The 72,089-nt window shown below is 34.7% G+C and overlaps 3 protein-coding genes across 3 annotated transcripts; all 3 read right to left on the bottom strand.

The window, feature by feature from the left end:
- Positions 1–30,399: 30,399 nt before the first annotated feature.
- Positions 30,400–30,978, bottom strand: LOC118347674. Its single transcript, XM_035687694.1, has one exon. It carries the CDS (start codon positions 30,976–30,978, stop codon positions 30,400–30,402), a length of 579 nt encoding a protein of 192 aa, XP_035543587.1.
- A 2,023-nt stretch (positions 30,979–33,001) lies between these two features.
- On the bottom strand, positions 33,002–33,508 carry LOC118347675. The gene has a single exon (XM_035687695.1). It carries the CDS (start codon positions 33,506–33,508, stop codon positions 33,002–33,004), a length of 507 nt encoding a protein of 168 aa, XP_035543588.1.
- A 7,226-nt stretch (positions 33,509–40,734) lies between these two features.
- LOC118344521 (ABC transporter G family member 14-like) lies at positions 40,735–44,204 on the bottom strand. Its single transcript, XM_035685452.1, has 5 exons — positions 43,920–44,204; positions 42,915–43,704; positions 42,328–42,504; positions 41,959–42,146; positions 40,735–41,685 (listed from the first exon to the last, which is right to left on the bottom strand). The coding sequence occupies exons 1-5, from the start codon at positions 44,076–44,078 to the stop codon at positions 41,035–41,037; spliced, it is 1,965 nt and encodes a 654-aa protein (XP_035541345.1). The 5' UTR covers positions 44,079–44,204; the 3' UTR covers positions 40,735–41,034.
- Positions 44,205–72,089: the final 27,885 nt, after the last annotated feature.

Raw genomic sequence — 72,089 nt, forward strand, 5'->3', positions numbered from 1 at the left:
AAGAGAAAATCCCAAAGGAGCAGTTGAGAGGCGAGAGAGATGGATGGAATCAATCATGCATGATGTCATTTGCACAGCCACGGCCAACCGCTTCATTTCGCCTCATGAGTGGTTTTGTTAGTCTCTTTGTTTTTGTTCAACACTTGGATATCTATTAATATAAAACGACGACAATATATTTCATCCCGTACAATACGGATCAAATTCATAAGAAAGATACCCTCCACAAGTTCTTGTATTAATGTTGAAACATTTCTTTTGGTACTTTTGTTTTCTTTGCCTGTACCAAAATTCCTTTTCTTTTATCTCTTACTAGAATAAAATTTAATTTCTCCGCATTTAAGTATATTAAAATAGAAAAGTTTATATGAATGGTGAGATTTTTTATCCCATATACAATAAACCAAAAAAAGAATGCATGAATTTTATTGTGGACATGTTTTGTAGCTCTGACAAAGACTTCCTTGAAGTTTAACTATAATTGTTGTACTCAAAATATATTTCTTTTGCATTTATATACAGTGAGCACATGGACAAATTTAGGACAGAAGACGTATAGAATATAGAGGCAAGACACGAGGAAGAATTTTCCGGATGGTTTGAAAAACGTGTATGAACTAAAATTATATATATGTTACATTTTGAAACTTTTAACTCTGGGTAACTTTTAATAAATATATATTATTTCAATTGTTAGATTTTGGAACAACGTGCTCGTGATCCTGAATCAATTTTTCTTGAATTATGTGTATTGGCCTATGGTCCCTAAAATAGAGCACTTTGATACATTGCATGCATGGTTCAAGGTTATAGATTCCATACTCTGGACCGTGAACGTAATAGAAAGACTCAAAACACTAGTGTGTTGGTCGAGGGGAGTCATGGAATAGATGATATTGACTATTATGGTGTCATACGTGATATTATCGGATTGAAATCTAGGTGGGTCTATAACTATGTCTTTAAATGTGATTCGTGGGATCTAGGCGGGGGTCAGGATTCGATACATAGGAATAATCACTTTACGAGTTTTAATACTGCATCTAAATGCTACGAAGATGATCCATTCGTATTGGCTTGTCAAGCTACCCAAGTCTATTACTTGATTGATCCAATGAAAAGCACTGATGAAGATCGTTGAGAGATAACTTGGGGAGTCGTACAAAACTTCGTCCCTGAAAATATATATGAAGCAGAAACGAGTGCAGATTACAAGAATAGTGGAGATGAAGATGACACTCCGATTGTAAAGGCATACCAAGAAAATGGAGAGGGTATTAATTTGTTTGTTGACCTCGGTGCACTTGAGTTGCTCCCCTTATGTAGAGATGATGTCCCATTCGTCCATCTCAACCCGTCCATATTAAATTATCATTCAATTCAAGTAAATGAGGAGGAAGAAGAAGAAGAAGAAAGGTTAGTAGATGAAGACGAATCAGAATCTAAGCAGGAGGTAGATAAGAAGGACGAAGAAAAGGTTGATGATGATGATGATGATGTTATTGAGAGAGATTCTGAAACAAGCATGGAAAATACATCTGAAGATGAAAAATAAAAGTACTAAATATTTTATTCATATAGGTGACTTTAAAATATTATACTTTTTATAATTTCTTCTAATTAATTTTCTTTGATATAATTAATCATTTTCAAGGATGTTGCCAAAACGACAGCAAAGAAATGTGCATCCATCAAGTCCAAGTCTCAAACCCATTGAGGACTCCCCAATCAGGAATTCGCTCCTAAAGATCAAGTTAACACGCAAGAGAAAATTAGCGGGGTAACTATACTATAAGGGATTTATTCCTACTATTTAAGTGCTACCCGGCCTGGGAGCGCCAAATAATCAACATGGCAGGCCATCCCGGAAGTCAACATAACAACCCGAGTCAGCCGCAGAAGTTAAACACTCTGGTTTGTTTCCTTGAAAGCTTGTATAAAGTCAACTTTACTAAGCGGGAACTCCATCAACAATTCAACCCCCTGTGAAGCGAAAAGGAAAGGTTGGCCTAGAAGGCTGCCTTGTCCCAATCGCAGAGGAGTGTGGGTCGACCCTTGGCCACCTGAAGATCAAAATCTCCATCAACGAAATGAAGGACGCCAGCGGGGGTAGGCTGGGAGGAATACAAAGGTATAACCGAACACAACCACCCAAATAAAGATTGTAATGACAGCTGCATTCCAAGAACAACTAGACAGGGTTCTGTGGACCCCTTTTTAACACATCAACAAAAATAAAAGAGGCAAAGGCGAAGGCATGGTGATAAAAAATATGTGCATTGACTAGTATATCTCTATGTACAGGCCACTGAACAGCAAAATGCGGATACATGTGTAAAAAAAAAAAAGAGAAATTACAACGAAATATATAAAATCCCTAAGTTTTTTGTGCCAAGAGCATCGGCCTCAGCGGCAACAGAAGCGGGGTAGCCAGACTCAATGGCTACAGGAACAAGATTGGCTAGATCCACTAGCACCAACAAGGGTACGATTTACTCAAGAAAAGCATTCAGCATCTCCACCTTCCCCAGATTGCAGTTGTATTTAAAATATGCCTCGCTAGTAGGAATGTCGCCAGGCATAAGTCGCTGAAGGAACTTGGTGAAAGATCTTGAACGGAGCTCTGGACTTTGGAGAAGAAATGATTGCATTGACTTGCAGCCCTCAGAAATCCCATGTCCCTACACCTTATCACGAAGCGTCGGGAACCACCTTGGCTGCGTTTGTAGGGAGAGGTTGGCGTCCTAAAGATTTGTGTGCAGCTATCCCAACCAGTCAACCTCTTCCCGCAACTGCCTCGTCTCCTCCGACCTGAAGATTTTGGTTGAGTTGCCCAATCGGGTCTTCTCCGTTTCCCACTTCTGCTTGTGTCTCCACTGGTGACGCTCCAACTTTATCAACCTCTTGCGCTCGTCCGACAAGTTGAGCCTCGTTTTCTCGAGTTGGAGCTTCAGCTGTTCCTTCTCTTCCATGTCACTGCGAGCACAGTCCAAGCTCTTCTGGGCAGCTGCCTCCTGATCATTCATGATAAACGCCACAAGCTGAGAGGCACCCTGACTACGTAAAAGCAAGACTGAGAAAATGGGAAGAGGTAGGAAGAGAAAAGAAAGAGGCGGAATCAAACCTTGTGAAAGAAAGCCGATAGGCATTCGACAACCCGGCCAATAGCTTCCTCCCGACTTCCCTCCATGGCTAGTTGGGACTAAGAAGGAAGGGCCTCCGCAAGACCTGTGAATTCAGGAGGTACCCTAGAAACCTCGAGAGGAGCAGCCTGTTCCTCACTCAAATGCCCTAGGAGAGGGCCGACTATAGCATCTGAAGGAAAGTTGTCCACCATTGGACATTCAGCCTGGGTGAGCGGTTCCTCATGCAGACCCTTGCCGGTTGCATCACCTATAGAATCGCCACTCGTGAGTGGCTCAACCTGAATGAGCGGAGCGATGACAGGGCCCCTCAAACCATCGTCGGCCTGAACAAGAGAATCTGCAACAGGATTCATTGTTCTCCCGAAGACTTCAACGTGTGGAGAAGATCAACCTCCTATGCGATCTTCTGCCTCTGCACGCTTGCTAGAAGAAGCTCCTTCCCCCTCATTGGCCGCCTCAAGAGAGTGACTCCCAAAGGTCGAGCGAGACGAGGAAGTGGGAGAGATCCAAGAAGAATAATGCTGCCCCTCACTAGGAGGGGATGATGCAAAAATACTCTCGAGGAGGGGGCCACCTCAGCCTCAACCTTGGGCGCCTTACCAATCGTCATAGGAAGGGGCACCACAGGGGAACTACCCACTAGTTCCCCCGTGACGACCAACACAGGGGCCGCCTCAGTAATCAGATGGCTAGCTTCCAAAGTAGCAATTCCTTGCATCGAAGGGTCCTGAACCCTGGGAAGAGGTCTATCTTCAACCTGAATACCCTCCCGATGGGCTTTCTTCCCTTCATCAGGAGTGGGGAAGGTTTGAGGAACTCTTCTGGAGTGGAGCAACCTATGCTCACATAACCATCGGCCTATCACCAGAAGGAAGGTGTCCCAATGGAGGCAGAGATCCCTCCAGACTCGCATTGTAAAGGAAGGCCTCAGATCGAACACCGTCGGGATGTTTCTGCACCCATTCTCGCACGATTGGAAGACGCTTCGATTCATAAGGAATGGCTGTTGGATGCACGACCCTATCCTCCGGAATCTTTCCTCAACCTGTCGGTATGGGAAACTCCCAACAGTTCACTTGGCCCACTGAAAACTCCTAACCATGACCAGAAACAAATAAGAACTTGGGGGACTAGTCTTTTACCTTGTGGTATCGGTGCTCCAAGGTAACCAAGGCATGAGACGCCTTGAAGCTGCGTATATTCCCCTTTTGGTGCAGCACCCTATGGGCAAGGAGAAACTCGCGGCCAGTAAGGTCCGCATCTTTCGGGTAGGACTCTAACAAAACTCGCCGCCGGATAATGCTGCAGAAAATCAATAACTACTAGGCATTCGGTTGCAGTTAGGAAGGGACTAAACCAAGGCGGTCCAAAAGGTCACGAATGGGTCCCAAAAGGTCACGAGTGGGTCAAGGGAATGACAATCTCAAGCCACACGAAAACATAGAAGGACGCAAGGCTACCTTATTGGAGTGGTCGTCTACTTCAAAGGAAACAAATTTGGCCCTCGATAGGTGAAGGCTAAAAAAGCCGTTGACTTGTTAGTAGTCGAGCACCATCCACTACTCGAAAACACTGGCCCAACGTCGGCAGGAACGTAGGGTTGAACAGATTTTTTGGAAGCCATCACTACCAATATGCGAAGTAACAGTTGAAGAGAAGAAAAATCAAGAGGACAAAAATGGCAGGATAATCACAATGTAGTGGGAGCAAATCAGGTCCCACTCCCACGTTTTATAAAAGAAGGTGACAGTTAGACTCACATAAATCGCAACAACCAAGGTGGTTCTCACCACTTCAGTTTCAGTAAATGCAGTTCACGAGGTGACATCAACAAGAAGAGCCGCCTGACACCCCTTTATTAATGAGTTTGAAAAGATGTGATGAAAAGATGAACTCATCATGGAAAGACGCCGTCAGGAGTGACCAAGCCACAGGAGCTTCCTGGACGGCTGTGAACCGAAATAGAGTACCCAGCCTTGGGAGGAAGGCAAGATTAAATCATAATAAATTCCAACCACACTCGTCTGGTGAGAATTAACGAGGTATCCGTAAGGAAACTTTCCCCCCAAGGCCCAGCCTAAGACGAAAAGCCACAAGCCCGATCCACATGAAGGATCCTCTGTACGTGACTTGTAAGAGGGATGGTGCAGCAGGGATGGGACTTGTCGATCCAAGGACCCTCGGGTAGTGTCCAGTCATCGAGGCCCCCCCCCTCCCCCGGCACAGTAGGCGTGACACACGGAGAGCCGTTGATTTACTAGCAGAGCCACACCGCATTTAAAGGTTCTGACAAAATGAACAGTATGAGAAACCTAGACCTCATAGTAGCAGGCATGATCTACTCTTCAAAACTGTAGTATAAATAACTGATGTCAAGTACGAGGAAAATCTCTCTGATCTCTAGATCTTCTTATTTATTTACTACACACGGAGAGCATTTATTAACTTTGGTATTGGAGGTTCCCCAACTCCAAGGCCGCCCTCTCAAAACTGCATTATATTCTTTTTTGTGCATGACTCATTGTAGAATACCTGAGTTGTTGGAGTTTGGCCCAAGAGTGTGCAAAACATAACTTTAACAACCCAAATATTATTTTAATTTGGGTATTTATGAAAATAATTGTATTATTTTTTTTTGGGTGTTTTACGGAAATATTAAAATAATATTTGGGTGTTTAATTTATATGTAATTTATTTTGTAGTGATTCTCTATATTTGTATTAAGCACTGTTCATTAATGTATAAGTTTGTTATTATTTCTTTCACTTTTTCTCTGACTTCCGGCCTTTCTTTATTTCTCATGGTCACATTATTTTGAAAGGAAAAAAAAATAAAGATATTTAAATGATATAAGCAAAAGAATCGAGTAATTTAATTACATTTCAAAAATTATTAATTAAAAATTTGATTAATTATTATTCACATTCCAAGATCCAAGAACCAAGAACCAAAATGGCCAGTACTAGGAATGCTGTGAAACAAAGATATTATTGCAGATCAAAGATATTCGATACACAATCACAGTAACAATATAATCGATATTCGATACACAATCACAGTAACAATATAATCGACAGAATTAAAAAGATATATACACAGAATTAAAAAATAAAATCGGCAGCCTATTCGATAGAAACCATCATAATATACACAGATATATAATTCATCCCCAAATCACACTAACAATATAATTCAAAATACAAAAAAATCCACAAAAAAGCTATCTCCCAAACAACTATATATAATTTGAAATCCAAAAAAGGTCCACAAAAAAAAAAAAAAAAAAAAAATCCTTATCTCAACTACAAAGCTGCTCCTCTCTAGAACGACGCTGCAGATGTTCTTTGTTCGCTGCTCTATAAGTCTCTGTTTCTCAATTGAATCCACGTGAAATAATCCTAGAAGTATAGGTTTTCAAGTTTGTAAAGTACCATTCGAACGAGTAATTACCAATTCAGACACGAAAATTTGACAATGGCGCCTAAATTCCGCGGGTCTTAGTTCAGCCTTTAATCGTTCGAAAGGACCTCACAAGAGTTCGAACTAGAAATAAAGAATATTCTCTGGCATATTCGTTTAATCAAGACAGAAGGAATTCGCTATCGAATCCGTATGCCACATGTTCGTTCGAATGGATGTATATTCCATGGATATGGCACTAAGTTTCCCTCCAAACATATTCTATAAGAAAATTTCGTTCGAACAAATATATTTTACTATATAATACTAATATACTATATATACTTTACATACTAAAACTATATATATATATACTATATATACACAATATATATAACATACTATTATTTATATAGTGTATTCTATATATATATATACTATATAAATACTATATTATACTATACTCAATGTACATACTAACACTAGTACTATACTATACTATACTCAATGTATATACTAACACTAGTACTAATACTGTAATATACTATACTTAGTGTATATACTAACACTATACAAATAATATATTATACTTAATGTGTAACGCCCCGATCCCGCAGGAGTAGGAGAGTTACTTCCTATCACTTAAACTTATATTTCTAGAATATAATAATAGACTCCAAATTTCCAATATCATATAGAAATTTCGATTCAAACTAATTTCTTCAATATAACCAATTTTTCAAAATGCCAAGTCATCATAACACAATAAAATTTCTTAATAAAAATCACCAATACTCATAAAAACTTTCTATGCTTAATCTATTATACTTAAATCATTTCACCCAATGCCTCATAATCTTGATCCTCAAACTCTAATACTGATCCTCAGGCGAACCATCAATGTCATATGAAAATATTATGAAGATTAAGGGGTGAGTTATCAACAACTCAGCAAGTAGAGAGCATATACTAGAATGTAAACATGAGCATTTATAAAGTTCGGTATGCAAAACAAAACATTTACGTTCAGAATGCAAAAACAACATATTTACTTTCAAAATGCATAAACAAATTTTGGTACAAAATATCAGAGAGAAATTTTCAGATAACTTTCTTATTAAAAAATTGTTTGGCATATCCAATTTGAAACATTATATTCATATCATCTCATAGCGTCACATCAGGACAAATACAATGTTTAACCCCCGTGGTAGGGTTATAAACCACCATTATACCCGTGGCTGGGCCGTATACCATGTTTTACCCCTTAGTAGGGTTTTAAACCACCATTATAGCCGTGGTTGGGCCTTAACAGAAATAGACGAAACATAATCGGAACCAGATCACATTCAGATGCAAAACCAGAACTTCATGCCAAGGTTTTCAGATGATGCATCATATCAAAACAAAATACTGAATACCTTCAGATCATTTCACATGTTCGAAATAAACAGAATCAAAAAAATTTCATTTATTCATAGCAAAAATTTTTAGAATTTCATATTCGCTCTTTTTGCATAGTTTAAAAATAGAATGCACAAAATTTGGTCATGTCTACACCAGTCATGATAGAAAATACTTTCTCTTATATATAATTTATACATATGCAGAATAAACATCTGAGGTTGTTTTCAGAGTTCTTTTAAAAAACAAACATGTTTATTTTCAAAGTCAACCTCATTTCATTTCTTTTATGCAAAACTAGTATATGAACCCCGCTTACCTGGACTTTTTAACTATTATGAATCTTTCCACAGTCGTGCTGATTGAATGTCATTCATCACCTATAGAGAACACTAAGCGTTACTAAACCTCCAAAAGGACTTGCTAAAACTCTTCATTTACCTAAATTCATAGTATGGAAAATAGCTTTGATAATTATTAAGATATCAAAAATCTAATATATACTATTATTATTATATATATTCTTAACTCATCATAATAGAATTTTATCAAATATGGTCAAACAACTTAGATTCATGTTGAAATTAACTTAATCATGTTTAAAACTCATATATTTATAACCTATTATTAAGGTAATAATTTAATACCACAACATAAGAAGTAGGAGGAAATCGTAAATTTATTTTAACAAAAGTAGTTCATACAATATATTTAATAATATTTATATTAGAAATCATTGCAAATTACTAATCATATCTAATTTAAAACCATACTAGATTTATTTCATATAATAGGCTGAAAGTGCTTAAAAAAATAAGAGATTAAAATACTTACAATTTACTACCAAAACCAAATTGTAAAAATATTTAGTAATTTAACTTGAATCCGTAAATGTAAATTCTTATATTTCAAACAAAGCCCACTTAATACAAGTTTAATATAAAATCAGTCCAATATAAAATCATCTAAATGAAGAGGGCGTTTTGGAAAAATAAAAACATCAACATGCATGCTCGTTGGGTATGGCTAGAAACAAGAAAAATGTGGGAAAAAAACGGAACACCTGGATCAAAACTGAGCAACACAGAGGCATACTCACTGAGGGAGGATGAGAGGTGCGACGAGACAGTGAGCTGGGCAGGGATCGACGGTGGTGAGCTCGGCAACATGGCACTGGACGACAAAGAGAAAGTGATGAGAGAGAGAGCAAAAGAGAGAGAGTCTGAGAGTAAGAGTCGTGAGAGGAAGACACGGTGAAAGAGATAGAGGCTTACCGTAAGGGGTGGAGGTCGTGCACGGTAGTGCAACCATGGACGGAGGAGCTGAGCACGGTGTCGATGGTGGTCAAAAGATCGAACCGTGTCCTAAGCCCTCATCTATCTACTGTGAATGGTCGTGCAAGGGGACTCTTGGACCAATAACTGGTGGTTGGAGATAGGGCTCAAGGTGACTGAGTGGTTGGGTTGGATCAATAGTGGGTGTCGTTCGGTGCACTCGGCAGCTGGCAGCGTCGTGCGGTGTGAAACCATTAAGTATGGAATTTGTGCTATGTTCTGAGTATTAAAAACAAGAGTGTTTTGGTTTGATTTAAAGAGGATGGAGTAGGCTTGCGGTTTTGCCGTGAGGGATAGAGGATGGCTTACTCATCCGTGGGATGGCAACAATGACGGTGGTCGTTGGTGGAGGTGTTGCGGCTTGGGGTGTGTAACAGGTTCGAGTGGCCCGCTAAACGTGCATGGTGGCTGGTGTCACACACAGTGGTTGGCAGCAGCAACAAGTCTTAGGCAGCTTCCATTGTGCAGGAGCAGTGGCTTCGTTGTTCGTTGTTGGGCGTGGTTGCTGGTGAATGCATGTGGACAACCCACTGTGGCCGTGGAGTTGGCTTCTCGGTCGTGTGGGTGGAAAGAGGTTGTGCTCTATTTCGGTGTAAGGGAAACAAAGGTTGAGTGCAATGTGGGGAAGAAAAAAATAAAAATAAAAAATCAGTGCAGAGGGGAAACAGAGGCATCGGGAAGTTGTTGTGGAGATTTGAAACCGAAAAAAAAAAACGTGGGGGAAAGAAAAGGGAAAAGGGGGATCGATGTGCATGGTAACGGTTACAGTTTTTTTCCAAAGTGTATGGTGGTTGGCTGGAAGAAACGACTCTGAGGGGGAGAAGGAGATCAACGTGCACGGGAGTTTCATAAAAAGTTGGACCTACATCTTGAATGTAAATGAACTTAAAACAAATAAAATAAAATAACACTAAAGAAAATTGAATGGGAATTTCGTGCTAGCCCGGGTGTTACATAATTGTATATACTAACACAATTTATTTTTAATAAAGAGCGGGAAGTCACATATCCAATAGTGACCTCTTTCCAAATTTATTCATAAAGCCCTCACTTATGGATGAGGAATACCGTGGAAACAATCAAGACCTATGGGAGAAAAAACCCAACAAGACCATAACCAAGAAAACAAACTAAACAAGCCTATATATCAAAATAAGGTAACCAAGATCACAAAAATAGAGGCTACTAACACCTTAAAGAGGGAAGGCCGGGGAGTCCAACCGGAGCAATCCTCTAAGAATCCGAGGCATGTTACAGTTATTAGAGTAAACCAATTATGTGCCTAAGGCACCCTCCTTGGCTAAACAACCTGCCACCTTATTACCTTCACGGAACACATGCTGGAAATGGCAATTGAGAGTACGAGTCAAACCAACAAGCTCTTCCCAAAAATCCTCCAGGTACCAAACACCACATCGCCCTCTATTCCAACAAGAAATAACCACCATCGAATCAATCTCTACTATCACATTTGAAATATTTAATGATTTGTAAAGCCTCAAACCTTTAAGGAGTGCCAGGAGTTCCGCTCTATTGTTAGATCCAAAACCAATAGGATAGGCAAAGGCCTAGAGAAGCCAACCTAAATCATTACTAATAACACCACCAATACCACAAGAGCCCGGGTTACCGAGACTACTACCATCTGTGTTCAACTTGCACGGCTTAAGCCACTTTACCACTTTGCAATAGCTAGCTTTTGGCGCAACTAGTTTAATCTGCAGGGCCTCTAGGATCATGCCATCCCGGTGGGACAACCTATCGGGGTTCTTAGCCGCATGACAAAGGGAGCCTATCCACACACAAATAGAATGAACAACAGCTTCATGAGTTTCCAAATTACCTTCCATTCGAGCAAGACATCTTCTCCTCCAAAGACGCCAAGTAACAATGATGGGCATGATACCGATTATAAAACCCACCTGGGAGGAAGAGCTAGTATGCCTGAACCAAGTCACAAAATTAAATTTCCAATATCTACCAAGAGGAATACCCAAAAGATTGCCAAAAAAGGACCATACGTTTTGAGGAAATTCACCCTCAAAGAGAACATGGTTAATATCTTCATGATGGCCTACAATACAACAATCACATTTAGAAATAAGGGAAATGTCAATACGGCGCAATATATCATCTACACTCAAGGCCATGTGCCAAACCATCCAAAAATGGATAGACATTTTTAACAGAAGACTTTTATGCCAAATCCAAGCATGCCAATCAAGAGAGGAACCTCTGAAACGAATACAATGCCGTGCAGATTTGGTAGAGAACACATCTGTCTCTGTAGGAGTCCAAACTAGTACATCTTTTATGGAATTAGGCCCAGATAAAGCGACTAAAATATCATCCACATTATCTTGACCTACAAAGTTCTCAAGAAGATCCACATCCCAACTATCTGACAACCTACACTCTTTAATTTTCAGCAGAGGTGAACCCACTAATGGCATCTCATTAATTAGAGGACCATTATCCCTCCATTTATCATACCAGAAAAAAATCTCTCCTTCTCTAATCTTCCATTTAGAATTATTCAACGGCAACGAAACACAATTAGCAACCATTCTCCAAAATCTTAACCCTTTCGTAGCATCTATTAGAAACTAAGGTTTCGATCTCACATATTTAGCTTTCAAAAAATTAGCCCATAGAGAAGTACCTTGTAGAAGGTTCCAAGCAAACCGCATATGTAAGGCTCTCTGAGTGTCTTGGAGATGACATAAACTGAGTCCCCCTTCTTCCACCGGGTTGCAAATATGTTTCCAAGCCACGTATTTCTTTCTATCCCGCCCATTGTATATACTAACACTACACTAATACTATACTTAGTGTATATACTAACACTATACTAATACTATATACTATGCTTACTGTATATACTAACACTAGTACTAATACTGTAACAGCCTGTTAGAAATTCATTAATAAAATTTCTATTAACTTTAGGAACCTCATGAAAGCTCCATAAGTTTTTCCGAATTGACCAATCGCAGAAGTTTTAGTCTGTAAACATAGTCAGTGTTATCACTCATTATGGTGCTATAAATATTATTTTAATTATTTGAGATAGTTAGAAATGTCAGAATGCGTTATGATCTATGCCATTAGACTCAGTTGATTATTTAAGATTTTATAGCGCAATAATCCATTTTCATAATTTCGAACATAACGCCTGTTTGAAACTGCAAAATTATTTTTAGGGGCACTTTGGGGTTGAATTTCGGTAAACGATTTTCACTATTGGTTAATATGAATACTTAAGATTTTTCAGTACTAAGTTTATTATGCATTTTTTTTCAGAGTGAATCGTAACATTGATAAGCACACCAAGTGCAGTGTTTTCAGAATCACAGTGTGGAATGTCCAAATTAAATTAGAGAAGTTTTATTTGGACATTTGACAAGATCTTAATCACACATAATGAATAGTATTAGACACTTGACACCATGAGGAACCATTAGATAGAATTGTGAAGGAAATCAAGGTGTGGGATCATGCCATCTAAGCAAAGCTTTATTTCATATGATCAACCAAATTGTGCCAGACCAAAGAGAGTTTCAATCCTAGCGAAACCCTAAATGGTTGGGCTCCGATTAAAATCCCAATAGCTTGGTTGAAACCAAAACCCCAAATGGTTTCCTCAAATCCTAAAGTTGGCCTCCAAACCCTTTTTAATCTGATTTTTAGCATTGTATTTAATCACTTGATTAAATCACTTCCACATGCTATTAATTAATCAAATCATTGTTATAACATCATTATCCAACCTTTTAAACCTTGAAAATCTGATTGGGCCAAGAAAAATTAGATTGGGCCAAGAAAAATTAGATTGGGCTTGATGGCATCTCAAACCTTAACCAAACCCCCTTTAAACCCCAAATTGAAGCCCACTTGGTTGAGACCCACCAAAGCCCACAAATTTGTCCACCTTGGCAGAGTTTCTTGAAGAAGTTTCCTCCCCCACATAGTAGACCATCCACTTCCATTGGCTGCACCCAATAGCGCCTTGATGTGAAGGAGAAATCCACCCCATCAACCTACATATCTCACAGCTACTGCAGGCAATGCTTGCCCCTTACTATTCTCCACTTTATGTCACATAGCCACCTCCAATCAATTAACTTCCCCCTCCAGAAGTCTAAAGTCGTGTAAGACACATTTCACTCCCTTTCATCACTTCTTCACTCCATTCTTAGAGAGAAACTCAAAAGATCTCTCTGGGGTAGATTTCTGAGTCCTTTTACGTGGTGTTTTTCAACCCTCTATAAGTATTTTTGCATGATAACTCCTTCATAAAAGTTGTTCGTATTTGAGTTTATTTTTTGAGTATATCTTATTAGTCGCATTCCATACTCATTTGATTGGTCAAAAATATCTTTAACTATGGAAAGGTCATTCTGGGCGTGAAACTGGAGATATGTTATGTTTTGGAAATTGTTGACCAAGCTAATGGACATATTTTGGTCCAAAAATTTTATGGAGTGTTATTAGTATGTGTTTATGAATGTTCATTGAGGTTTTATTGCATGACCAAAACTTTTTATAATAGATTTCCTTATATCTAGAAACTTGAAAACTAGAAGTGGAAAAATAGTTTTTTTTGTTTTGAGAAAGTTTGAATATTTCGTGGTTTAATCTTACTCAAAGACTTTGATATTTTTATGTGATGATCCTTAGCCTGTGATATACATGTTAGGATGTTATTTTGAAGATATTAAGTATTAGTTTTAAATATATGATTTTTCTATGAAAGTGGATTTCGGTTAGGCCTAAGATTTGATGTTTTTGGGTTAGATCCATGTTTTAATTGAGTTTTAGCCATGTGATTTTAAGTTTGATGGTTTGATCTTCTTTAGGAAAATTTTTTAAACCATGTGATGTTTTAGTTTGAAGGTCACATGTATTTAAGCCATGGGTCAAGAGATTGATGAAAGTTAGTTGAGAGAAAATTTTTTGTTTTTGGACTAAATGTAAAACCAAAAATTCCAAGTATTATTTTGTGATTCCTAGTGACTTTTGTTTGATCATTTAAAGCATGGTTGATCTAAGGATGATGTTATGAATATGTTAGAAGTAAGATTTGATTTTTTGGAATTCTTAGAGATGTTTTGAATAAGATCAAAACTTGTGATTCAAGAGTTTGTTTTTATTTAAAAAGTTTTGATCTTTTTACTAAACAATTTTGGGTTGATGATTAGTAAGTTCTTGTTAGATGTTTTAAGTATATTTTTAAACTTAGAATAGAAAGATCTTTATTGCAAAAATTTGGTTTGATTATGAGTTTTGAAATTATAAGAATTGTGACAAAAATCAAGGAAAACAATCCTATGGATGTTTCGCTCATAGTGTGTTTCCCATAGTTGTGATTTGTTTTAAATTTTTCTGAGTTGATATTTGAGTTTAGGATAAAATTCACATGAGAAATGTAAATTTTGGAAATTTTGGAGTTAGGATGTAAAATCCTTCAGTTAGGGGTAAAATTGTCATTTTTCTAAATGTAGAGGGTATAATGGTAAATTTACTCTAAGTTACCTTGTTTTCATGTTTCTAATTGTTAGTAATTAAATTTCTAACTTTTAGAATACTCTCTTATAATTCTTCATGTTTCGCCTTTTATTCTTGTAGGATGAGACTATCGATGTAAGTTAGCTCTTAACTTACTATCAGTTTACTATGTATATGTGATGGGTAAGGAAACTACAGTTTATGTTCATATGTTGTTATATATGCCATGCCATGACATTACATGTTTATCTGTTACATAATCTATTTTGTCACGTATTGCTATAAGTTGCAAGTATGTTATGTTACATTCTGTTATCTGTTACATGTATGCCATGTCACATAATATTCACTGTTACATGTATGTCATGTCAGTAATATTCACTATTACATGTTATGCTAAGTTATGAAATATTATCTGTCACATGTTATGTCAAGCTATAAAATATTGTCTGTCAAGTACGTCATGTCTTCCGACTTACGTTCACGTATGTCTTCTTACGGTTAATTTATGGTTTAGTTCATGGTTATTGTTAAATCATGGTAATCCCATGAGATAAGAATACTCAGTCATGGTAACCTCATAATATTAGAATACGTATTCATGGTAACCACATGATATAAGAATACGCTATCATGGTAACCTCATGAGATAAGAATATGCAATCATGGTAACCACATGAGATAAGACTAATCTATCATGGTGACCCCATGAGACAAGAATATGCTTCAAGTTCATATTTATGTCATGTTATGTTCAAGTTCACATTCATGTCAGGTTATGTTCACGTTCATGTTATGTTCAAGTTCACGTTCATGTTATGTCATGTTCACGTTCACGTTATATTTCAAGTTCACGTTTATGTTATGTTATGCTCAGGTTCATGTTATGTTCAAGTTTATGTTCAAACTATGTATGTTCACGTTCATGCTATGTTTCAAGTATATGTTATATTCCAAGTTCACGTTCATACTATGGTTCATACTATGTTGTTAGTCCATGTTATGTTTTAAGTTCACGTACATGTCACGTCACATCACGTTAAGCTAAGTTTTAGTTTCAGTTCAAGTTATGTCATTTATGTCATGCTATATGTCAAGTTATATTATGCTTATTTACGACTTTGATTATGCATTCATGCTTTTACTACCATGCATGCATCATTAACCTGTGTGTAAATTTCTTATTAACTTGCTGAGATTTGTAATCAAATCTCACCATGGTAATCCTAACTACCATTCCCCCCTCCCCATTCGAATGGTAGGCGATGTGTCAGGATCAGAACAGGGAGCAGACACTAGCAAACTTGAGGATGTTGACTAGACACCGTAGATGCAACACGGAGCTTGCAGCCTCTATAGTTATGTCCTTGGATAGTATTCCAGCATCGTTAGTTGAGTTACGCGAGTTACTCAACAAACTAGTCCAATAGTGTATTTTGTCAACGTAATTATGGAGCTTGATCTCCGTTGTTTTGAGATTACAGTCTTCTGAGCCCCGTACTGAAATTGTGGATGTTTATTTTGTTAAGTATGCATGGATTATGTTTTAACTATTTGGAATATTATAAGTTTTGTGCATAGTATTGCTCAAGAAAAAAAAAATTATCCGTTTCGAATATTGCATAATGCTAGCATTACGAACATTGCATCTTATATGTTATGAACGGTGGCAGGTAACTTTGTGTTGCAGGTCCCGACGCTTCGGATGTCCTTCCGATCCCAAGCAGAATCTGGGGGCGTCACAAATACTATAATATATTATACTATACTATACCATACTATACTATACTTAGTGTATATATTAATACTATACTAATACTATACTATGCTTAGTGTATATACTAACACTATATTAATATAGTCCATTAAACAAGTTCTCACCTTAGAACAACTAATATAGTCTTCTATATATATACTATACATATATATATTATTATGTATACAATTATATCCTATATATATACTAATATAATACTAATATATATATATATTCATATTAGTACTATATGTACAATACATATATTACCCCGTTCAAACTACAATCTAATTTGTTCGAACTAAATTAATGCATACGACATCTATTCGAATGCTATATTTTCAGTCCAAATGAACATGTTCAATACAAATACCCAGTTCAAATATCGAATAGTAGAAATGCATCCTTTCAAAAGCCCAGTTCGAACTCTCAAGAACAAACCTCGCCGTCGTCACCACTAATTCTATCGTTCAAAGCCCTAATTGTTCTAAGAGGTATGCCCTTGATGATCTACTACTAAGTTGTTAATTTTGGATTTAATTTGGGTTCTATGAAGGGGTCAGATTTTGAATCAATCCAACCCCATTTTGGTGTTTTCCGACCGCCACACACGGCTCTTAATTGGTAAAAATGATGGGCTTCACTCCTTAATCATTTCTACTGATTTAAACCAAGCATTGCTTCGGTTTAGGTGGTTTTCACGTTCGGCGCTGAGTTGACTCAACCATGGTTGTTTGGCAAGTTTGCGTTCGAACGGCTTCAACACTTAGTTGCCAAAATGTAATTGTAGTGTTCGAATATGATAGTTTTTCGTTCGTACAAAATATTCCTTTAATTAAGAAGAGTTCGAGTGGATATAATTTATGTTCTAAATTATATTTCCTTTTGGCCAAACAGTGAAGATTTAGTACTATTCGAATGGGACACTATTTCATTCGAACATATGTGTGTTTAGTTCGAACGTTGTTTGTTAGTTCGAACAGAATATTTTCTGTTCGAACATATTGTTTATATTCAATTCAAACATATTTCTTTAATATAATATATTCGCACAATTTTATTAATATTTTATTTATATTTATATTTATTGTGGTTTTATGATTAATAGTGTTTAGTCACGAAGAGCGATATTGGTCTAGCGGGAGATCAATCTAGATGACTTCTGCGATATTGTGTGGGTTGGACAGAGCATATACTCCATCATCACCGATCGGGGATGGGCACTGATCTATCAACAGAGGTGTGTTGCCTATCTGGACATAGTTGGTGAGTTCTACCGTACCATGGGCGAGTATTACTGCAGATGACGGTCTCACAAACGATGAGCTTCGTCAGATGATGCTGGACATTTCGGCTCCTCCATATGATGGCGGTAAGGTTATCAGTTAGGTAGACTGTACAACATTTTTTAGAATGCCCAATTTAATTGTTTCCACTAACGTCGATCCGAGGAAACACAAGAAAGATTTTAGAATCGAGCGAGCTAGATTTATGTTAAAATAGCTCGAGGAGAGCCGGTTGATCTGCCATTATATTTCTTCCACTAGATTCGATCTAAGTCACGCTATTCTAGTGGAGGCAGTCTACCATTTACACTGATGATCTCTAACCTCCTAGTTCGATTGGAGGTTAATGTGCAAATCATGGCGAGGAGGTAGCCATAGATTGGGCCTCTTAATAAGATGACATTCAGCAGGAGTGAGGGTCACTTGCAGAAGACTCGAGCTAATATTCCAGCAGCACAACATAGTGGCACGACGAGGGATCCAGCTTCTACTCCTGCCGGTGTTCACCGACAGACTACTGGGGCTACTTTAGGTGAGGTACAATCTCTGCTCGAAGAGCATCGCCGACTTTTGATCAATGAGATCATTGAGCCCATCATAGGGAAGCTTCACGAGATGGAAGGATGCATATCTTCCTTAAAGGAAGATTTTGAGCTACTTACCAGATATATAGTTTTAGTTTTTATTTGACTTTTTTATGTTGTATCGAACATACATAATATTTTTGGGATTTAATTAGTGTATGATTTTTATTTTTGGCATTTGCTAGCTTGTTTATTGTCAAAAATATTTTTTCTTATTTTACTAAAGTAATATTTATTTAACTAAAAATATTATTTAACATAAAAGAACTCATTAAAATATTTTTAAATTAATTACATAAAATTAATTGATGAATATGAAATATTTTAATTCACCATAAATATTACTATATAATATATCAATATTTTTTATATTTTGAAAATGATAACTAATAAATTAAAAAATATTTATTTTTAAGTTATTTTGGATGCGTTTCAATAAATTATTATATTTAAACAAACCCGCTCGAACGTTTATTTTGGATTTGAGCTAAGTTCATTCCCGTTCGAACCGAACACTTTCGTTCGAACAATATTGAATCAAATCTCTGCTAATTTTTTTTATAATTTCCCACCAAACAAGTCATTCAAATGAATAAATGTGGTGAACGAATTAGTTCAAAACCTTTTTTTTTTATTATTTTATAATTTCTCATGTGTGCAAGGCCCATGATATTAAATTTTATATTTGATACAATGAATAATTCATACTTTTAAATAATTTTTTCTGAAATTTTGCTAACTTGAGGAGAAAGCCTCTGGTAAGCCATGATTGAGAAGAGGTCAATCGTCTCTTGTATATATTTATCAAACATTTTCCAACAGAAATGACGCTATTTAGATTGATGAGGTGGATAGGTTTGGGTTTCACAAGGCATGATTTTGGGTTGCCATTGTTATCCCTTCAATAACAAGTATGGGCTATCTTGTCACATGTTTGAGGGACGCATGAAAATTTTCAAAATGGGTTGTGTTACATTTGACAGACTAATTAGCATGTTTGGATTGACGATTTTCTTGAAAATTTATGAAATCCTAAAACATGTGACAAGATAGGAAAATTTATGAAATCCTAAAACATATGAAAATAGATAGGAAAATTAGAGATTTTTTTTTAATTTTTTTTTTTATAAATATGTTCTGTATTGAGAGTTTTAAGAGTGGATAGGTAATTAGGGTTGAAAATTTTGTATGGATATAATTTTGCAATAGTAGTTTTTATTTTGATTTTTCATAAAAGTTGTTTTAATAATTTTTATTGAAATCTATGCAAATAAATTGATGAAAAATCGAATTAAATTTGGAATGAAGTTGAAAGTGTTTTTATTTTTTTTAAAAAATATATTAACCAAAGATGGCTTCAACTTCAGTCTATCACACTCTACCAATAGATCATGGCCTATTTATATTAAAAGTCTTCCCTACACCACAAGCCCTACACCACACACTTGATGAGAGAGAAAACTTCTACCCAACAGTCTTACACCATACACACCTCCTAAGAGAAAATAAAAACTAAAAAATAAAAGCATTGTATGTTGTAAGGCTGTTGGAGAGAATTTTTGTTTATATTATCAAAAACCAAGATGCATAAATTCTACATTTAAGAGGACACATGAATTGGTAGATAAAAATCGCTTAAATGTTCCAGATTAATAGAACGAATTCTAAAAAAATGCACTTTCAAACTCAAAAACATTGAAAGAACGGTGTTTGGTTAGATATTTTATCGTGATTTGGGTAGGGGTGGCAATTTGTGTTTATAGGTAATATTCATATCATGTCAAATCATACAAATTCGATTATATATATGGGTCAATCCAAACACGACTTGGCCCGTTAAACTAAACAGGTCAGATATTCAAATCCTAACACGATTAATTTTCATAACGAAATAACGGGTCATGTCGTGTCACCCATTTTAACTCGTTTAATCATTAATTTGAAATGGATAAACTCAACATGACTCATTTCAACCCATTTTATATAAATAGGTTGAACTTCACATAACCCATTTGACCTAATAAATATAATTTTACATAAAAGTTAAAATATTGTTGCCCAGGTGACTAACACAAGAGGGGAATGAATTAGGTTGTATTTAAAAATTGGCAATTATAAACCAAATACACAATATAAAATATAAACAAAATGCAAAGCAGCAGTAAATATAAAGAGTAAGGGTAAGAGACAAGCAAACTTAGTATTTTAACGAGATTAAACCCCACTGCCTACATCTTTGCCTCAAGCTACCCTTTGAAGATTCTCAAATTCACTATTCAACATCCTTCAGGTGGTGATAAAAACCTATTACACCATTGAGCGGTACCGCTACAACGAGTCCGTGTAGAATACCCTCTACACTTATGATCACCTTACAAGTGGTGATTCAACTATTCATTGTGTAGAACACATTCTACACGCACAAGGGTTATATACACGCTTTTACTAATATAAGAGCTGATAGTGGGTAGGTTATCAGAAAAACACTACTCAATGAGTGAAATAAGAATAATACAGTGCAAACTATATATCTACCAAAATGAACAATGTTTAAGACTCAATTCTTAGAAAAGAAAGATTGAAAACTTTAAGTGAATGTTGTAAAACTTGCAATTGATATGTGTATGCTTTTGTTATAAATTTGAAGATCTCAACTAAGCTTTTTATAGGCATACGAGAGTTCATCTTCAAATTTAAAAATATTCACATGTCAAAAAGGAGCACCACTCACTTTTCAAAATTTTCAAATAAAAGTTTCTCTCTTTTTACAATTGTAAAAAACAACGTCATTCATTTTTCAAAATTTTCAAATCAAATATTATACCTTTCGCATATAACAAAATGAGCATTATTTATTTTTCAAAATTTTCAAACAAAATTATCTACCTTTTGCATATGTCAAAAAGAGCATCAATTAATTTTCAAAATTTTCAAACAAAACATGCACATGTGAAAGATGACAATCAATCATCTTTCAAAATTTCAAAATTCAAACTTTAATCATGTCACGCACATCTGAAAGATGACAATCAATCATCTTTAAAAAATTCAAAATTCAAAATTTTAATTTTCAAATGCATCATGCACATGTGGAAAATGCAATTTGATGCTTTATGAAAATTAATTAATTTTGAGCCTTAATCCAATTCTGACTTTTATCAAACGATGTAAAAAATTATTCTAAGAGCTTTATTTGTGAGCTTTTTTCCTTTCTTGGTCATGCTTGGTTCGTTGATGTATTTAGCTCCATTGTGTAGACAACTTAAGCTTAAAACTCTTTTATACTTGAATTCATTTGTTATCATCAAAATTCATATGTAGATATATAATTATATGAAGCTTGAAACTTTTGGTTCTACAATCTCCACCTTTTTTATGAAGACAAATATTTAGTAGAACTCTGAGCCCTGTAACTTTGAGCCCTGTCGTAATACTTAAGCTCTCCCTAAGAATGTGCGTTAGTTTTTCAAGCAATAGATAAACATAATTCCAAGCATATAAAACAAGCTTAATAATTCAAAGGATATTAATTTAAAATCAAGCATTGGAAAGAACATGTTAATGGTCTAGTCTAAAACTTCTCCCCCTGTTTGCATCATTAAAAAGAAACCGTAGTAATCAATGGATTGATAAAAACTATGCATTAGTAGAAACTGTAGAGAACTGAATAATTAGAATTGCCAGATCCTGACAAGTGCTGCAAAGCCTTGAGACATAGTTGTATTGATTTAGTGCGGAAAGAGATTCAAATTTGTTTGATGTTGTTGGCAAATGAGATTTTGCAAAAATTTGAAAGTTCTGGCTTTCTATTTAAAAATGACCGTTTTCACCCATCAGATACTCAAAAATAAAATTTATCACATTGCTCATTGACCTAGTTTTTGTTTATCCAGAACGATAGTATGGCTGAGAAACTTTCTTCCATTAATGTTCCAGATTTGAATCAAGAACCCTTTACGCCTTAACCACCAATTTTCTCTCTTGAGGCTGTCAACAGGGTGATAGGATCTTTCTGGTAGGACTAATTTTGAGGTTATTGCAGAATCAAGAACTCTTAGTGCTAAATATGTTTTTTCAACCATGTCTCGGAGGTGACTGGCGAGGGTGAGTGAGGTTGATCGACTTAACAGTCAAAGATCTTAATTGCGTCAAAGGTTTGCTAATAAAGATTGAAAGAATAAAAGGTTAAAGCAAGAAAACCAGGAGTTGAAAAAAATTTCAGCCTGGTATGCTCGTTGTAACACCCAGGTCTCGAATGGGTCAGAGAGTTACTCATTGTCACTTAAAAATCATAAATCACAATTTAGATTAATATAAACTCTAACTCCTCAATTACTCATAGACCTCATTGTTTTAAACAATCTACTCCAAAATAATTAACTAAGAATACAACAGTCTCAAAAAAAATTGCCTACTTTTCTTAAGTACTAAGTCAACAGAGCAAAATGAAACTATTAAATAAAATTCTCCAACAACAAGTACCCTCTTTATATTTAATACACTATGCTCACATAGCCTTACCCACGTTTCCAATTCTCAAACTTTTTCTGAAGTCTCCAAAATATCTGAAAAATGTTATTAAGATAATGGGTGAGTTATTAATAACTCAGTAAGCAGAAGACATATACTAGCATGCAAACATGAGCAGTTACAGTGTATAGTATGCAGAATAAAATATTTTACAGAGTTATTATACAGAACAAAACATGTTTTCAAACATAACATAGCGATGATTTTAAGACACATAAAACCCAGAATACTTTGGCATAACATAACCTGAGCATCATCATCACTTCAAAACAGAGCATCTCACAGAGCAGAGACCATGTTTCACCCGCGTGGTAGGATTGTGTTATCCCTGGTGGCCAAACCAGGCAGAGACAGAAGTGTAATATTTCTCTTTTTCTTTTCGGAGCCTAGAATGTGCACACATGAAAGACCACATAAAACAACTGTATTTCCAAAGCGGGTGCACTCAGAGACAGAGAAGTTGGTACCAACCCAAACAGAGCAGAGACAGAGTCAGATACAAAATCAGTACACCATGCCAAAGGTTTTCAGATGCTATATCAAAACAAAATGGAGTAACATAACATAACCAGATTATTCTCACATACTGAAAACAAAAGTCAGAACATCTTTCTAAATAAATGCACAATTTTTCAAATTCTCAATATTACTATTTTTCAGATTTCAGAGACATCATGACAAAATATAGCTCATGTCTACACAATGCATGTCAGAAAATATTTTTCCTTTTTTATACAGATTTCATGAGTAATGCAAATAAGCAACGGAGGTTGGTTTTTCCCAAGTTTTCATTTCATCACAAAATATGCAAAGTTTTCACAAAGTCAACCTCAGTCTCAATAATTCGTGTAAAGTCTAGCATAGGAACCCTGCTTACCTGGACTTTTAGCTTTTTTAGAATTTCTCCACAACAGTACTGAATGAAAATCAATCTTCACCTATAAAAATAATCATGTAATTTCCATAAATATATGAAATTAACACCTTTTTCAATATTTGAACTTGAAACTCTAAGTAACCTATTTTCTTAAAAATCCAAATTTCTCGAAACCATAAAATATCATCAAATCTCGAATGCATCAATTTTCCCTCAATTTCCAACGAAGACAAACTCTAAATTCTTTAGACCTTAATACCAACTGCCATTTAAAAATCTTAACTATTTTTGCCAAACAATCTTTTGGACTAAAATATAGTGAGCTGAAACTCACATAAAATAACATACAAATTTTCTGCAATCATTTTGAAGCTCATCGTAAAATCATGTCCAATATGGAATCATCCTAATGACAAGGGCTTTGGAAAATAACTCATAAACATGCATGGGGATTTCAAAAAATCATGGAAACAAAAGGAATATGAGATTATGAAAACTACTAGACTAAAATCGTGGGACAGAGGGGTGTCCAAACTCACCGAGAGAGGGGGAGAGTCATGACGACCGATGAGGTGGGTGGAGATCGAACTGAGAGATAGATAGATTTGATGAGAGAGAGAAAAGAGAGATAAGAGAACAGAGAGTGAGAAAGAGAGAGCACCAAAGCGTGAGGGAAAGATGTTACTGAGAGGGAGGGTGGTGACTTGAGGCGACGGCAGTGCAGTACGGTGGCGATGGCATGGAGGAGGCTGGCGGTGGAAATTGGCTGATTTGAGGCCCACGGTGACCGCTAACGATGCTCTATTTTTTAGAAGTAAAACAGAGTTGCATATGGTGGCCAAGCAAACTGTTTTGATTGTCAACGGAGGGACAGGAGCATGGAGTTGGGTAGTGGAAAGGCGACTTTTGTCCTGCGAGGGAGGTCTCGTCACGTTGCTCGGGCTGTTGTGCCATTAGGTGGAGGCCGTATGTGTGTGCTAGTGGTGAATGGGAGATGATGTGGGGTTGTTGGGTTCATGGTTTGCCAAAAAGCTGGCGGTGCTCGATGGTTCTTTGGTGTAGGGCGGCAACGGTGCGACGGTTGGCTTTTGTTTGGCTTCGGGGTGGCAAGGGCTGAGCAATGGTTTGGACACGGTGATTCAGGTGGTGTAATGGCTTCATCAATTGAGTTGGCGAATGAGGGATGAACATGCCGTGAGTTGGTTTTTGTTTAAGGACACGGAGGGTCTGGGTAGTGTAAAAGGCTTAGCTTTGGTGAGGTTACCTTAAGGTGGTGCATGGGTTGCTGCGATCTATGAGGGACAAATAAACATTAAGATGGTAGTTAGTTTTCACTTAGTAAAGAAGTGGAAGATTTGTTTCACCAAAACAAAAATCAAAGTAGTGGAAAGTTGCTGCCATGTTGTTTTTTGGACACGTAGGGACATGCATGTTGGGTGTTGGACATGGAAGGCATGGAGATACTACTGAACGTGGGCTTTGAGGTGGTGACAAGTTTGCTTGAAGGAAAATTACGTAGAAGGTGCGGCGTGATTTACGTCCATGGATCTAAATATACAACAGTTTAAGAAATTTTATCACAAAGGGAACTCCAAAATTTTAACTCTAGTGTGCTTGAAATTGGACACGTTAATGAGCTTGGATTCGATAAATAAATTGGGCCATAATCCTCGTGTCCAAAATCAATTTCTCGTCCAACAATATCTTTGACGTCTAGAAAAAATTTTATTGGGCCAAGTTCTAATTATTCCAGCCCCGCCTTGGTCCGTGATTTATTATTTAGGTCTTTCTCCAATCAATGAGCCCAATGAAATTCATACTTTGCCAAAAGTAATTTTTGAACCCATAAGCTGTTCTAAAATTACTCGTTAAAACTCAAATGGGTTTTTCATACATAAACCCAAAAATATTTAACAAACTTGGGCTAGGCCCAAGTGTTACACTTTTGACCTGCAACCACAAATAGAGGAGCTAGAATGAGAGAGAGTTCAAATACAAAGCCAACATCAGCAAATAACAACAGAAGTTCAATGTTTACGAGAAAAATAGGGACAATCTACAGTTAATCTCGCTGGCTTAGCACTTTTGACAATATGCATCAAGCATATCTTGTAATCTTGATTAGGTAAGATTTGAAGATATGATAGTTTGTCTTGTTCTTATTTCTATCTCTATAAAAGTAGTCTTTAGCTTCATCTAATTTGCATCAAATATTCTTCACATCTCTATAATTCATCTGCATTCTCATTCTACAAATTTTCAATGGCTCTTCAATCTTCTTTCAATAATCCTCGTGATCAATATATGAGGTATTCTTCACCTCGATTACAAGTTATTTCTACATCTGCCCTATGTGCCATGATGTAGCATGAGAGTGATCAGACTAACAAGTCAGATAATGATGCCATTTATGAACGTGTGAGTCTTGGTACTTGATACTCATAATTCATTGTTGCATTTTCCCGACGGTTATAGTTCAGAACTTGTGAGGTTGAAAAGCTTAACAAGAAGATTTATGTACTTCAACGACTTGTTCATGAGTCTAACAAAAAACTAAGGGACTTAAATTAGGAGAATAAGGATTTAAAATCATTGATTGTTTATTCATTTTAACTGCCTAATCCGTTAGATAATGATAGTATGTTGATATATGAAGAGTAAGAGCACTTTAAAAATTAGGCTAAACATCTGAAGTTTTTGTAAGTATTTGAGATAATAAAATAAAAATATTGAACAGATATTCATGGCATGCATCATTCCTATTTTTCTTCTAATCATGCATAGCCTATCTTCTGGCAGAGGTTTTGTGAAAATTTATGCTTGTGAACTCTAGTACAATATCGCCCTTCTGCACATGATCTAGAAGAAAATGATATCTAATCCCAATATGCTTAGTTCTAGAATGCTGTATTGGGTTCTTTGAAAGATTTATAGCACTTGTATTATCACATTTTATTGGAATTTGATTGTACATAAGCCTAAAATCCTCAACTTGTTGCTTCATATAAAGAACTTGAGTACAACAACTACCCGTAGCAACATATTCTGCCTCAGCAGTAGATAATGCAACAGAATTTTACTTTTTACTAAACCATGAAACAAGTGCATGACCTAAAAAATGACATGTTCCACTAGTGTTTTTTCAATCAACTTTGCAACCAGCATAATCTACATCTGAGTAGCTGATTAGATTAGAAGAAGTGTGCTTAGGATAACATAACCCTAGATCAATTGTACCATCAAGATATCTAAGAATGCGCTTAACTGCAGTCAAATGAGATTCTTTTGGAGATGATTGAAAACGTGCATGTAAGCATACACTGAACATAATATCTAGTCTATTGGCCGTCAAATATAATAGGCTACCAATCATACCTCAATATATGTTTGAGTTAGCTGGCTTACTAGTTTCATCCTTGTCAAGTTTGGTGGATGGGCTCATTGGTGTTCCAATTTCCTTCGTACCTTCCATCCCATACTTTTTGAGTAATTCTTCGATATATTTTGATTGATTACTGAATGTTTCACTTTTTGCTTGCTTGATTTGCAATCCAAGAAAGAAATTAAGTTCTCCCATCATGCTCATTTCAAATTATTCTTGCATACTCTTTGCAAAAACTTGGTACATATTTTCATTAGTAGCATCAAATATTATATCATCCACATAAATCTGAATAAAAATAATATCATCGTTTTCATGTTTAATGAAAAAGGTTGTGTCGATTTTTCCTCTTCAAAGACATTTTTCAATCAAGAAACCATTGAATCTCTCATACCAAGCTCTAGGAGCTTGTTTGAGTCCATATAGTGCTTTTTTAAGCTTGAAAATATGATTTGGAAAAAATGATTTTCAAAATTTGGAGGTTGCTCAACATATACCACTTCATTTATAAAAGCATTTAAGAAAGCAATTTTCACATCCATTTGAAAAGAATTGAAATCTTTATAACAAGCATATGCAAGTAGTATCGAATAGCTTCTAATCTTGCAACTGGTGCATATGTCTCTTCATAATCGATTCCTTCTCCTTCATTGAGACATTGGGCTGTAAGATGAGTCTTGTTTCTAGTGATGACTCCAGACTCATCTTTCTTGTTTCTAAAAATCCATTTTGTTCCAATTATAGTATGATTTTTAGGTCTAGGAAGAAGTGTCCAAACATCATTTTTTTCAAATTGATTTAGCTCTTCTTGCATAGCTAGAATCCAAGATTCATCATGAAGTGCTTCATCAATATTTTTGGGTTCAATCTAAGATAAAAATGCAGTATGATTTCAAACATTTTTGAGAGATGATCGAGTACTTATACCTCGTGATAGTTCTCCTAGAATTTGTACTGCTAGGTGATCTTTCACAAGTTTCCACTATTTGGTTGCATCTTGCATTGAGATTTGTTGATCTTTCCATATGTCTCCATGTTGGACTTCCTCTGTTGTGTTTTCTTATTGAGTCTGAGGCTTTCCATGTTATTTATAGCTTCTGTTTTTTCATCAACAGAATCTTGGAAAGTAGAGGATTAGATTCATTAAATACTACATGCATAGATTCTTATACAATCAAAATCTTTTTATTAAAGACTCTATAAGTTTTACTATTAGTAGAATACCCGAGAAAGATACTTTCATCAGATTTTACATCAAATTTGCCTAAATTATCTTTGTCATTCAAAATTAAATATTTGCATCCAAATACATGAAAGTAACCAATGCTAGGCTTTTTTCCATTACAAAAATAACTAGGCAAGTTGTTCTCATCGAACATTGTTTTTGCCATCTCTTGAAGATATATGTTCTTCTTCTCTACTATCCCATTTTGTTGAGGAGTTCGAGGAGTAGAGAAATTACGCATAAAACCAATTTCATCATAAAAAGCTTCAGTATCTTTATTAACAAACTATTTCCCCTATCACTTTGGATACTTGAAATAGTATAACCCTTTCATTTTGAATTCTCTTGCATAACTTGGTAAATGTATTATGTGGCTCATCTTTATGAGCAAGAAAATGACCCAAATAGGTCTAGAGAAATCATTAACAATAATAAATGCATAATATTTTCATCCTAGACTTGCAACTCTGTTTGGTCCAAAAAGATCCATGTGTATTAGTTGCAGTGGTCTAGTTGTGGAGGTATGTTTCTTAGTTTTAAAAGAAATTTTTCTTTGTTAATCAAACTGGCATGCATCACAGATTTTGTCTTTAAGAAAATTTGTCTTTGGTAAATCTTTCACGAGATCATTTTTTGAAAATTTTGAAATAAGTTCCATGTTGGAATGACCTAGTCTTCTATACCATAGCCAACTAGTTTCATTTTCAGTTGAAAAACAAATAGCATCTTGTGAGGAAATTTCTTCAAGTTCAATAGTATAAACATTGTTGCTACTAAAAGTAAGAAAACAAACATTACAATCATGATCATTCAAAATAATGCACTTATCCCTTTTGAAAGTAACTGTAAATCCTTTATCATATAATTGACTTATGCTCAAAAGATTATATTTTAGACCTTCAACAAGTATAACATATTCAATTTTGAGAGAAAACTGATTACCAATTTTACTTATTCCCACGATCTTCCCTTTCGAGTTGTCTCCAAATGTCACATGTCATTCTTCTTTAGATGTAAGATCAATGAACTTAGTCTTGTCTCCCGTCATGTGTCTTGAACATCTACTATCTAAAAACCATTTGCTTTTGTTTATGGAGGACTTCATGCATACCTACAAAAACAATTAAAATGATTTTTCTTCGTTCCCAAGTTCTTTGGGTCATTCATTTATTAGTATTAAAAGAAACAAGATTTTTAGGTACCCATATGACCCTAATAGTCATTGTATGTTTTCGTCTAATAGAACAAGCATGATAATTATGATCATTTCTAATACAGAAATTGTAGATAACATGTGGCATATATGAAGAACTTGAGTGAGATTGTAAGAGTATCTTTCTTTGAAAAATTTTTATAAGTTTTTAGAAGGATTATCATATAAGTTTTTATAAGGATTGTATTTTTGTTTTATCATGTATCCCAAGCCTGTCTTGTCAAAAACACATCTTTGACTACCAAGAATTTTTCAAAATTTCTTTTTCCGTTTGTAAAGTTTTCGACAATCTTTTTTAAATCAGTCACTTTCTTTTTCAACTCATGATTTTCATCTTTCAAAATGATATTTTTTTTTCTTAAAACATCAATTTCGTTTGTTAAAAAAGAATTATTATTTTTCAAAGTAGTATATTTGACACCCAATTTCTCAAGTTTCTCATATACCTTTTCCAAAATATTTTGCAATTCCTCATATTAAGGATTTTTAATATTGTCACAATTTGTTATCTCGATGTCAATTTTACCCATAAGACAAAGATTTGTAAATTCTCCATTACTTATTTCGTTGTCTGAGCTACTTGAATCATCATCCCATGTAGCTTTAATTGTTTTCTTACCCTTGTTTCAATCTTTCTTTAGTTGAGGACAACCCACCTTGATATGTTTAGGCTTATTGTAATTGTAATTTTTTTTTTTTTTTTTTTTTTTTTTTATAATAAATACCAAAAAACTTTCATTAATGAAAAAGGAAAATTACAGATATAAATCAAACCACAAGGTTTGAGATAAAAAGTTCGGAATACAATCCCACCACATGTTGATTCTACCAACATTCCTTGCATACTTAGCAAGATAATGAGCAACTTCATTAGTCTCTCTATAAACATATCTAAACATACAATCCCCAAAATGAGAAGCCAACTCTTTAATCTCAAAATAAATACCACCAAATTTGGAGATGTCTATGTTACCTTGATGTAATGCTTCTATGGCTAGGGAGCAATCACTCTCTACCTGGATCTTTTCTATTCCCAAGCTTACACAGAATTGAAGGCCACGTAGAAGGGCCAACAACTCCACCTGTATAGGTTCAGCAACAACATCTTCTAATGAGATTACAGCCATCAACACTCGGCCCGAACTGTGTCTCAAGATTGCACCTATACCAGCTCTCCCCATCTCTTCAAAAACAGCTCCATCAACATTTAATTTCAAAACATCAGGATCCGGTGGCTTCCATTTGTAGAAATCTCGCACTTGTTGCCTTAATAGTCGCCGGGCCCCTTTATAACATTTCAGCACATAAATAGCATGTTCAACAACTTGATGCATGGGAATAAGAATCTATTCATGAACGTATTTGTTCCTCCTATACCATATTCCCCACGCCAAAGAAAAAAAGGTAGATGTTCAAAGTGTTTGGCACTACTGAAATGAAACGCCACCTCTAAAACATTCAGATATTAATCTCTCTCAAAGGCAGGGAGATAATCATTCCAAATCCTCTGCACATGCACACATTGCACCAAAGCATGATACAACCCTTCATGTTCAGTATGACATAGACTACAGCTCACATCAATTGGGTCGTGTTTTAGTAATAAATTCTCCTTTGTAGGCAATCCATCCTTACAAGCACGGCATGCAAATATTTTGATCTTATTAGTCCAAGGCATTTTCCAAATATTTTTCCAGACCACGCTATGGATATGCGAAGAGTATGATTCAGCTACTTATGGACCCTGCTAAGCCAATAAAAACTTATAACATATTCTAACCGTGAACATCTCATTTATTTCATAGCCCCATACACGCCTATCAACCCCATTCCAAGCACACAAAACAACTTTCTGGATATCCTCCACAACCCTTGGATCAAAGAGAGCTCTAAGTTTCCTCAAATCCCACATTCTAGAGTTTTCACACATAAGAGACTTCACACAATCATGTTGGTTCCCTTCACTCGCCACAATCTCTTCCATCACTAAAGAAGTATGTCCCGGGATCCAACTATCAAACCAAATATTTACTGAAGTCTCATCCCCTATCCTCCATCTACATCCCTCTAGAACCCATTTTTTGGCCTCCCAAATTCTCTCCAAGTATAGGAAGGCGATCTACCCAACCCTACTTGTAAAAAATCTAAACCCAAATAATACTTTGCTTTCAGCAATCTGTGCAATAATGAATTTTCATCTTGGAGTAGGCGCCACCCCTGTTTAGCAAGCATTGCCAAATTAAAGAGACACAAATTTTTAAACCCCATCCCTCCCCATGATTTCCTAACACACATTTTGTTCCAATTCAGCCAATGTATTCGCCTCTCATCTTTCCTTTGCCCCCACCAAAACCTAGCCATCATACCCTCCAATTCGGTACACAAACTCAAGGAAAGAAGAAAACAACTCATGGTATAAAAGGGTATTGAAAGAGCTACAGCCTTAAGTAACGCTTCCTTTCCCCCCTGTGAGAGCAACTTCTCTTTCCAAGCTTGAAGCTTTTGCCACACACACTGTTTTATAGATGTAAAAGCAATAGATTTTGACCTCCCAACAATTGGTGGGAGTCCTAAATACTTCTCGTACTGTTGCACATAAGAATTTCCCAACAGTTGTTTAATCCCTTCTTGGACTCCACTTGGCACATTCCCACTAAAAACCATGGCTGTTTTTTCACAATTAATACGCTGACCTAAAACAGCTTCATATTTCTCCAACAGAGCTTGAACCCTCCTATTCTCCTCTTAATCAACTTTACAGAAAACCAAGCTATCATCTGCAAACAGCAGATGAGTAACCTTTGGAGCCCCCTACAAATCTTTATTCCTGAAATCTCATTTCTACCACCCGCATCTTTTAACAGAGTAGTCAGCTCCTCAGTACATAGAAGAAATAGATAAGGGGACAATGGATCCCCTTGTCTAAGTCCTCTAGATGGAATAATAGGCCCCTTAGGCTCACCATTGATCAACACATCAAAGGACACATAACTAACACACAGCATAATCAACTTAACAAACTCTTGCCTGAACCCCATCACCTCCATAATATTTTTCAGAAAACCCCATTCCACCCTATCGTACACTTTACTCATGTCTAACTTCAATGGCATAAAACCCTTTTTTCCTTTTTTCTTCAACTTCAAAAAATACATAATGTCATAGGCAATCAAAACGTTATCAGTAATTAGGCGTCCCGGAACAAACACACTTTAACCATAAGGCCTTTGAGCATTGTCGCCACATAACCTCATCCCTGTCCAGCCAAATTTGTACCTCCTCTCTTGCCTTATTTAGTACCAACAGATTTTAAACACGATTATCTTCATAGAGTTTGTTAAGATGTTGTTTGGCCTGTTAAAGCTCCTTTTGAACATGACCAAAAGTATGCCTACTCCATGCATCCAATTTTACCCCACACTCTCTAATCATACTCATAACATCCTCCATAGTGGGCTGGGTATTGCACCTTCTCCATTGTGCTTTAATAATGTCTTCACAATCTTTAGCCCCCACCCACATTTCCTCAAAACGAAAAGGCCTTTTAGTTCTAGAAATCACAACCTCCCCCTCCAATTCAACCCAAATGGGTAAGTAGTCAGAATAAGCCACAACACCATGGCTAACTCTTGCATTTGGAAAAGAATTACACCACGCTGAATTTGCTAAGAAACGGTCAAGTCTTTCACTAACACCATGATGGTCTTCCCTTCGATTTGACCAAGTAAATTTATAACCGTGAAAACCCAAATCTCGCAAATCACAGTCCTCTAATACTGCTCGAAAATCTGCCAACTGTCTCTCTAGTCTACAATTCCCACCCGGTTTCTCATGATGGAACAAAATTTCATTTAGATCCCCCATCACTAACCAAGCTTCCCCACTCGACTGCCACATGCCCCTAATTCTCTTTAAGAATCTCTTAATTCTCCTTGTTATCATCGCATCTTCTTCATCTTTATTGTTAGTTTCCTTATCTTCATCACTTTTGCTTTCATGAGGAACAACTTTAAGTGCCAAACTCTTCTTTAGTTTTTCTTCTTATTCTCCTCTTTTCAATGTGTACTTATAGGTGGTAAGTGACCCGATGACTTCATTTACTTCGAGTTTCTTAAGGTTTGTAACTTCAAGAACTGCCATCACTTTTGATTCTCAACGTTTTGGCAGAGAGTTGAGAACTCTTTTTTACTACTCTAAGCTGGAATAAATCTTGCTGAAAGCTGTTAAATTGTTTATAATGTTAGTAAAACGAGTATACATAGTAGAAATAGATTCATCATCATTCATTTTAAACATTGTCATATTCATGAGTAAGAATATAAATTTTCATTTCTTGACTTGCGAAATTCCTTCATAAGTTACTTCCAACTTATCCCAAATTCCTTTGTCATTTTGCAAGTTATTATTCTATTGAATTCATTCCCATTGAGAGCATTAGATAAGAAATTTATAGCCATTGCATTCAATGTTAGAATTCTCTCATTTTCACGATCAAAAATCTTCTTCTTCCTTTTAGACATTTACTCCATCAACAACTTTTGTTGGGATATAAGGTCTATTTACAACACATTTTCAAATTTCTCAACCTTGAGCCTGAAGGAATATTTTCATTCTAGCTTTCTAGAATGTGTAATTGTCTCCATAAAATTGTGGAGGCCGAGTAGTGGATTGACGTTCACCAAAGGTAGTTGTAATGTTAGCCATAAGATATTAACTCAAAAGATAGCTAATCTTATAAAAGAGCCATTGCTCTGATAACAATTGTTGCCCAGATGACTAACATAATAGGGGGTGAAATGGGTTGTATTTTGTGATACCCCATATGATATGAATAAAGGTAGGTAGTGTATGAGATCTCACATTACTTGGGAATGAGAAGTTCTTGCTCTTTATAAAGTTCTAATGAGGCTCCAATTGTATCAATGACTAGTCCTTTTGGAGTATAGGCCATGTGGTTTGGGCCTTTTATTGGGGCGTTACAAATGGTATCAGAGACTATCCCAACCAGAAATGTGGGACTTGAGCCATGCCACCTATAATAGATAGACCCGACGAGGATGTCAGGAATTTAACGGGGGTAGATTGTGAAACCCCTCATATGATATGAATAAGGGTAGGTGATGTATGAGATCCCACATTACTTGTGAAGGAGAAATTCTTGCTTTTTATAAGGTTCCAATGAGACTCCAATTGTATCATTGACTAATCCTTTTGGAGTATAGGCCATGTGCTTTGGCTCTTTTATTGGGGCGTTACATATTTAAAGATTGAAAAATATAAACCAAATACACAATATAAAATAAGAACAAAATACAAAGTAACAGTAAATATAAAGCAACAAGAAATATAAAGAGTAAGGGTAAAAGAGAAGCAAACTCAAGATTTTAACGAGGTTCAACCCCACTGCTTGCATCATCGTCTCAAGCTACCACTTGAGGATTTCCAAATTCACTATTCAACCTCATTTAGGTAGAGACAGAAATCTATTACACTTTTAAGCAGTACCACTACAAAAAGTTGGTGTAGAATACCCTATACACTTACGATCACTTTACACGTGGTGATTCAGCTATTCCCTATGCAGAATACCTTCAACATGCACAAGGGTTATACACACGCTTTTACTGATACAAGAGTTGATAGTGAATAGATTATCAGAAAAATACTCCTCAATTAGTGAAATAAGAACAATACAGTGCAAACTACATCTCTCTCAAAATGAACAAGGGGTAAGGCTCAATACTTAGAGAATAGAGATTGAAAGATTTGAATGAATGTTGTAAAACTTGCAATTGATGTTTATACTCTCGTTGTGATTTTGAAGGTCTCAATTGAGCAATTTATAGGCATATGATGTAATACCCCGTAATTTTTTAGCGTATTTATTTATTTTATGTGGAAGATTTTTTTTATAATTAATTTAAATATTATTGTTCTTGTTTTAAAAATTTATCGAATTTTTCTCGTTGGTTTTATTTTATATTTTTTTTTAAGTTGTGAAATTTATTTTGATGTACTTTCTTGATATTAATCAGTGTTTGTATTTAAATTTACTCTTTAATTTTTTTTTATTGTTGAACTCTTCTTGTTCGGACTGGGCCTGTTTAAGTGTATTTTAGTTTCTTTTGGATCCCAAATGTTTTAGCATACCTTACCCGTGGGCCGAAATGCATGGAGTGGACCTGTAAGCCCAGCCCGACGCAACCAAGAAGCAGTTTCACTTCCTTACCGCATGCACGTACGTGATCTTCTAGGGTTTTAATCAACTAAATGCATGTTTTCTCTCTAGAGAAGTGGCGGCAGCAACCCGTGCAGAGCTACACTCCACCCTGCCGTCAACAACTACACTGACCTTCACCCCGCACCGTGCACTTCTGCAGTGCACCACCCACGGCCAGCTCAGGTCAATCTCAACCACGGGCAACCATTGCGCCATGTGAGACGCTGAGCAAGCGGATCGCACGGCAAGACTCACCCGTGCACGGCCAAAAGCCATCCTGCATCCCCAACTGTCTCCTGGAAAGTGCAGCCTCCGAAGGAAGTCAAGTCACTGCTTGCTCCTCCTCAACGCTGCCTTATGCCGCCACCGTGACCCAGCCGTGAACCCGTAGCCTTCGATAGCCATCCCGCAGCCTCTGTTTTTCACTCCCGAAACAGAGGATGGTTCTCCTTCTACCGTGAGCCATTGCAACCTTTAACCACCGTGAGCTTCTTCACGTTGCGGCTCCAGAAACCGCCGGTGAAGTTTTATGTCACCCCAGGTCCGCCTCTTGCCGCCTCGCCGCACGGTATCTCCCTCTCTGTTTTTCTGTCTCTCACGTTCGGTTAATTCTCCCGTAAGCTCTCTCTCACCGTGCATCTCTCTCTCTCTCTTTCTAGTCCAGTGCATAGCCACCGAGTGCACCACCTCCCGTCGCATGCCGCGCCGTCGCACTTCACCATCTCGGTGAGTCCCTGCCGCCGCTGCATGTTTTTCGCTGTTTTCTGTTGTTTGTTTATCGCCTGTTTACGTATAGGGTGCTTATATATATATTTATATATATATATATATATCTGTGTGTGTGTGTGTGTGTGTATATTTATAAGTAAAGTTTTAACTTGCACTTACTAGTTTTAACCTAATATATATTAGGAAAGTTCACGGTTTGAGTTTCGGCTGAGAAGAAATTTTTGTGTGTTGAGTTTATATTTAATTAGGATTTTGTTTTAAGTTTTAATAAATATTATATTGTATTTTGATAATATTGTTAGTTAAAGTAAGTAAATCTATTTTTCATAAGAGGTGAGTTTTTCATCAATTATTTTAGGAAAAGTTTAGTAATCAATGTATTCTTTTTATTTATAAAATATTGTTGGTATTTTAGATATTTTGAATATTAATTTTTATTGAGTTCTATAATTATCATAATACTTTTTCGATAAATTTCTTCTCCAGTGCGATTTCGATTAAGTGAATATTGTTGGTCTTAGAAAATGTTGGTATTTTAGGTATTATGAGAATTTTAGGTTTTGAGGTTCTTAAAATAGATTCTTTTAGCACTTTTAAGTTTTAATATCGAAATATGTGTTTGGTTGGAAATTTATGGAAGTTACGTGATTATTTTATAGGTGACGATTAATATTTGTTTGGCATTTTTTAGGAAAGTTCTGAAAAGCTAAGAAGTTCAGATAAGCGGGGTTCCTATGCTAGACTTTGCATTAAATGAAATGAACTGAGGTCCTTTTTGAAAAATGTGCATGTTTTGTTGTGAAAAGAAATCTGAAAACAACCTCAGATAATTGGTCTGCATTACCCATGAGATTCTGTTTAAGAAGAAAGTATTTTCTGTCATGACTGGGGTAGACATGAGCTTATTTCTAACATTCTGTTTCTGAACTTTGAAAAATAGAGCGAATATGAAATTTTGTGCATAAAGTATGTTTTGTGATCTGATTCTGTATGTTCTGTACTCTGTTATGATGTGGCATCTGAAAAACCTTTGGCATGACTTTCTGACTCTGATTCTGACTCTGATATGGTGATTCTGATTCTATTTTGCTCTTATATGTGGCCCTGTCGCGGGAGATAATAGTGACCTCTAGCCCTGTCACGGGAGATAATAATGACCTCTGGCCCTGTCACGGGATATAATAGTGACCTCTGGCCCTGTCACGGGAGATAATAGTGACCTCTGGCCCGCCATGGGATATAATAGTGGTTTTCTGTTCTGAGTGCAATCGCTTTGGTAACACGGTGATTTATGTTCTGCTTGGCTTTCCGCAGGATGCACAACCCTACCACGGGGGTTAAACATGGTCTCTGTTCTGATATGATATGATAAGACGAAGTTGTTCAGTCATGTTGTGCCAAAGAAGTCTTTGAATATAAAAAGTTGGTTTCTGAATATGAAATATTTGAGAAGTCGCTCTGATTTTCTGATAAAATGTATTTTTTGAGATTTGCATATTGATACTGAAATGTTTTGTTTCTGCATTCCGAACTCTATGAAAATGCTCATGTTTACACACTAGTATATGTCCTCTGCTTACTGAGTTGTTGATAACTTACCCCTTATCTCCATTTATTTTTCAGATGATTTTTGAATAGACCAGCTAAGGATCAGGATTATGGAGTGTCGGTGAGATGATTATTTAAGTATAGTGGATTACTCATAGAAAATTTCTGAGCAGTGGTGGATTTTATTAAGAGACTTTGTAGTATTCTGATGACGTTATATTTTGGAGTCTATAAATTTGTTGATGAATTGTGAGTTTTAAGTTATAGGGAGTAACTCTTCGATCCCTACGGGATCGGGACGTTACATATGAGACTTCATTTTCAAACTTAAAAAGATTCGCATGTCAAAAAGGAACACCATCCATTTTTCAAAATTTTCAAATAAAACTTTCTCCTTTTTTGCAATTGTCAAAGACAACGTCAATTACTTTTCAAAATTTTCAAATTAAATCATCTACTTTTCGCATATGACAAAATGAACATTATTTACTTTTCAGATTTTTCAAACAAAATTATCTACCTTTTGCATATGTCACAAAGAGCATTAATCAATTTTCAAAATTTTCAAACAAAACATACATATGTGAAGGATGATTGTGAAAGATGATTGTGAAAGATGACAATCAATCATCTTTAAAAAATTCAAAACTCTAACTTTTAATTTTCAAATATATTATGCACATGTGGAAAATATAATTTGATGCTTTATCAGAAAATATTAATTTTAAGCCTTACAATTTTGAATTTTATCAAGAGATGTACAAACTTACTTTAATAGCTTTATTTGTGAACTTGTTCCCTTTCTTAGTCATGCTTGGTTCGTTGATGTGTTTGGCTTTATTGTGTAGACAACTTGAGCTTAAAACTCCTTTATGCTTGAATTTATTTGCTATCATCAAAATTCATATGTAGATATATAATTATATAACTCATTTTTTTTATTATGTAGATATATAATTATATAATTCATTTGTTAGAATTCATTTGTTAACAAATATATATTTATTATAAGCCACAATATCTTGGGAAAAAAAAAACAATAAGATTACCTAGCTACTAAACAAAATATTAATACTTTTCAAATTTTAACGTATAATAAAAAAATGTTACAAACCCAACAATAACAAATTATATGAGCTTAGGTCTAGAATTACAAGTCCTATAATGAAAATATAAGCATATTGAAAGAAAGGAAAATCATATATATACAACTATTTTTACACTATTTTATATAATTATTATAAAATAACTTATAAAAGTAATATTATTTTACATAAATATCCTTATTTTAAAACATGGTTTTATAAAGGGTTGTACATGTAAAAATGGTTGTACATTGAAAAATACCGATATTATAACTCAACAATAGTAAAATTGTAATTTTGAAATAAAATTTAAACGTATTATTGTAGGTTGATTTTGGATAAAGCAAGTTGACCCACTATTGGCCTGTTTATTAACCGTGTCTTAATGGGTCAACCTATTTTGACTGAACCCATTTATTTCAAAACCCTATGCTGCTAATTTTGTGTCATAGTATTGTTCCAGCTGGGTTTACAAAATGTGTCACATATTGTCACCCTAATTTATTTATTTATTTTTATTTTTTGTGATTTTCGTTTGTTTTTAATTAATTAAAAACCTTAGAAAGTTATTTTTCAGGGACTCAAAAATTATTTTAGTTAAATTATTTCCAGTGTGGTCAAAAGCTGATCTTTTCAGTGTTAGAAGCACTGCTTGCTTAGTTTCTTCTGGTTTATCATTTGAATTTCTGACCTAATGATCATCAGCCTTCTCACACCTTTTTAATACTTAAATAAAGGCCACAACTTCTAGAAAATCAAAGAAGAAAAGGACGGGACAGAATGCAGATTTTTGTTCTTTGCTATATATTAATATTCCTGGAGATAAATGTTGGCGTGGAAGGGATAGTGCATTGTACTCAAGTAGGAAATCACCAAGGATTTCGGCTTTTATTTCTTCTCTGCATGGGTCTCCACCCAACTTCAGTGACCTTTCGACCGGGGTGATGTCCACGTACGTGAAAGTGGGCCTCCCTCCTCTCGTTGTTCTCTGCTGGCTAATTCCCCTTCACAAATTCTGCTACTGCTTGTGAATAACTTTGCGCAATATTGGAAATTATGTGAGAATTATATGATTTTGGTAGTCTATTCTTTCTATGGTATGTTGCTTTCATCACCTGATCTTGCTTTTGTTATAACGAAAATGGGATTTAATCCAAACATGAACTGAAAAGAAAAGAACAGAAAAGTAGGTAGTTTTGATCCTTTTCTTTTTGGATTGAGGATGCTAAAAATGGTCTCATTTGCCTTAGGAATTCCGAACTTTTAATGATCCCTGCCTGAGTGTTTTTCTCTTTGTATCGATGCACTTGCAGGAATCCTTTAACTAAACAAGAGTACGTTTTTAGTTTGGTAAGAAAGCCCCACAAGTATTTATAATTGACTTCTGCAAAAGAGGAGTACTACTGATTAGAGCTTCAAGGTCCGGAGTCCGGACGTCATCTTTTTAACCTTTCCTGAAAACCGAAATGAACATGTTACACTTTTTCATTTGATTTCCTGATCTCCTCTTGTCAGATAGCATATTGATGAACACTTTATTCAGAAAAGACAGAAATTTATTCTTAAATTAAGCAGCTTAAGAGTTAGTACTATTGGTCTCTGAGTTATAACGAAAAGGGCAGGCTAATAATACAGCCAGACTGTTGATCAGAGGGAGATTGATCAAAACTTCACAACATGATGACGATCATGATCTATCTAAACAGAATATTATTCCCTCAGTTGAGAAGAAGAAGAAAGAAGAAGAAGATCAGAACTCTTGCTGGATGGAATAGGGAACGTCCTCTGCTGAAACGCTTGAGAAATTTCTATCTAAACTGCACTCTATGCAGTGCCAAATAAGCAACAAGTCGATAACCCACCAACATTAGGGCCATGATGGCCACGTCTACCCATAAATGGCTCAGACCCATTGATTTGACTGCAGGGAAATCTCCAACTCGACACAGCACTCCTTTTGAGCACTCATAATAATCGTCCTCTTTGTATTGAACCCCAAGAAGTAGTTTGTAACAGTAGTAGCTATAGCTCAAGTACTTAAGCCAGACTATGAATGGAGGAATCTGCTGAATATAGTATCCTCCTGCTATCAGGAAAACAAGGGTTGTAACAGAAGCTAAAGTAGTTGCTTGTTTTACGTCCATGAGAATTGCACCGATGGCTAAGCCAAGACTTTGGGACACAAGGACACTGTAGAGAACAACAAGCAGTGAAAGGATGAAAGTCATGGCATTGGGTTTAAGTCCACCCATCCAGTAGATAATGAAAACGAAGGCTGTTGGGAGTGCAAGCTCCAGCGGCAGGTCTCCAACTGTTCTGGCTAGGAAGTAGGATGAAAGGCGGTACATTCCCGATGATCTTTCCTTGACTAGCATTCTTCTTTCTTGGGGAAATGTGAAAACTGCGTTGTAGAGAGGGTAGAAACCCCAGAACACAGAGAAGAAGAAGAGCAATGCGATCTGCAGTCAGAATGCAAACCTTGTTTAGAGCCTATAAGGAAAATAATTTAAGATAAAAACTACTATCTCAATATATATCATGGTAAATTTATCCAATAACTAAGTTCAAGTACGGCGAGATCTCCCCAAAACTTTTTTAGGATTAAAGGAGAAAATTATTGGAGGTAATTTTGTTAGAAAATATGAGAATTTTGACATGAATTAAAGACACAAACTTCAATTTGTACATGTGCAATAGAATTTTGACTAATTGAAACTAGGAGAGATTCTTACACGGTCTTCAATGTGAGATGGTGGCGTGTCCAGCCATAAGAGTCCACCAAGCACGGCCACACTTATAACTTGGAAAATCCTTAACCTGTTGAAGGCTTCAAACCTCCTCTCCCTCAGTCCCCTCTGAAGCAGCACCTTGAACTGATGCCACCAGCTTGTACACCATTGCTCTGATTTAAAGTCATGTCCTGTTCATTACCAGAAGTCAGTACTTCGCATTAGCCGAAACTAAAGTAGCAGAAGAGAAGAAAAATAATGAACATTTGCAGCCGATGGTGATCATCTACTTGCTCCTGCATGAGGTTGGGTTAGGATAAATTAATGATCAAATATATTGCCCCAATAAGAGGGAGAAGAGAGAAGATTTACTTTTACAGCCATCTTTTGTATAGTTGTAGTTGTTGACATCGAAACTGCAAAGCTCAGTCTTCAGCCTCGTAGAAATGTTCTTGTCATAGGCTGAAATCAGAGCTTCCTTGACCAACTTCTGTTCTTCTTCCATGTTCTCAACTTGCTCGGTTGATTGCTTGGAATCGGGAGAAATTCCTGCAATTTTTCAAATTTACCTCAATGGTCATGACATCGCATTCTTTTTTCTTTCGTTCACATTATTCAAAGCCACAAAGTCAACAAGCTGCAAACATGTTAGATCCTAGACCAAATTCACCATTTGAAGTGCAAAAAAATAAAATTGATAATCATGTTCGTGTGTGCACGTGACTACGTATATGAAGATATAAATACATATACGTATACGTATCATGTGCTAAAATGGGAGGATGTAGAATATTGATATTCGTGTTATATTCATTAAACAGTGAGCTTTTATCTCCACTATCAGTACTAGCACTCCAAGTGACACATCCATCTGGGTTGAAAGATGCTAAATAGAAATCCAATAGAAGAAAAGGAAGTCCCTTTAACAAAACCAAATTCTTAAAGAAGGTGGAAATTACCATTAGCAAGATCAAGCAAAAGATCAGCTGGATTGATGGTCATGGATGTGGAATAGCCGATTGAGGAAAAATATCCCAAGGTTTCTGAAGCAGGACCATAATAGATGGGGCAGCCCTCAGAGAGCAAGATGACCTTGTCGAACATGTGGTAGAGCCTGCTCGAGGGCTGGTGAATGGTGGTGACCACGGTTCGACCCCCACTGGCAAGCCTTTTGACTGTGGTCATGATCCTTTGAGCCGTGGTCGAGTCCAAACCTGAGGTTGGCTCGTCTAGCAGAAGCAAGCTTGGATTGATTAGCATTTCCTGACCAATACTCACCCTCTTCTTTTCTCCTCCTGATATACCTCTAAAAAGTGGCCCCCCAATCATGCTGTTGCGGCACCTATTCAATCCCAGCTCGGTGATCACTCTCTCCACATGCTGGGCTTTGTCATCCTTAGTCAAGCTAGTGGGTAGCCTTAGGAGTGCGGTGAAAAGAAGGGTTTCGGTCACAGTGAGATGTGGGTACAAAACATCGTCCTGAGCCACAAATCCTGTTCTTCTCTTTATGGTACCACAAAAAGGCTGAGCATTGTATGTGATCTTTCCGGACAGCTTGCCATTTAGACGGCCTCCAAGGGCTGTAAGAAGGGTGGTTTTGCCACTCCCGGATGGCCCTAACATCGCTAGTATCTCTCCTGGGGAAACCATGCCTGTTAATCCATTCAGTATGGTTTTTTCACTGCTACTCCATGTACCCCAGCATAATCCTTTCTGCTCCAGTTTGACTTTGTACACCACCTCTTCAAACTGTGCAAAGAAACACGGAAAAGAAACATGAAACTTTGCGCAAAAGTTCTAATTCATTATATTAAAGAGAGGATAATCATTATACCAAAAAAACATTAACCAGTGTAATTCATGAATATTTATTGTTTATGCATAAACAATACTCGATGTTAAACAAAATATATGTAGCTTGCTTTGGGAGAGAGAGAGTGAGTGAGAGAGAGAGAGATAATGACCTTTAAAGTTATAGGATGCAAGGACGTGAGTTGGTAAACAGACTGAGAATTTGCTCGTACAGGGTAGGCAAGGACAGTGGTGTTCTGGGGTTCCGACATCTCTGTAGGCAGATTATTGTCCACAGGTTCGCTGTCACGAAATTCTGGTTTAGGCTCCATGCAGTTGAGGCTGCAGCAAGGCAAGGCCAAAAATTAAGTTGCTGTTTTGGTGATGATGGCAGTGGTGAGAGGATGATGATTGGGGGAAGCAGAGAGAAGTTAAGGACTTCCTTTTAACTTGGCTTCCTAAAGTGAACTGGGGAGAGCACATAAATATATAGCAGAGATGCATCGACGAGGATGTCCCCTGTTTACCAAGGCCCTGTAATGTAGGCCTACCCTGCTCCATTGTGGGACCCCACCTTTATCTCTTGAGATTATTCCGAGTCTCTGACACTAACTCTTAGTTATTGTTTTTTTTATGGAAATTTCTTCCCGTGTCTCCCACTATTTGCATCTCCCCTCTCTCTTTCCTCACTAGCTCTTTGATTCATCTTTCCAGGGTGAACATGGGTACAGACATTTATGCAGCATAATGAAAGTCGTAATTGGATGTTACTGATTCAAGCCATTATGCAAGTTTTGCCCTAAAATGAGCAGAAAGCAAATGAAGTACTAGAGGGCCAAAAATAGAAATTCTCCTCTATTTTTGGGTTATAAATATTTTTCTGGATCTTTAATGTTCTTTCATATTTCTTAAGAACTTGTGACTATGATTACCATTTATATCATGTGTCGTCTATATATGTGAAACTAAAGGAAATTGTTTTTATATTTAGATAGAAAAAAGAAAGGAATTAATTAGCAGCTTGTTGTTTATTAATTGTCTTGTACTAGAGAATTTTCTAGTGCTTCTTGCAGTTCCACACTAGAATACCTAGCTAGATAATGAAAGCAAGTGGGACTGTCGCAGTCCTGACTACTAAACTGCATGGTCATGGTGATGGTTGGTTCATTCTCTAAAAATTAATTTAGGTCTGTTTTAAAAGACAGGAGACTATCTGAATTTGAGACGTTATATTAATATGTCAGTTTGTAAGTTTATTTTTATAAAAATATTTTTGTATAAATCAAGCATTTCTTAAATATTACAAAATCCGGAATCGGAACGCCATGAAATATCAATAATTAAGGAGAAATGGTAGACGGAATTTAACGCCATCTATTAATTAAAGTGATATTTTCTTCCAACCCTAAATATAAAAACTGTGCACGTATATACGTTTTTCTATGTTCTTATGTTTTTTTAACGAAATTCTTGTTTTTCGACGTAGACTATATATTCTTGGTCGGCTTATTTTCTCAGTTTTATAAGCAAGCATTTTATAAAGTAGTAGTACTACTATACATGCTGCTAGCCTAGTACTTGATCAACGATCGAATTACGTCATGATTTGCTAAAGCAATTTTAAAAGGATGGGCCGGGAATCGGATTACCCTACTTTTGTATATAAACTAAACCTCCTACAGATTAAATTAAAGCCTCCGTAAGTACAGCATCAGTTTAAAGTTTTCAAAGAGGCCGGCCGCCGGAGAGAATTCGTGTTATTTCAGTTCCTTTTAGCATTTATCATGTGGACAAGGAGTACATTAATTAGGTCGATTCATCTGTATGTAGTCGCTCAAAGATGTGAACGACATTGTTTTCTCATATCACGTGTAGAATTCTGAGAGAACCAAGGAATCTCTTAATTCCCTTCTTTTTTGAATGTGTAACGTCCATCTTCATCTTGAATGCATCAACTTATAGTCATTTAGGGTCGATGTTTTTCATATTTCCACTGCATGCATGCATTATCTTTACAACTTGTATAAGTAATCAACGTCAGTTTGTTAATTATAGGCAGCTGCAGTAGTACTAATTTATTCGCTGCAGAAACCTTTTCCCGGGTGGTTTAGATGTCGAGTCTTCATTCATATGATCCAGGCATGCATGCCTCTGTGATGAGAATTATTTACTTAATTCTTCTCTCTTCTACGACCAAGAATAAGTTCTTCATGTGAATAAAAGGTGGCGAAAGCTAGCAATGGTGCTTTTTCCTTTATTTGTAAAGCTATATCCAACTGATTCCTATTATATATATTATTCCTTTCTAATTACCTATTGAGTCTACGCTGTAATTTTCAACATTCGTATCTCCGATGTTCGATATGACTGTTCTATCTTATCATGAATATTGCATGTGATTAGAAATATCGCAATATATACTATTCATTTAAAGTAACATCATTAATGAGGAAGTTCTATATAATATGCTAATAACAAATGAGTCACCCCCCTCCCCCCCAAAAAAAAAAAAAAATCTCTCTCTCTCTCTCATTTTTTTTCCTCTTCAAAACTATTTTAATCCCATTGAATAAGAGTGAGGAATGATTAAAGGGAGAACCCATCAATCGGACTCCAATTTCTGTCCATTAAAAAATATATATATATATATATATATACATATATATATGGGTCGTGCAGGTGGTGACTACCTTTTCTTTGTTGAAGACATGCAGTCTTCTTGCGAAGCTGGGTGCGCATGCATATTGGTTAAGTGGCACCCCTTTTTATGTCAACTTATATATATATATAGAGAGAGAGAGAGAGAATATATATCAAAGCTAGTTAATTATAAACAAAAACAAGAGAAGAAAAAGAAAAAGAAAAAGAGGAGCTAGTAGTTAGGGATGGGAAGGGAACAAATCAAAAATGATTTGAAGGATCGAACTTTCCAATTAATTATAAACCACATGATATTATATTATATACCCAAAAATACTATTAATGAGAATGTTCTTTTTTAGTTACACAGTAAAAGGAAAAGAATTCCCTCTCACTTTCGGCATTCCAGTTGATCCTCATCATCTTTATATATAATTAGTTAATCTTAACTGTTTCTTTGGTATATTATCATCTTTATATGTATATGGGGATTATATAGTACTTCATTTAATCACTCATTAATTAATTGCCTATATATATATATATAATTATATATAGCGTGAAGAATTAATGATAATATTCTTGATTTCTTATCTCCTAGTACTAGTACATGGTATGCATAGTATACCATATTCCCTGTTGACTATTTTTTGGTCCATTTGGAATCAGATAATATTATATACTAGTAGCAACTGGCAGCTTTTTATTTCTTTTTTTTTTTTTAGAGGAATGAATATTCTTGATTTGTATAAACTATATATATATATATATATATATATAATATTATATGGGTGGCAAAACTGGTGATATAATTATTGTATAAAATATTGATAATGTATGTACGTTCAATATCATTAAAATCATGTATGATATTGACTAGATCTTCGGGTCTAAAAGCGATTTATAACCTGAGGGATCCAATTAGAACTTCTGTTGGTGAATTTATATATTGGCAGGAAGTGGAGAAAATGATTGAGAATAATACAAAAAAAAAAAAAAAAATGATCAGCAAGTCCATTAATAAACAATTATATATGAATTAATTATTAGTTTATGCTTAATTGATCTGTGGAATTATGCATGATATATATATGCCAAGTTCAATGCACTTAATCATCTCATGAATCAATGACGTTCATGATTATATACTCTAAACGAAGTACTATATATTTCATGCTTTAGATTTTCATTAATTAATAATGCCTCGACCAAAACTTATATTGAAATGCATTTTTATTTGGATGTATATATAAATATATATAGCTTGGTTATTATATATTAATATTTATAATCACTACAAGAAAAACGAGCATTTGTAACCGATTATATATTTGTGACGAGAATGACTATTTGAGAAAAAATAAACTTATATTAACAGTTAGTAGTCATTTTTGCAAGAAATAACTGGGCACAAATAAGCAGTAGTTTTCTTATAGTAGTGAATGATAATTGTGAATTAAGAAATTATCTGTGTTAATTACTTATCATATTGGTGATGAATTAAACTTGCCCAGCTAGCCAGTGAAATATTCATAAATCCTTTTTCTGTTGTGAAACGAAAGAAATGACTGCATGCTCAAGCTCCCTAGCTAGAGCTTCACGCGTCATATATAGAGGTAGAAACAAGATCATAATAAGATCAGGGCAATCAAAAGGCAACAACTATCACGATCGAAGGTAAAATATTCATTAATCCAATAAAAAATATTTACTCATCCATAAAGAATATAACTATTAAAATCTTATTGAGGAAAAACGCATTAAACGAAATGTTTCTATTAAGAATATTATTGTAATTCTCGTCACAACCTTACAAATAAAAAACTTCCTGGAAAATCAATGAATCATCTTATCAAAGTAAAAATGGTTCAATAATTTGCACAAATCTTAATCAAAGTGTGTAAAATAATCTATTATAATATCAAGATAAAATTAGTATGGAATCCACTGATCATTTATTAATGCAATAGCAAATTCATTTTGATCTCCTTTTCTTATTTGTATATCAAGACCTGCATGTACACGTCTACATAGGCCTGTGCAAAAATACAATAAGCTCGACCCACCCAACAAAACCGATCCGATCAACCCGCATAAAATCGGATTAAAACTATATGCGGGTTGGATGATGTCCAACCCGCTTTTAAGCGGACGAAACTGATCAAACCATAGCCCCCTCTCTCTTCTTTCTATCCAGCACAAACCCTAGCCCCCCTCTCTCTCTCTCTCTCTCTCTCTCTCTCTATGTAGCAAAAAGACACTACGGATGAAACCCCTCTCTGCGAACTGTAGTTCGCCTAATAAGAGATGAGAGTCTCAAAGGAGTTCAGCCCATCCAAGTCCTGTGCGAATCGCAATGACCTCCGCTGCTGCGGCTGCTTCTCCTTCTTAACATGCGTCTCCGATGGTGGCTGTTTCTTGTTCACATCAATACTGGCGGCGGTGGTATCGTTGCGGCCCTCTATGGTGAATGTCGGGTCATACGGGTTCAACCCGATCTCTGTTTGTTAGGGTCGAGTCAGGTAGGTTTGAAACCTTGGATGGGAACACTCGGGTCGGGCACAAACCCAGTTGTTTCAGGTCGGGTTGCTGCCCTACATCTACATGCATATATGGTTAATGTTCTTCATACCTCATGGCCTATAACACTTATTTTCACAGTTCATTAAAGGTTTAGGCATTAAGCTAGCCTATGTTTTTTTCCTAGTTTTGCCTCATTCTAAGGTGTAATCTTTTATTTGAAGAGTTAAGACTATATATATATATATATATATATATATATATATATATATATATATACACGATCCCCCTTGGCATTGATATATTGTTCCTGCCACAATTTATTTTATGACAATGAAATAAGGTTTAAATACTTTACTTCAAGAAATAGTGTACAATCAGTTTGACGAGATTAGAACTAATTTTTTAATAAGAGCTATTGTTTTGTTCAATCTCTAGCAAACAATATATTTTTCAAGAATATTTTGTACGTAAAATTTGCACTCTTTATATAAATATTATAGGACTAGAAGGCATGAAATGTACTGACGGTATATATATTTTTTCTAACATGTCTTCTCTATTGATCTTTTTTGGCATAATGTCCACTTTGAGCTGCATTAATTTAAAGAGTGCAAATTAATATATACTCGATCTTAGAATCTTGTGACCAATGGTCAACTATTTTTCAATAATTAATAAGGTCCTTGGTTTATAATTATTCATGTAAATGATAATGTGTCTCAAGCAGTGAAGCTTAATTCGTGTTGATAATGTGCTGTGAAATAAAAAAAAATAAGACAAGATCATAAGTAATTGTAGTACAAAATAGTTTATGAAATTAGTTATTCTACAACTTTATATCATTAGGCCAAGATCTTCTCCAAATTTTACTCGAACTTTAGGGCCTTAAGACGAAGAGAGATAGACACATGAAATAAGTACTGCTACATAATTTATTGAGACTAATTAAATTATTGTTGTCCTGAAAATCTACATGACGGGTAGAATATATATTATAATTAAACCCTATTTTATGTATCTATTTCTCTCAAGTATTATCTAGTGTTCATTGTTGCCCCAAAAGTTCAGATCAAGTTCTTGTGGTATCCTTATCCCTTATATATATATATATATTTATATATATATATATATACACACACACACATTTATATATATATATATATATCATTTGTATATTTTTATGTGTACATCTCATACTCTTCAAGATTTCATATACTCATGCAATCATGGTAAGAGGAGAATCAAAAGATAGTAACACCAAGGGGTGGGATATGCATAAATGTAGAAAGAAACCCATGAATGGAAATTCATGTGGTGATCAAACTCAAGTCAAGAAGAAGTTGTCAACCCCTACACATGCATGATGAACCATCTCAATCTATACATATCAGCTCTCCCTCGATCCCTCACACACCAAAATACAATGTGTTCTATCCACCCCCCCACCAGGAAGGAAAAAAAGAATATAAATATAAATTCAAAAGCTAGAATAGGTCTTAAAAATATACCTAGATCAGGAGGAAGCACTACAACAAATTTTACTTTTAGAGAAGAAATTTATTAGAGACGAATTTAATTCCATCCCTAAAAATACTTATCTAGGACGAAATTTAAATTTAGTCTCAAAATATGGATGAGGTTTTCAAAGCGTTCGAATGAATAAATATCTCTTCGAACTATATTTTTTGTGACGAAATATATCATCTCAAAATTAGAAATATGTTCAAACGGGTAAATAAATGCTCGAATAGTGAGTTACCATTTGTTCAAATCGTTTTGTATCTATTCGAACAATAATCTTAGCGGAAAATTACATATAATTTTTCCGGGGGAAGTTCAAAACAGTTCCAACTTAAATTTTATGTTCGAACGAGATTTTTTGGTTGGAAAATCTAGTGGGATGGTTGCAAGATAGTTCGAACTCAAAGAAATTGTTTTCGTACTAATTTGAACATCACATTTATTCAATCGAACGACTTGTTTGGTGGGAAATTATTAAAAAAAAAATTAGGGATTTCATTTAATATTGTTCAAACAAAAGTTTTATGTTCGAATGGGAATGAACTTTGTTCAAATCCAAAATAAACGTTCGAACGAGATTGTTTAATTATAATAATTTATTAAAAGACATCCAAAATACCTTAAAAATAAATATCTTTTTAATTTATTAGTTATCATTTTCAAAATATAAAAAATATAGATATATTATATAGTATTATTTATGGTGAATTAAAATATTTCATGTTCATAAATTAATTTAAAAATATTTGAATGAGTTCTTTTATGTTAGATTTGATTTTTAGTTAAATAAATATTACTTTAGTAAAATAAGAAAACAATATTTTTTACAATAAACAAGCTAGGAAACACAAAAAATAAAAATCATACACTAATTATATCCCAAAAATATAATGTACATAAAAGTCAAATAAAAACTAAAACTATTTATCTAGCATGTAGCCAAAATCCTCCTGTAAGGCAGATTTGCGTCCCTCCATCTCGTGAAGCTTCCCCATGATGGGATCAATGATCTCCTTGATCAAAAGTCGGTGATACTCCTTTAGCAGAGATTGTACCTCATCCAAAGTAGCCCCAACAGGCTATGTCTGAGCAGGAGTAGAAAATGGCTCATTCGTCGTGCTACTATCTTATGTTGCTGGAATATTAGCTCGAGTCTTTCGCAAGTAACCCTCACTTCCGCTGAATGTCATCTTGTTAAGAGGCCCAATCTATGGCTGCCTCCTCTCAATCATTTACATATTAACCCCCAATTGAACTAGAATGTTAGAGATCATCAGTGCAAATAGTATACTACCTCCACTAGAATAGCGTGACTCAAATCGAATCCAGTAGAAGAAATATAACAGCAAATCAATCGGCTCTTCTCGAGCTATTCGTAACATAAATCTAGCTCGCTCGATGCCAAAATATGTCTTGTGTTTTCTCGGATCGATGTTAGTGGAAACAATTAAATTTAGCATTCTAAAAAATGTTGTACAGTCTACCTGCCTGATGATCTTGCTGCCATCATATGGAGGAGCCGAAGTGTCCAACATCATCTAACGAACCTCATCGTCTATGAGACTGTCATCTGCTGGAGCATCGTCCTCACATTATCACCCTCACTATTTGTCCCTGCACCCGGCGCAGGCGGTGCAACCAATGCAGGGTATGCACCCATCATGTGCGGGATACCAATAAAATCAAAAATAATAGATGGTGAAATAGTAATTTTCACTCCCCGAACGGTAAAGGTGAAGGTATCCGCATCAGACTCTATCTCTCCCATGGTACGGTAGAATTCACTGACCATGTCCGGATAGGCAACACCCCTCTACTGACAAATTGGTGCTCATCCCCGATCGTTGATAATGAAGTACATGCTCTGTCCATCCCAGGCAATATCACTGAAGTCATCTAGAATAATCTCCCGCTCAACAAATATCGGTCTCCGCGGCTAAGCACTAGGTACTCCTCTAGGTTGTTCGGTTTCGTTCCCATGTTTTCTTCCACTAGTTGTCATTAGTTCACTGTTGATCATAAAATCACAATGAATATAAATAAAATATTAATAACATTGCATTAAATAACGAATATTAAACAACCCCTTCAAACAGAAATAATGTTGTTCGAACTAACCATAATTACAATCTGAAAGCTAATCACCAAGTTTGAACTAAACACACATCGATTCAAACGGGTAAGAGTCTCATTCGAACTGGAGAATTATACGTTCTATTTTGGCCCAATGGTACTAAATCTTGACTATTTGGCTAAAAGGACATCTAAGTTCGAACAGAAATAAATGTTCGAACTATTCTTAGGTCTCGTTTGGTTATGCAGTTCAGTTGAGATGAGATGTTTTGTTGAAAGTTGAATAAAATATTGTTAGAATATAATTTTTTATATTATTTTTGTTTGAGATTTGAAAAAATTGAATTTTTTATTATATTTTATGTGGGAGTTTAAAAAAGTTGTAATAATGAGATAAAATAGGATGAGATGAGATTAGATTAGATGGTTTTGTATATCCAAACCGGGCTATGTAAATCATATGTGTTCGAATAGACAATATCATATTCCAACACTGCAACGCCTGTTTGGCAATTAAGCATTCGAACGGCCTTGAATCCATTCGAATGAAAACTTGCCAAACAACCATGGTTGAGTCAACTTAGCACCAAACATAAAACATATAAGAACCCTTCGAATCCTTCGTTTAAATGGGTAGAAATGATTAATGAGTAAAGCCTAATCATTTCTACCGATAATTTCTACCGAAAAACACCAAAATGGGGTCGGATTGATTCTAAATCCGACCCCGTTCACAGATGTCAAACATCCTCCATAGATATACTAACAATGTAGAAGATGATTGAGGGCATACCTCTTAGATGATAGGGCTTTCAACGGTGGAGTTGGTGGCAGTGACGGGGACGGCAACGAATTGGAAGATTAGAGCTCGTGGGTTTGAACTGGAAACTTTTCTTAGATGCATTTGTGTTGTTCTATATTCGAACTGGGTATTTGTATAGAACAGTCTTGTTTTAACAAAAAATGTAGGGTTCGAAAATATGTCATATGCATTAAATAAGTTCAAACAGACGAGAATGTTGTTCGAACGGGGTAATAAATTATTCTAATATACCTTGACCTGTTCGAACGCTTCAAGTGTATATATATATATATATATATATATAATAGTATATATGAATATTATAATACTAATATGAATATTATATAGTATAGTATATACTAACACTATATGTATGTATAGTATATATATAGTGGACTACATTAGTTGTTTTAAGGTGAGAACTTGTTTAATGGATTATATTAATATAATGTTAGTATATACACTACGTATAGTATAGTACTTGTATAGTGTTAGTATATACACTAAGTATATATAGTGTAGTATTTGTATAGTGTTAGTATATACACTAAGTTATATACACTAAGTATAGTACAGTATGAACATTATATAATGTATATATAGTATATATAATAGTATATATATAATATATATTATAGATAATAGTATACCATATAGTAGAAATATATGAATTATATAGTATATTAGTATTATATATTAATTTGTATAATATATTTGTTCGAATAGATATGGTACGTGTTCGAACAGACAATATGTTATTCGAATAGTTAGTGTAGTGCATCAGAGATTGTTCGAATGTGTTTGACTTGTAGAATGTGTTTTGCGGGAAACTTGACACCAAATAGATGGAATATACAATGGCTCGAATAGTATATTAATCTATTCGAACGGATATTTGGCATACAAACCAATATGACATGGTCTCATTGAGTAGAGAATATGTTCAACCCAAACTAATTGAGGCTAAAATGTCAGAAGAATTTAAATCAACTGAAGTGTCTAGTGAGGGTGAGAACAACTTGTCTAGCAATACTGATAGTGAATGAATTTCAAACAGATATTTGTGTAAGTATCATTCTTATAAATAAACGTAGCATTTGTTCGAATAATAATTTATTACAATTTCAAATAGATGTGCCTCCCAAATGCAAAGCAACATATGCACCATTCTCATCCATTACCGACTCCTCGTGTGATTCACATACCATCAATAGTAGGCCAACATCACCAGACCCAGAACAATATATTTTTTCAAATTAAATACGACATTTAATGCTCTATCTTATTATTGTATATATAGTTGTTGTAAGCCAGCGCTGAGGTCAAGGCACTACTAGGGGTGTCTGTACAGAGAAAGCAAGAAAAATGGATAAATTAAAGTAGATATTCCTAATGATTACACCGATGGCTCCAAAGATTCGGTAGCGTGACTTCCTTCTTATGTTGGTACACTTACTCACATGTATGCACTAATGGTTACATCCTCCTGGGCTAAAGCTTCCCAAGATGTAAAAGACCACATAAAAAATAAAAAATCATTACCTGGTAATAAGTTACATCCTAAGAAACTAAGTATAACAAGTTAATTCAAAGTTACTGTGTATTTATACTAATTGTTCATAAATTTTGAAAGGAAGAGTTTGAACTTAATTTTGGCCGATAAGAGGATCGACAAACGGTTGAGAAACTAATGTCGAATGCATTTTGAAGGTACAAAGATTGATGGCATGCACACTATTAGAAGTTCAATACTACAACAGAAGCACGCCAAAATCCATTCCAAGCAATGCCACCAAACGAATGGGAAAAAGTTTGTGATATGTTTGAAGATTCTGCTTATTAAGTAATTTCGTTACTATCTTTTTCTAACATTATATGATAGATGTATTAAACATATAGACATAATATTTTTTTTAGCAACAGATTATTGTGAACAAAACAAATAGATCAAATTTAATGATACACCATTATGCGGATTCTTGATCTTTTCATCATTTGTCTAAAAAAATAGTAAGTTATTCTAGTCCCGGTTAAATATTAACATATAATACAATTTTCTAATTTAATTTCTAATATAGATTTTCATTTTACAGGAAGAAGAAAGTTTTGCTCACTATGATTTGACATAATTGGATGCTCACAAAAAAATCGTAATGGTGTTTGGACCAATTTCGAAGCAGAGGTAAATTATGTAAATTTAAATTTATTTAAGTTCATTGTCTAATAATGTTTTTGTTACTTATACTAACTTTAATTTTTTTTTTGTAGGACAAGATGATATCTCTTAAGGAAACTGTTACGGATCCATCTGATGAATCATCTGTCAACAATGCTCAGATCTTTTCTCAAGTTCTTAGATCATGTTTTGGATATTTGAGGGGCTTAGAACGTTGTGTGAAACCATCCTCAACATCATCATCTTCTTCTAGAGCCATATCAGATGACGACAAAACTAAGAAATTAGAGGAAGCAACACTTAAGATAGAACGATTGAGGTCCAAGGAAAAAGAGTTGCTGACCCGATTAGATCAAGCAGCGGATTTAGAGGCGAGATTAGAAGTGAACATGCAGAGGAGACTGGGGACAAAGGTACAAAAAGCCGTATTTGAACAATTTGAGTCAATTATGTCTCAAAACTCTATGTCACCACCACAATTTTAAAATTTATTTTTTCTTTAATTGTCTTTCTATTATGATGTTCCAAAACATTTGAACAATTGTGATGCTTGAATTACAATTTGTATAATATTAGTATGATATTTTTAATTAAATTTCATTATGTATGATTAATACCGTTCGAACGGTTAATTACCATTTATAAATCCATTCAAACAAAAAAGACTCATTCGAACAAAAACTAACCCATTCAAACCACAATCAAGAAATACAGTCCGTACATCCGTTCGAACAATAAAATATTTCTTCGAACATAATTAATATGCAAAACCCCATTTGAACAGACAAAATTTTCGAAAATAAAATGTCTGTTTGAACAGACATAATTTATTTTTGAACACAAGTCATTTGAAAACTTTATTAGTCCGAACGCATAAAATTTGTTCGAACATGATTAACTATGATTATTAGTTCTAATCAAAATTTCATATTGTTTGAACGGACGTGTCTATTCGAACTGAAAGGTCTCCATTTGAACTGTTTTTTGAGATGAAATTGGTTCGTCTCAAAAAGAATCTCGTTCGAATAGTTTCGACTAGTTCCGTCCAATTTCGTTCCTGAAAATCATTTTTTGAGACAGGCTTTTTGAGATAAAATATAGATGAAATTTTTTCATCTCTAAAAAAATTTTTGGGACGAAAATTTTGTTTTTTGAGATAACTTTTTGTCTAAAAAAAAACAGTCTCTTATAGTGTAAGTATATGTTTTATGAAGATCATGAACAACTTATAATTTCAAAAAATTAAATCAATAATCCAAACAACCATATATCATTAAACATTTTAGGAATATATTTGCATGGCCCTCTCCTACCAACCAATTTACAATTACCCCCCAAAACTATCGAATTCAACAACCATTGATCATTACATTGTAATCCCTCAAAAATTGGCTTTTGTGACTAATTTATTACAACTAAAAAACTATTCACAACCAATTTTAGTTACAAATAGTCATTTCGCTATATATTTTTACAATTTTCAAAATGGTTATTTTTATTTATTTATTTATTTTTATTAAGATCATTACCTCTTATATATAGAGAATAAAAAAGGAGAATAATTTTTAAATAAATTGATCTCTTTTTTGAGTAAAAATATAAGTGAAGCGAGATCAAAAGTTGATCATATTGATCTTTATGTATAGCTGCATGCATCTAATTTGAAGTTGCATGCTAATCTTGAATTTAAAAGTCATTATAAATTGCTATCAATATCTAGAGCCGAAAAGGCAAGAAATGACAAAAGAACGAATTAAAGAGTCGAAAAGGCCAGAGTTCAATATATAATTAAAAATACTCCAAGGCCTAACTTGATTTATTTTTATTTTTATAACAATGTTGTTGATGATAATCATCATGTTAGGTTCCACAAATGCAATCCAAATTGAATCCAGTGATTGCATGGGAGGATGCTTATAATGTGCTCCATAAAGAAAAGGGATCATGATCTAGTGTTTGTGAAGGTCACTAACCCACCCTTTGTGCCAAGCTATCATTGATTCAGTGTCGTTTATTGCGTTTGGATATTTTTGTTTAATTCAAATGGCAAAACCGATGATCAAATTTAAAAAAAAAAAAAAAAAAATAGAAAAACGCAGTGGTGGGCGGGTGGGGCAAATAGGAATACAATATATAGCTTATGGTGATCAGATCATGTCGTTTAATGAAGCTTTACAAAATGGAGTTGGGAAGCTGACACGTGGCACCCACTCCCACTTTCTAGTGGAGAATTTCTTGGCCACCCTTGAATCTTTATGCAGATCTATTACGTTTACCCACGCGATCTTCCCTAAATCATTTGGTATTGGTGGATGGGCCATGTTGGGACCCACCCACTAAAAAAAATTTCATTATCTCCCACACCCACGTCCTCCCCACCCATGCCATTATTTCTTTTATATATATATATATATATATATATATTTAAATATATTCATCTTTTCTATTATTTTTTTTTTAAATTTTTGTGTCCCAATATTCTATCTTTAATGTTTATATGTCAAATAATAATGGGTTTCCACTTAATTAATCTAAAGTCCTGTCTTAATCTGTTTTTTCACAACTTTTCTTCTCTGATCTGATCTTTGTAATTACGTCAAATAATTGTCGCTTCAACAACCTCATGATAATGGCCAATGATCACCACCTTCATTCCTATCAAGAATTTTTTTTTTTTTTTTGGATTTTTGAGATTAATTAAGATCATGAGGTTCATCATCTGAACTAATTTTCATGTGTTGATTAGCAAGCCGGCCAAATCTGATCTCCACTAAACAGATCATGGATTATTAAACCTACTAGTTAGATCATCTGATATGGACATGCATCTCATTAGGGACTGATCACTAATTGGCCGGGGTCCTACTCATTATAACATGCGTATTACCGTGGGCATCATGTGGATCAATCTTAGGTACTTATCATTTGACAAAGATTAATCACACATATGCATGGTATAAGAAAACTTCTTATTTGAAATCAATTATTTCTTACAAAAATAACTATTTATTATCAAAATAAGTCTATTACAAATAATCATTTTCGTTGCAGATAATCAATCAGAAATACTCTTTTTTTTCTTGTATGTGTATGTATATATATATATAAATATATGCCTGCGTGAGGTCAGCATGTAGTGCTTTTTTTTCTTTTTTCTTTTTGCACATTTTTTAGAATAATTTCTCTCTCTCCCCCTCTCTCTTTGAGCTAGCATGAGATCAAGTAAAAGATGATCATGTGGATCTATTGATAGATAGCTAATTATAGTACTACGTAATATGCAAAGTTTGTAAGGAAAGTTAAGGGATTAACATAACCTAAATAAAGAAATGGAGATGAGATCATGCTTAATTTCAACCTTGAGTGGATATGACAATAGCGAAAAAAGAAATAAAGATTTGCTAGCTAGCTAGCTATGATCGATCAAAGAGTCATCGATCGATCGATCTATAGCTAGCTAGATTATATATATATATATATATATATATATATATATATAGCTACTATATGAACCACCAATGAAGACGTACGTTGATGAATAATATATACATATAATACGACCTAGTTTTTTTTAAATCATGGGTTGGATCCAACTGCTGATATGCATGAGGATGAAGCTCCTATATTATATCTAGCTAGTGGTACTGGTAAAAAAAAAAAAAAAAAAAAAAAAATAGGAAAAAAGGGTCCCCAATTACTCATGATGATCAGTATCTCACTAAAGGATGGATGGATGGATGGATGGATGGATGGATGCACAAAACCTAATGCTTTGTCAGTAGTGCTCATGCTTACGTAGTGATGGAGACCCAGAAAAAAAGGGATTATGCTATGCGCGTGCTTTCTAAGCGTAACACATTATACCTAGACTACTGGGATATATAGATTTTCTTGCCTCTTAATGATTCCAGTTATCATTTTTTCTTCCCACCTGCAACAAAACCTAAGATCTCCATGATATATATGCCTCTCTCTCTCTCTCTCTCTCTCACACATGCACAAGTTGGAAAACCAACAAATTAAAACGCATTAACGTACATGATCATCTCGACTAGCATCATCCCTAGATTCAAGTACTTTTTATGATCATTTTAACCATGCATTCTCTCTTTGTAATTCATATATAAAGATATTATTACACAGGAGTACTGATCACTAATATCTGTACGTGTACATGATGATGATCATGATGTTATGGCCAAGACAATTAAATCGATCATTTCTAATTATAGTATTACAAATGAGACATTAAGTGATATATATCCCATCAATATCTTCTTAATTAATTGTTAATATGGACTTTCCTTGCAGATATTGAGAAAAACAAGGAAAAAGAAAAGAAAATAAAAGAGGGAGAGGGAGCATAAAGATCAAAAAGATGCTGATCATTGACTTGAAGTGGGTGGGAGTACAACTAAAGCAATTAAAGGAATCCAAAAGCAGAAGAGAGGCACACGCGTGGTCTTTTGGGTTCTGCTGTCTTCACTAAATCTTCATAAAATTATAAGCTTATAGCCTTTGCCATAATAATATTGCATAGCATACATGATTTCATTGCCTCTCCCACATCGATCATCACTCTCGATCCATCCCTCTCTCTTCTCTTTGGTGGATTGGTGGCAGAGGCATCATTAAATATTGGTATCCATCACATGGGTCTGTGTAGAAATGCGTATCACACTAAAGGGACTACGTACATATATATATATGTATATATATATATATCAGCACGCAGCTACATGATATATATATATATATATACACTTGGACCATTCTCTAACTATTCATTTGCATAGGCCCCAGAATCTAGCCCTAATTCCACCCCTCCTGATCTCCACCTGCCAAAATGGCTAGCTAGCTATGATAGCAGTATCTCTACTTCGCAGCAGATATTAATTTTCATCATCTTGCCACTGTGTTGTACTCTCATTTGCTCTCACTAAGAGTACGTACAATATCATACTGATCACCGATATATTCATGCTTTTCTGCCTGAAGATTTGATGCATACAAGGACAAGAAGGATGATATGGACACTGATTTGGTATGCACTAGAAATTAGAATGTACGTACGTACATTGACGATCGTCAGGATCTGAGGGAGACATGAGTAGTTTTGGTGAATTATATATGTTGGATCTAAAAGAAAGTAAATTTGAAAGAGCATCGATCACACATGCAGTACTACATGACATACAATTAGAACCAAAATATATCTTTTCAGTGATGATCATCATCATGTTATTTAAAACTCCTTTTATTTTCAACCCTTTTTCTTTTATCATATGATCTACTGCAGCTTCTTTAAAAGCATGCATCGCTTACTTTTAAAGCCACAATCATACTTATAAATTATAATTAGATTTTATCAATATTTCCTTCTTTCCATCATTATCGTATAATTCCCACTAACTTCTAAAAGATCCCACCAGATCATCAACTAGCTCCGGTCTTTCCATGAGCCCTCAGTCAATTAATTACTTTCACCATAAATTTATTTATTATTTTTTTGTAGATGCCTCTCATATCAACCTATAGGGTTCTAAACTAAGTTGATTTCATGATCTACAAAATATCAAACCAAAAGTCGTTATTTTAACAGTGTAATCTGTCTCTTAATTAATTCACTCATGTTGATCATTTGGCCTTGATGGATCAGGATCATAAAATTAAACAAATCTGGGAAAGAATGCATGATGACATGGCACGTGCCCTTGTTAAGATATTTGTGATCCACATGTGAAATAATTCAAAGAGCTCAAAAGGGATAGATATATATATATATATATTTATATATATATAAAGGATCAGATCCGCCTCCAACTTAACATTTTTGCTGGCGAAACAAAATGCAGTAAAAGATCATATATAGTCATGTACTCGATCAATCGATCCATGTTAGTTAACGTTGGCCCATCGAACCATCGATTTTCTGCTGCATCAAACTACAGGCCTTCCACCACTACTTAACTCATGATCACAACGACAGGCATTATATGTATTGATGTAACCCCATCAAGATTTACTACTTCCAGTGCGCGCTCCACGCGTGCGTAAAATATAAAAGCATAAATATATATATATATATATATATATATATATATATATATGGACCAGTAGTATATATCACGAAATTATGAAGATTCTTTCTATAGATATTTATAAAGAATAAAGAGGGAGAAAAGTTTTAATCACAAGAAGGCTATATAAAAATAAACCTACAAATTGATCAAAATGTGGTTTGCTATGCATATATTATATTGTAAAGTTATTTTTATTATAAAATAGATTTAATATATATATATATATATCATATAAAGTTATATCAGTTTGTGAGTTTACTTTTATAATATTTTTTTATGGTAGTAAGATTGATCACAAGAGAAATAAATGAATGCAATTCTATAGAGAACTGAAGCTGTTGGGCTGAATTAACTGCTTGAATTAAGTTTTGTTAACAGAATATTGGTGTTTATAACACTACAACAAATTTGAGCTTTTGGGATGAAATTATTTAGGAACAAACAAAATTCCATCTCTATTCAAAATCGTTCAAATTTGTTAAATTTCGTCTAAAAAAATTGATGACTTTACAAAATTGTTCAAACTATCAAATAACCGATCGAACAATATTTTCTGTGACGAATTAAATCGTCTCAAAAAGTTTTTTCTATTCGAACAGTGAAATCTTGGCGGGGAAGTAATTTATTATGGCAGGGAAAGTTCACAACCGTTCGAACGAAAGATATTTGGTGGAAGGTTTCTAAACCGTTCGAATGAAATATATTTAGTTAAAATATATTCGAGCATCACATTTATACATTCGAATGTATAATATTAATCTCGGTACGAAACTCAAAGTATAAAAAATATATATCATATATACAAATTCATTAATTAATTTTATGTAATTAATTTAAAAATATTTTAATGATTTATTTTATGTTAAATAAGATTTTTAGTTAAATAAGATTTTTAGTTAAATAAATATTATCAACCATACATCACATAATATAAATCAATAATTACTCTAGAAAAGATAATATATTTAATTTACAACTAAAGCAATTTATCAAAACACCATATATACTGTCCATAACTATAACAAAAAAAAATATAAATAAAAAATAGAAACTACTGTGATGCGAGGTCTTTACACACATCCTCTACTGCAATTAATTGTCTCTCTACCTGTGCCAGTCGAGTACTGAACGTGACCTGAGTTTCATTATTGGCATTAATCTTTGTACGTAACTCATTAACCTTTATACACAACCCAGAGACGGTAGCCATAATCTCTGTACGCAACTCAGACATGGCAGTATGCACTGCATCAATCACTGCTGATGTGTGTACGCCGATCTGAACATGCAGTATGTCAGCCATCTCCTCGCGAGTAGATGTGTGTGATGCCTCGGCCTGTGTAGATGTCTCACCAGCTGATACTCCAATATCTCTCGACTGTGCATCTCTCTGAATATCAACCCTGTCAGGAACAGCTCCACGAAAACGAAATCTCGAGTGTCCCATGCTCTGTGATAGGGTGGTGCTGTTGATCGGTCCCATCGGCTCCTGGGAACACTCGGCAGGTTCTGGCACGACCCCGGCATGTAGCAAAAATTGAGTGATGAGGATTTCAAACGACAGTATATCTGTCGTAATGAACCGAGCCTCTGATCGGATCCTCTCAAATATATATCCCACGAGGTCGATCGGAATGCCATGAGCGACCCGTATCATAAATCTCACTCGATCCATGCCGACCTTGGTCTTGTGCTGTCGAGGGTCAATATTGTTGGCGATGATCAAATTCATGATCTTGAAGAAAGAAGATAAATATGTTTGCCTAATACTCTTCGTCCCATCGTACACTAGAGCATCTGGACCACAATCAAGTCTCTGACCCCATGATCACCAAATGTGTCAATCTTATCTGTGTAAACTGATCCCTCATCCTGAGACATCTCTACATCACCTAAAGCATCAGACTCTCTAGGCGGCAGGTTCAGATAGGCATCGAAAAGTCTAGGAATCTGGAGATGTGCAGCGAGTTCATCCGCTGAAAATATAACAGGAGCTCCTCGGACACAAATTTTGTATGCCCCTTCATCATCTGGGCTGGCACCACCGAGCTCTTTATAGAACTCAATAATGATCTCAATGTAGGAAATGAGCTCCATTCCTTCTTCTCGCTAATTTAAGAATGGTGCCCAACAACGATCATTGAATACTAATGGAATGGAATGACCCTCTCATATAAAAGCCACAAAATCATACAGTTTTACCTATAGTTCAAGTAAAACAGTCTGCTCTCAAACTGTTTAGATGGAAGGTTCTCCTGATCTACCACGTTTACGGGCCCTTATAATACATTATTATGAACCTGAAATTTTAAAAATAAAATATATACTCAACATTAGTGATAAAATCTAATTATGACGAAAATATTTACAAAATTATATACTAATAGAAATTTAATAAATTAATTGATAGAACAATTCATTGAAACGATGAAAATAATTTAATAAGCTAATACAAAGTAAATGGGTCGAACGTAATATAAAGCGTTCGAATGATAAAATATATGGTCGAACGGACACAGCAAATCGTTGAACGCTTTAAAACTGTTTGAATGTCAAGGTTAAATCGTTTGAACGTGTTTGAACGGAAACCAAATCGAGCTCGGCCATGGCTGAGTCAACTCAGCAGCCATGAAAACACCAAAAAATGCATCGATTTCGGTTTCTTCGACAAAACACATTCTACTCTTCATTTCTAAACATCCTACGGTGGATTTCTGGTGTTCTACGGTGACTATTGATGAAAAATACAAATTTTCTAGAGAAATCAAATAAAATCATAAAATAAATGGTAAAATAACTTTAAAAATGCATGCATTCACTTAGGATGAAGAGTGTCTGACGTAGGTGCTGATTACGGTGGCAGACGGCGGTGATTGATGGGCGTTCAAACTGTGGGGAAGGTAGCGTGAGAGAGAGTTCTGCCCACGATAACTTATATGTGCATAACCGTTCAAACGTTATATTTGATCATTTGAATGGTTTTAAACTACGGTTCAAACGTTAATATTTAACGTTAGAATGGTATTTGTTTTAAGTTTAGTAAAAATTTATATTAAATTTATATTATATTTATAATCATATAAATTAATATAATATATATATATTATTATAGTAGATTATATATACTATAATATATATGTAATATTATGATATATTATAATATATATTATGATAGTATAATACTTTAAATGAAAACCTAATAACTTATATATATTTTATTATAGTATAATAGTAATATATCATAATACTTTACTATCAAAGTGTTATATATGAGGTTGTAATATATATATATATATACATATATATATGATAGTATATAGTACTATATACTATGAGTTTATACTTAACTATATATATATCATACTATATGTTCCATTATACTTTAATATATATGTTATATATGATACTATACAGCATATATATATATAGAGTATAGATTACTAATATATTATCATCTTATAAATTTCTCTATACTTTACTATGTGATCTTAGTATATTTGATAAGATATATATGATATATAGTATAGAATACTATATACCATAAAGTATATATTACTAATATATTTTCCTTTATACTAATTTAGTATAATATAATATATATCATACTATATATATGATATATAGTATATATTAGTGTTTTTAATCTCGTACCGTACCGGTCGGTACGGTCTAAATTTTTCGTACCGGTACAGGTATAATATACATTTCGTACCGGCAGGTATCGGTCGTACAGGCATATATTTTGGCCTGTACGGCCGATATTTCGGCTTTCAATTTTATTTTATTTGTTTTTCATTTCTTCAAACTACAAGCTTATTTTTTTACCCCGAATTCAAACTAGACTATTTATAATTTTTATATATATGTACTTATATATAATTTATTCAATATTGACTATTATTTTAGAATATAATTTATATATATTTATATATATAATTCATTCATATATCGACTATCCCGTAACGGCACCAAACGGTACAGGTACCAAAATATTTCGTTCCAGTGCCTTGACCGGTACGACATCTGGTATGGTATTCAAAACATTGGTATATATTACTAATATATATGTTAGTATATATTACTAATAGATATCATCTTACATTTTAGAGTATACTTTAGTATAGAATAATATATACTATACTATATCTATGATATTTAGTATAGATTACTAAATATATGATAGTATATCTTACTATATATATGACAGTATATATTACTAATACATATGATCTTATAGTACTTTTCATTTAATGATGAAAAACAATATATTTAAGCATTAAGGTGATGTGTTCGAACGATATTTGTAAACCATTCGAACGGTATTCGTAAACCGTTCGAACACATTATTTGCATTTGAACTTGTAAAAAAAATATTCAAACGGATAATTGCAGTGGTGAGAAAATATCACACCAAATGACTCTGGATTACCGTTCGAATGTTATTTATTATAGTTCGAATGGATTATTGCAATGATGGGAAAATATCCCGCCAATTAAAGACTCCTGGATTACCATTGGAATGTAATTTTTAGCCAATCGAATGACCTTGAAGAAATTTGTACAGGCGGGAAAATTGGCGTGCTAAAATTTTTTCTCGTTCGACCGCACTTTATTTACGTTCAAACGGTTGGCCATAACTTATAGTATATTTTGCTTAAAGGTACGACTTTCTTTATCATTTTACTTCTAAATCTATCATTGTTTTTATTGATTTTGTAGTTTATATATATATATATATATATATATGTGTAGGTGTTTGTTAGATTAAACACAAAATATGTTTGTTAGAGGGTTGCTATTTGAAGTATATATGTTGTATGTTTGTAGTGTTTTCTGAATATAAATTTATGATGTTTTGTGAGATTATGTCTCGTCTGAACTGGCTAGTGTTTGGAATCTGGGTTGAAACCATTCGAACTTGATAATATACCGTTCGAACGAATAAACATGTTCGAACAGTATATTACCGTGTTTGAACGGTTGTAAAAACTATCTTAAACTATCATATAAATATGTAATATTATAGTAGATTATGGATGAAAGTATATATGTTGTATGTTTGTTAGTGGTTTGCTATTCGAAGTATATATGTTGTATGTTTGTAGTGTTTTCTAAATATGAGTTAAGATATTTTGTGAGATTGTGTCTCGTCTGAACTGGTTGGTTGGTTGAGACCATTTGAACGTGGTAATATACCGTTCAAACGGTTATGAAAACTATCTTAAACTATCATATAAATATGTAATATTATAGTAGATTATATATAGTATATATATGTAAGAATTAATAATACTTAAACTCATATTAATATTTAAAATATAATAATTGTAAAAACTATCTTACAACTAGTCATTTAATGTGTTAAAATTATATTATAAAAACATAAGAATTATTAATACTTAAACTCATATTAATATTTAAAAGATAATAGCTGTAAAAAATATTTTACAACTAACTTAAAAGGGGCTAAAATTATACTATAAAAATATAAGGATTATTAATACTTAAATTCATATTAATATGCTGAAAGAGTTGAGAAATTTTTAGAGTTCGTATCATGTACAATTAGCAGTGACGGTTATATTAGATACCCATGCTGACTTTGCAAGAATTTGCGTTCTTATAAGATAGAATTAGTGAGAGAGCATCTATTTGTCAAAAGTATTGACCAAGGTTATATCGATTGGGTCTTACATGGAGAATCGTATCCAACGTCATTCAAACTTCGAGATGAAGAAGAAGACATCGATGAAAATGTACATCCTGAGGTTGTTGGTAACGATCCCGAAGAGGATATAGAGCAAACGCTAGGCGACATTGGTGCGAGAATGTTTATGGATGAAAGTGGAACAGATCCAGCAAATTCAAATGATTCGTGCCATGACACTTTTACTCGCTTGTGGAATGATTTATAGCGTGAGTTATATCCAGAGTGTAGATGGCAAAGTAAGTTATCATCTATTGTTAGACTGCTTGATATAAAATCAATGTGCTGAATATCTATTAAGGCAGTCAATATGTTGCTCAAGCTGTTTAAAGAGGCACTTCCATTGGACAATATTTTACCCCGCACTTTTACGAAGCAAAATAGTTGAAAAAAGGACTCGGGTTTGATTAGAATGTAAAATATGCATGTAAGAATGATTGTGTATTATTTTGGCAAGAGAATGAGCAGTTGAACGAGTGTCTCATTTGCCATGAATCAAGATGGACAACTGAGAAGCAAAATGTGCCGCGGAAGGTTGTACGTTACTTTCCAATGATACCTAGATTACAATGGTCATTTATGTCATGTTTAACGATTGTGGATATGACATGGCACTCATCATCTAGAGTCAAGAATGGTAGTGTTTTGTCACATCTTGCAGACTCTCAAGTTTGGAAGGAATTTGACTTGGAACACCCATGGTTTGCTGAAGAACCTCGTATTAATGTTCGACTTTGGTTAGCAATAGATGGATCTGTTTGGGAACATGAGTACTAATATAGTACTTGCCCAGTTGTACTTATACCGTACAATCTACCACCTTGGAAGCGTATGAAAGATCCATATTTCATGATGATTTTGCTCATTCCAGATTCGAGATCACTACAAAATGATATAGACATACACTTGCAGTAACTGATAGCAAAATTGAGATATTTGTGGGAGAAGGGATTCTTAACATTTGATTCATCAACAGACAAGTCATTCAAGATGCATGATGCGGTGTTATGGACAATAAATAATTTTCCTGCTCATGGAAACATCTCAGGTTGGAGCACTAAGGCGAAGTTGGCATGTCCGACTTGTAACAAACATACCTAATCTAAATGGCTTACGTATGGGAGGAAACTATGCTTCATGGATCATTGTCGATTTTTACCTGTGACCATAGATGGTGTGGAAATGGTAGGATGTTTGATGGCACTGTTGAATGGGGGCACCCTCCACCATTATTGTCTGGCGAAGATGTTATTGCACAGTTTGTGGATGTCGAAAGTATTGATTTTGGTAAAAAACAACGAAAGAGAAAACGAAGTGCGAATGAGTTGAATTGGACAAAAAAAAGTATATTTCTTTAACTCCCCTACTGGTCGACATTAAAATTGCTAGTCCGTGTTAGGAACATTGATGTCACTTGAAGGTAAAATGAAGGATAATATAAACTCAATGAAAGATCTAAAGCGGTTGGGAATTAGACATGAAATGCACTTGCAACAAAGTGGTTCGTTTGTTTACATGCCAATTGGGTGATATACATTGTCAAGGAATGAAAGGGTTACATTTTGTGAGTGGCTGCAAAAGATTAAATTACCGGACGGGTATGCCTCGAATTTAACATAGTGTGTGTGAAGAAATGACTGGAAAATTACTAGACTAAAAAATCATGATTGTCATGTATTTTTACAACGTATCTTGCCTGTTGGTATCCATGGGTTCTTGAACAGAGATATTGAGGTTGCGTTAATTGAGTTGAGTGCATTTTTTAAAGATTTATGTGCTAAAACTTTGAATGTAGAAGCTTTGGATCGTATGGAACGGAAAATTACAATTATATTGTGTAAGTTGGAGAGTATTTACCCACCATCATTCTTCGACATCATGGTTCACTTAGCCGTTCATTTGCCACATGAGGCTCGAGTTGCAGGACCAGTCCAGTATAGATGGATGTATCCCATTGAACGGTTTCTTGGAAAGCTGAAATGCACAATAGATAATAAGGTCAGTCCAGAAGGATTAACTGCAGAAACATATATTGATGATGAGTGGCATACATTGTGTACCAAATACTTTCATGGCGTTGACACAAGGTTCCATAGGCCAGAAAGAAACTTTGATATTCACCAAACAAAACAACGGAACGGATTTTCTGTATTTTCCCCACAAGTACGTCCACTTGGTGCTCGGCATGGTTATGATTTGTGTGAAGGGTTGTTCGAGAAAGCTCAATGGTATGTGCTAAATAATTGCCCAAAGGCAAAGAGCCACTTGAAGTAATTTAAAATTAATTGTTAATTAATTATTGAATTTACTTATTAACAATTATACGAATATACTTATTGTTGGAAATTTTTAATTTCAATGATCATATTAACGTGCTAAAAGAACTAGGAGTAAATGATATAGATCAGAGAGATGAACAGGAGTTTCCGAAATGGTTTGAACAACGAGTAATGACATTAATACAGATACAATTTTGCACTAACATATTTTAAATAGAGATGATTGTTAACGGTTGAATGTTTATACTTTATTTAATATGTAGGTTGTACAAATGCATGCGAGTAATTCGAACAATATATCAGACAAACTATATGCACTGGCGCGTGGCCCCTCGAGATGTGCTGCTCAATATTCTGAATTTATTTTTCAAGGAAATAGGTATCACATAATTGATCGAGAACTTTATAAAAAAACACAAAATAATGATATCCTTGTCGAAGGGAGTCATGATGGAGACAATGTTGATTTTTATGGAGTTATCGTAGATATAATTGGAATGAGATATGTGGGGGAGCTTGTGGTTTATATATTTAAGTGTGATTGGTGGGATTTAAGCAATCCTCGAAGGGGAAAATGTCAATATGAATATTTTCTGAGTATTAATACATCAGAAAAATGGTATGAAGATGATCCTTTTATTTTGGCTTTCCAACCATCTCAAGTATTCTATTTAGACGATCCTCAGTTAGGAAATCAATGGCAAGTAGTACAAAAGTTTTCTCCTAAAAAAGTTTATAACATTATCCCTAAGGCGAATGGACAAGATGAAGAAGAAGATGATTCCTTTACTCAAGAAGCATACCAAGAGAGTCAACTTGCTTTTAACTTATTTGTGGATTTGAGCCAGTATGAGATGATCCCATTACAAAGGGAAGATATTGAGGCTGAAATAGTTAAGGCGACAGTTAATTAAAGTGTTAACTCATCTAAAGTATCTACAGATGATGAGAGCGAATCTATAGATGAAACTGATACAGATGATTGATCAGTTTTGTGTTCACATTATACAGTATCTCGCAATTATGCCACCAAAGATGAAGGAAGTTTGCACCCCATCTTCACATATTCCTAGCTCTCCGTCTGACTCACCATTAGAGATTAACTCTGTGGAACAAGGTAAATAGCTAATACTCATTTTTATAGAGATAACAAGGTAAATAACTAATATTATTTTATAGAGATAACAATACAATCTCGTCATGGATGAGGCACTACTAGAGGCGTGACGTTGGAGAAATATCGTAAAGTATGTAAGATTAAGGTTAACATTCCTAAAGAACATACCGGAGGTAAGGGACAACAAGCAGTTTGGCTTGCATCGCATGTGGGTGCTCTTACACGGACTTATGCACCTTTAGCTACGAGTTCATGGCATAAAGTCTCGCAAGATATGAAAGAGCTTATAAAGAAGCGTTGTTTGGTACGTAATATTTAAATAATAAATTTTTATTGATATTATTTAATATTCTAAATGATAATATTTTGTGTATATATTTTTTTAAGAATGACTTTGAACTAAATTTTGGTCAGAGAGAGGAGCGTAGGACTGTTGAAAAGCTGATGTGTAATGCATTCCGCAAGTATAAGGTGAGGTGTCACAAGCATTACTAGAAGTACGAGAACAAAAAAGATGCACGCTAGCATCCTTTTGAGGATGTCCAACTTGAAGAATTGGGAAAACTTTGCGACATGTTTGAGGATCCATCATATAAGGTAAATTAAATGAATTCTTTATGTGTCATATTTGGAATTTTCACTTACTAATTTTTACAACTTCTATGCAGGAGTGAAGTTCTATAAACAAAATGAATAGATTGAAGTTAAAGATTCATCATCATGCAGGTTCAAGATCTTTTCATTGCCTCTCTCAGACATTGATAATGTACCTTTTTTTTATATATAGTTTATTTTTAATATAGATTTTATATCTTAACAATATCTTTTGTAGAAAGAGTCAGACACCAATTATGATCTGAAAAAATTATATACTGCATCACATACTAATAGTAATGGAGAGTGGACTCATCCCGATGCTCTCATGAGAATTATGTAAGTATTATAATTTCTTTTAATTAACCATATTTAAATTATTGTGTCAATATTAATTTTATATGTTTTGTATAGGACAAAATGGTTGCCCTACGTGCTGAAGCTGCATCAGATCATAATTCATCAACAAGTGATGTTGAAATTTTTACACAAGTTTTGGGTCAACATTCGGGCTACTTGAGGGGTTTGGGTCGCTGTATAAAGCCTTCAGGCTTTTCATCAACGTTAAGCACTATTGCCATTGCATTAGAGAATGCAAATTCTAGAATCAAAGAATTGATGACAAAACAGCAGGAGTTAGAGGCTCAATTAACGAAACAAGTAAACATGAAAATGCGCATAAAACAGTAATAAGATCAACAAGGAGAGATGCAACTCCAAATGCAAGAACAACTAAGACAGATGCAGCTTCAAATGCAGATGCTTATGCAACAATTCAGACCTCCAAACAATTGAATTTCATTAGAAGTGTTTTTTCATATTGAACAA

This window comes from Juglans regia, chromosome 2 (genome assembly GCF_001411555.2).
Source record: "Juglans regia cultivar Chandler chromosome 2, Walnut 2.0, whole genome shotgun sequence".
Lineage (NCBI taxonomy): Eukaryota > Viridiplantae > Streptophyta > Magnoliopsida > Fagales > Juglandaceae > Juglans > Juglans regia.

Bases quoted from the DNA above. Each gene is read 5' to 3' on its own strand.
- LOC118347674 (XM_035687694.1), bottom strand. From the start codon at position 30,978: ATGCATCAAGTTGTTGAACATGCTATTTATGTGCTGAAATGTTATAAA.
- LOC118347675 (XM_035687695.1), bottom strand. From the start codon at position 33,508: ATGGGGGATCTAAATGAAATTTTGTTCCATCATGAGAAACCGGGTGGG.
- LOC118344521 (XM_035685452.1), bottom strand. From the start codon at position 44,078: ATGGAGCCTAAACCAGAATTTCGTGACAGCGAACCTGTGGACAATAAT. The intron at 43,705-43,919 runs GTCATTATCTCT...TTCTTTGCACAG, and splicing joins TGCATCCTATAACTTTAAAG to TTTGAAGAGGTGGTGTACAA. The intron at 42,505-42,914 runs GTAATTTCCACC...GAAAAATTGCAG, and splicing joins TTTGCTTGATCTTGCTAATG to GAATTTCTCCCGATTCCAAG.